This window comes from Camellia sinensis, chromosome 6 (genome assembly GCF_055761805.1).
Source record: "Camellia sinensis isolate YWXY chromosome 6, ASM5576180v1, whole genome shotgun sequence".
Lineage (NCBI taxonomy): Eukaryota > Viridiplantae > Streptophyta > Magnoliopsida > Ericales > Theaceae > Camellia > Camellia sinensis.
Window position 1 is genome coordinate 73,006,313 of NC_138966.1, and position 72,089 is coordinate 73,078,401.

At 34.8% G+C, this 72,089-nt stretch overlaps 1 protein-coding gene and 2 long non-coding RNA genes across 16 annotated transcripts; all 3 read right to left on the reverse strand.

Annotated features, from left to right (window-relative positions):
- Positions 1-16,713: 16,713 nt before the first annotated feature.
- LOC114310369 (uncharacterized) lies at positions 16,714-18,796 on the reverse strand. The gene is made up of 3 exons (XR_003646105.2): positions 18,624-18,796; positions 17,169-17,237; positions 16,714-17,028 (listed from the first exon to the last, which is right to left on the reverse strand). It is a non-coding gene; the product is annotated as an uncharacterized LOC114310369 (long non-coding RNA).
- Positions 18,797-24,017: 5,221 nt separating this feature from the next.
- LOC145792696 (uncharacterized) lies at positions 24,018-44,968 on the reverse strand. 14 transcript variants are annotated; one of them, XR_014332455.1, is made up of 7 exons: positions 44,922-44,966; positions 43,557-43,625; positions 29,260-29,392; positions 27,126-27,474; positions 26,477-26,530; positions 24,540-26,315; positions 24,018-24,433 (listed from the first exon to the last, which is right to left on the reverse strand). It is a non-coding gene; the product is annotated as an uncharacterized LOC145792696 (long non-coding RNA). The 14 variants fall into 14 exon arrangements; XR_014332448.1 differs by having other exon boundaries at positions 27,113-27,474; XR_014332451.1 differs by having other exon boundaries at positions 24,540-26,331; positions 27,113-27,474.
- Positions 44,969-54,753: 9,785 nt separating this feature from the next.
- On the reverse strand, positions 54,754-55,826 carry LOC145792296 (uncharacterized). The gene is made up of 2 exons (XM_082873061.1): positions 55,460-55,826; positions 54,754-55,359 (listed from the first exon to the last, which is right to left on the reverse strand). Exons 1-2 carry the CDS (start codon positions 55,744-55,746, stop codon positions 54,918-54,920), a joined length of 729 nt encoding a protein of 242 aa, XP_082729187.1. The 5' UTR covers positions 55,747-55,826; the 3' UTR covers positions 54,754-54,917.
- Positions 55,827-72,089: the final 16,263 nt, after the last annotated feature.

Genomic DNA, 72,089 nt, shown 5'->3' on the forward strand with positions numbered 1-72,089 from the left:
AGGATTTTTTTTTGTGTGTTACTTTAGAGTGTTACACTAAAGAGTTTTTTTAGAATGTTATATCGGAGTGTTACGTTTGGAAAAACTATAGTAAGGAGTTTTTTATATGTTACATTAGTGTTACGTTTGGATGTTAATTAATGTCAATGTTACAATAGGGACAAACACTATAAAAAGGAACGAACACCACACCAATAACACCACAAATGGGGTAACATCATCCACCTACAAATCACTCCACTAAATCCCTACCCAAAAAAAAAAAAAAAATAGAAATGTACAAACCTACTTTACCTACGTACACCCAACATTAGGAAAAAAATTCAAACAAAATCACACACAAGGGCGAACAAGTAAACTTTCAAATCCCAAATCAAGGAAATACAACATACCCAAAATAAAAAGGACTAATTGGTTTGAAAAAAAAAAAACTTCTAGGACTAAGGCCTGGTTTGGCATCTTCAAAATAATCCAAAAAGACAAAAAATTACAAAAAAGTTAAAAAATTATCACTATTTAACAAAAAAATAATAAAAAAATTAATTTTACACAAAATATAATAAAATTCGTCTGACGTCCCACAAGTGAAGCTAATTTTCTTTAAAAAAATTTACAGCCATATTGCACAAAAAACGCGCTGCTGTTCGACTAGTGGAGGGCCATCGCGGGTCCCGTTTTGATAATTTGAACTATTGAATGTGTAGAACTTGTCGAGTACTATATGCCTATAAAAAATCGCGTTGATTGGATATCGCTAACTATATGATCAAATTCGTTTTGTATTAAAAAAAATGGATGGTGTTATAGTTAACAGTGGAAAAAAAATTAATCCGATCAGATAGTTATCGATATCCGATCAAAGTAATTTTTTACAAATATATAATACTTGACAAGTTCTACACATTGAACGGTTTCGATTAGCAAAAAGGAACCCGTGATGGGCCCCCACGGGCCGAACATCACAGTCCAATGCAATGCCCGCAAATGAGGCATCCATTTCTTATGTGAAATGCCTCCGCCCAAGACGATTGGCCATACTGCGACTCTTCCTACCTTCTCTTACACACTAATTTATACAATTTTTTAATATACGTTTTTTTGTAAAAAGTCAAAAAGTTAATCCAAACAATCATATTTTTTTCCTCAACTTTTTAATTCAAAAAGACAAAAAGTACAATTATTTAAAACACCCCAAACAACTCCTAAATGAAATAACTTTTCTACAAATGAAATTTATGAGTAATATTTCTTTCAATTTTTTATTTATTTTTCTATTAGTTAAAATAGTAAAAGTCACAACTTTTTTTTTTCTTTTTTTTTTTTTTTGAGAACAGTAAAAGTCACTACTTATTGGACAATTTTTTTTTTTAATAAATGTCGTACATCAAATGAGATGAAATACTATTCCAATATCACAACATGATTACTTTTGTTTTGTACTTCTCCTTTATTAGTCCAAATGTGGTCTGCAGCATAGTAGTTCTACTTTGTTAGTCCAAATGAGGCCTGAAGAATAATAATCACATTGAAAAAATGAAGGCCGATAATCAAACAAAACATTCTTTCGGCATGGAATCATTGATTTATCTCTCCAAAAGCCTCTATACCTAGTTATTTTCCTACACTTTTGTAGTTATTAGATAGAAGACTCTATTTTATATATATATATATATATATTTTGTTTTTTGTTTTTTCACCTTCAATATGTTTAGGCGTCATGAAAATTGTTTTACAAGATTTGTTCCGAAATTGCACCGGTCGATCAAGGTATGACTTTTTGATAATTATTCGGTAGTTTAGAAGTACGATCACGTGGTATTCTATAATAATATAATAGGTAAAAAATATGAAGTATTAATTATTTGTGTTAGGTAATTGAGGTATATAAAAGGTATAACAAATGATGATTGGTAAAAGAGTATGACCACATAATCTGAAACTATTATTCTCTCGGTCCCAAAATATTAGTTTTTTATTTCATTTTTTATTCTCCCAAACTATTAGTCCCTTTTCAAAAATCAATGACTAAAATAATATGAATTTTCTATTTTATCCTTCTTTTAAATTGATTAACAATACAAAAAATATAATTACAATAATTGATATTTTTTTTAAAATGTATTATTAAAGGATAATTTTTAAAAATTAATATTTTTAAAATACAATAATTATACTGTCAAAAAATTTGAATTTCCTAAAAAAAATTATTATTATGAAACGGGAGAAGCATATAATTTTCCCACTTCGTGACGAGTTAGACTGAGGCCCCAAGTAAAAAGAGGAGAACCAATCTGTGATTTAAGCCCATTGCTCTGCCTTCAATTAGATGCTTGATAGACATTGAACAATTGGAGTGAATGCTTTGGAGTGATTGCCTAGAATGACAAATTAAATAAGTCTTTTAAGTCAAAATATAGAACATTATGTTCATGACAAAATATAAAAAATATAACATAATTTTTTGTACCAAATTTTTTATCAAGGGTGATGTGGCGTTTTGTGGTGTCCTTTTTAACACAACATTCATTATATGTTATGGTTTAGAATTGTAAAATTATTAATATCACTGCATTTTGTATAAATAAACATTTTCTATCTAAATTATTTTCCAAAACATACTAATTAAACTGTGGTCTCTAGAATCAATCTTCACTATTTTCAAACTAGTATTGTTATCTTCTTAAAGAAAAAAATAAAATAAAATAAAATAGATGTAAATCAAAAGGCATAATAACGCAGCGGATAAAATATCATAATCATACCTTTTAGAGAAAAACCTCGTAGGTAAATCACGTGCTTCTAGAATCTGAACCACGAACCCAGCAGTGGAGTGATACTACAAAATGAGTATCACCCACACAAGTCACAGTACAGAGGCTTGATCGTTGTTTTTATGGGAGAGAGTCAGAGAGAGTCTGGGAAAAAAGGTTATGGGAAAAAACCCATATCACGTATCTGATATACCAAATAAAATATATATAAAATATATAATCAGATATAACAACCAATATCTATCTATCCATCTATCCATATCTATTGATATGATAGATATAGATATCCTGAATGGTTATCCAAATAAGTTTTGAATTCAAATTCAAACTTACATGGATAAGGTTCAAAAGGTTCAGATTCAAAAGGTTCAAAGGGTCATGCCACATGGGCGCCCAATTTCTAACATCTCCCACTCGCACATGAGTTGGCATGACACTGCTACATCTCTATCTCAATCTCCCCAAAAATGAACAATCTCATACTAGCCAATACACCGTGCGACTGCTGAGAACACCTACATGTGGGAGCTCTATACTAGAAACTCAAAATGAGCCAGCATAGAGACATCAACCCAAAAAGAATAGAAATAGTGTCTCATATACCCCAGACTCATCTAATTACATCGGTCCCAAAAACATCTCTAATCCCTCAAAAAGAGCATGTTTGACCCTCTCAATTCTTGCAATATATTCACACTCAATCCGCCTCTCATACAGAGCGATGTGAGTTGCCGGCAGTGAATATACAACAGTGGTGTAATACTAGATGATCTTCCCTTTGCCCTCATGCCATTTAGTTTAGGATTGACCGTTTTTCCAGTGATGTCCCTTAAGGTCGAATCATACATGACCGCAGGCAACATACCAAAGTAGCAGAACATCAACCCCTTACCTTATAACATAGTCAAAAGTCACAAAAGGGTACATAAATGAAAGTCATATCAACAATGACACGTAAGACTCACACGGTGAGGAAACAGGGATCCATTCTCTCACCTCATTACTCGGTCGCCAAGCACATATAGTATGAATACATGCTACGGTGGAGTAACTCTTCAAAAAGAGTGACGTCATACTCGATACACCGTACAGATATTAGTCTAGTCGCTTTCTAGCGCCTAACTCAAATTCTCTATTTGCTCGCCTTCTAGGCGCCAAATGAGATCTCGCATCTAGCTAATCATAACAGGCACAACATGGAAAGTGGATACTAACATCCATGTTTGGTCCTTAACACGACCTCATCTTGGTTGTAACCAAGGCGACATACATAGTGGATAATTTTAAGCCTCTCTTCGCTCCAAATAAAAATAAACCACTAGTCCCATCCTTGCTCACTCCCAAGCGCCAAGGGCGATTGCTCGTGTGAGTGAGTCAATCTTGCCTGCTGGCATCATTATCTGTTAATCATTATGGCACAAACCATAATAGTGTCAACATCCCATCATCTCAAAATAAGTGATGAATTTTTTTTAAAAAAAATGATCACAGCTTGCGCAATTCTAGATTCCAAACATAAACCTTATCAGCACCTCTTGCGATGAGTATATACAATGGAATCCACCATGTGCGCCTCACATGAAGTGATTCAAGATCACAATTCTAGATTCCAAACATAAGTCTTATCAGCACCTCTTGCGATAAGTATATACAACGGAATCCACCATGTGCGCCTCACATGAAATGATTCAAGATCACTACCTCTTGCGCAATAACCTCTCTAAAGATATTTTGGTGACCAATTTGCGTTCATTCTGGATGCGCCCAACTAGCGCATTGAATCTTACAAGGAGCAAATTAATATACTACTAGTAAAGTATTTTATCCACAGTCTAATGAGCAAGGTCAATGTCTAAACAACTCAGTTGACCATTTACCAAAGATAACACTTATCATGCCGAATACGCCCACATAGGGTACTTTAGGCTCCCACAACAAAGAAAAGATCAAGGAATATAGGTCATCTGTTTCTCCCAAAGACAATCCGAGGATTCACTCAATAGCTAAGGCTCTGGCTTTTACCGATAGGTAAGTCAATGGGTTTGCAATTTTGCATCTAAAATCGTTCTAGGATATTCCTTATGTAAGTCATTGAAAACAAAACAGGAATTCTCCCAAAACAATCCCTAAGGATCGTACATCCGAGCATATAAATTACATCACCCATGTCCATCATATCTTAAACAGAGGACTGCCCACCCTAGGTGGCGACAACCCTATAAATTCCTGGCTCATAATGACTAAGGAAAAACTTCTTTTGGACCATTGATCATGCCTCAATGGTCTTCATCGATCATCGTTGGCCTATCATGGCTTGACGAAATCTAAGAACTACTATTTGGATAACTGTTTTAGGCTGTAAAAGATTTATTGGAACTAGCAACCTTTTTGCGCTCCTAACTTTTCACCATAAAAGCAGAAGGTAAATCCCTACGGATCTACTTATTCAATTCTCTAACGAGAAAGTTAGGTCATAATGTCTTCAAATCAATGTTCCGAACTTATGTCAATCATAGCCTAAGTCAAAATAACCTCACTCCCCAGGAGGAAGTCTTCTCATGGTCTACACTTTCCTCAATAGTGCGACTTTTTGGTATCTAGCGAGCCTTATGCCTCAACAATGACTATCCAAATTACGCATAACTTTAGAACAGTTTTGCTTCATAATGGAAAGTGAACCAAATTATAGAAATGGTTAATTCTCAAAGACTTCGTCTTAAACTGCACAACATTAATCCACTTTCTAAAAACATGGGACTAGAGCCTTTGGCATTATCCTAGGCTTTTTATCATCTTACGGAGCAATAGGCTCTTTATCATCTTACGGAGCAATCATGAATGTTTCCCTCTCAATCACCCAGTGATGACGTGGAAAATTTTCACATTCGCTACCACGCAACTAAGAATGTAGAGTATTCTTCTCTAATGGAGTAATCCATTAGTAGGCACATCGCTCTCACTGTCCCTAGGATATTGGAAATTTTTTTTCCATTCTCAACTAGGCTACATAAAGCGCTATGTTTAGAATTCTCTATCTTATAGGGTTCCAAAACTCTATTCACGTCACCTTTACTAAGAAAACTTTATGTGACTTAATTACACTACCACGAAGCTGCTTACCTATATGCACATGACCTGGAGGATTTACATGACCGCATACAATAATGTGCTATAGAACCCTAGGTCTTAACTTCGCAACCTTATGAGAAATAAAATAAAGATAAGCTGCTTAACAGTTACAAATCGCCCATAGATGGCTCTCTACTAACCCATTACTCAAATGGAGTGTAAAATCTGATATGGAGGGCACTTAGTTAGGGATATAGGCAACAAACTAGTGCAATTCCCAATTGGGAAACATTTTGCATCATTATCCACCTAACATTAACAATACTTAATTCCTTATCTCTATTACACCATTGTGTTGTTGAGTATTAGGAATAATCAATTTTCTAAGCATTCATTTCTCTTCACAGAGTTTTTTCTAAAAAATAACTCAAATAGATACTCGCCACCTTGGTCAAAACTAAAAAGCACGAAAGCTGTTATCTAATTGATCTCAACCTCATATGTGCAATGTCAAAAATCATCTCAAAACTTTTGACTTATAAGAGATCAAATAGTCTTGACTCAGATGCGTATCGTAATCTATAAATGTGTCGAGATTGAGGCTTAGCTATCATACCCTCACACATATCTAGTCACAAATATCATAGTGGACTAAATACGCCAATACAAATGACCTTCTACGGCTTTCCTACTTACTTGTGCGCACCCATTGCGAACAAAGTTACACATTCACATGAGAGCAGGATGTCACAAGCGAGTAGGCCCGAGAAGGACTACTCAAACCATCGTGTCATCATCTCATTAATGTGATTAAGTATAATATTCCACCGGTTCATGACCAATGTCATAAACTAATTCCAATCATCTTAATGTGTGAGTTTTCGAAGACAAGTTTAAAAGGTTTAGGCCCAACTAGGTAATGACTCAAAACTAATTCATATTGATTAGATCATAAAAGGATGTCACGGAGATATCAAGTGCGCCTAAGTCGCAAATTTAACTAGTAAGTGCTAATCCCCTGCACCTTCAAGTCAATTTTATTCTCCATACACTTTAATGCATCTAGTTGAAAGATGACGATACTCCTCTTGCCATATCTATTTCTCGCTTCATAGTTACTTGCAATTAATTTTACTATCCACAAGAAGGAGAGAATAAGCTATCAATTTATGACAGCTCTTGAAATAACTTAAGCGCGAATTAGGCTAAAGAGTCTAATTCAACACAATGCTCTCACAAACGATGCGTCAAATTCTTAGAGTCATAACAACCTTGTCGTCCTTGACCTTTTCATTACTATGCTGCGACGTTTGCGCTTAGTGGTAAATGTTATTCAAAACGTTAGCCTAGTAAAGAAATCACACAAAGAAGCACCTCATCATGTCTCACACTCAAGTGTGGAAACAGTAAGTGTCCAGACTTAGACAAGTTGGCAATGCTAATAGATTTTGCAGTCACTTGGCGCTAATCTTTTTACTTAGTGTTAATAGATTTTGCTGCTACAAAGCGCTAATCTTTTAACTTCAAGTGATACTTCAATGCACACTATTATAGTACATGAAATTTTTGCTCCATCCACTCCCAATTATTGGGTAGAAAGTAAAACACTGCTCATAGTGGCTACTCGTCTTACACTTAATGACTAATTTATTTAAACTCGCATTTCTTGGATGACGTGACTCTTGAATGTTACTTCATCCAATGATGTAACATTATTTACAAGTCAAATTACAAAGTCAATCCGCGCAGCTCAATAGTCAAGATCGTATATAGATCTATTGAGGGCTTACTAATTTCATAACTCCAAAACTCGCCAACCAAAACTACGTAGCGTGCCACTAACCATAGCGCACACATTAGTTTTTATTATGCCAAACAAGGCAACAAAACCACGGCGACTTTGAGTCATGTTTTCTTACTTTGGCTCAATTAAGGTCTGACCTCAAGTCTCCAAGACTTTTGCTCATCTAAAGAATAGGATTACATTGTTCACATTTGAACATCTCTACTAAGTCTAGGTCAACCAAATAACTTCCATAAGATAAGTCAATTTAGAGACAAATTCGTATTGGGATTAATTTTGATTAGCATAATATAATTTTGCCGCAAAAATCTAAATTAAATAGTGACAATATTACACAAGTCACAAGATCGAAAATCCGCTATGCTCGTAATCATCTCTTGCGCCACAGGTGACAATTATCCAAAATTTAATTTAATTTAATTTAAGCGCAAAATATTGGTTTTCGGGAGTAAATCTACAAAGATTTCTCTCAACCGAACAACCTCCCACTGACTATGGCATGTCAAAGCATGATAAATTCCATACAATAGCATCTTAATGTAAATTTACAAATAACTCATGTTATATTCATTTAATAATGGAATTCAAATAAATAAATAAATAACTAATCATGCTTTTCTAATTACAACATATTAGAAACTCTAAAAAAAAATAATATGATGTATTAAATATTCAAATTATGCCATAACAGAACGTACATCATCCTAAAATTTTCTAGAATTTTTCTGAATTTTTCTGGAATTTTAAATAACTAATAAACACACATAAAATTAGAAATAAATATTCCAGAATCTGGTAAAATGCTACAACTATACCAGTAAATAGTAAACCATAACAATAGTCTACAAAAAAAAATTCAGCCCCAGAAACTTAATCATGCAACACCAGATGCATTTTAAACCAGAAATAATGAATTATTATTTCAGGAAAAATATTTTTTATTTTCATAAAATTTTCAAAATTTTACAGAAGATAAAAACTTTAATTCTGAGTCTAACGGTACCAACCATGCTTAAAACAAAGCTATAACGAATTAATTATGGCAATTTAACACGATTCAGAATTTAAAACAGAACAAGCAGAGCATAAGAACCAAGCTAGCTGGGAAAAACGGCTCGGCTCGGCTCGCGCCGCTCAACTCAATGCAACTCGGCACGAGGCGGCTCAACGGCGGCGTGGCGCATGGCGCACGCGTGGCTGCGCACATGGCGCGGAGCGAAGCGGCGCGGCTAAAGCGCACGTGTGGAGGGCGCGGACAGCGCGCGCGTGAAGCGCGTGGCGGCACATGAGCGCCCGTGGTGGTGCATCGAAGCGCGTGAAACCGCTGGGCTTCTTCATATAGCGTGTGAGGCACACGCGCCGCGTTCCACGGTGTTTTCTGGTTCGATTTTTGTACTGTCGGGCTCCATTTTTCACAAAAAATACATTTATAGTCTCAAAAATGACATTTAATGGACATAAAAATGAGATGTATCACATTCTCAATCTAATTTTCATGCATATAATGTGTATGTATATTTGTATAAAATTATACACATATTTTATCGCATGCAAATAAGCACGAAAATACCCACATTCTGCTCTGATACCAATGTAAATCAAAAAGCATAATAACGTAGCGGATAAAATATCAGAATCATACCTTTTAGAGAAAAACCTCGTGGGTAAATCATGTGCTTCTAGAATCTGAACCACGAACCCAGCAGTGGAGTGATACTACAAAATGAGTATCACCCACACAAGTCACAGTGCAGAGGCTTGATCGTTGTTTTTATGGGAGAGAGTCAGAGAGAATCTGGGAGAAAAGGTTATGGGAAAAAACCCATATCACGTATCTGATATACGTATCTGATGTACCAAATAAAATATATATAAAATATATAATCAGATATAACAACCAATATCTATCTATCTATCCATCTATCCATATCTATTGATATGATAGATATAGATATCCTGAATGGTTATCCAAACAAGTTTTGAATTCAAATTCAAACTTACATGGATACGGTTCAAAAGGTTCAAAGGGTCATGCCACATGGGCGCCCAATTTCTAACAGTGAGATTGTTTAATATTGATGCCACTTTTGAGACAAGAAGACACATCGGCTGGAACGAATACATGTGAGTAATTATTATAAGGTTACAGGACATTTAAATAATTTGACACTCAACTATGTGGTAATTAGGTCTCAAGGAGCATTATATACTATTACGGGTCGAAATGAGTACTCGACTACAAGTAGTCCAACTGGCATTCAACATTAAGGTCTTATTTGTTATAACTTAAAAAAGTTTAAAAGTTAAAAAGTCACTATCATATTTAAGTTTCATCATCTTATTTAAGTCACATCACCTCTTTATCACATCACATCAAATCTAACCCATATCCAACTCATATTTCATAAAAAATTAAAAAGTACACTTATTTAGATCATCCCAAACCACCCTAAGTTTACTATTTAAAGTACCAGACTCATTGGCATTCGACATTTCATATGTAATTCATAATTTAATTTCTGGATGCTCAACCCACTTGGCAGTCAACTTGTTTCAACATTCAAATTATCGGCCCATGATCCAACCATGTTTTTTAAGTCTTACCATATCCTCGGTTAAAGCGACGATACTCCTAGACATAAGTCTCATATTACGTTGACATTAAAGTATCGTTTGACAATTACATGTTTTAATTAAAAAATTATTATAAGTTATCACATTATTCTATCTATTTATTTACATATATTTTTATAAAAAATAAAAAAATTACTAAAATAACTTATTCCCAAACGAGACCTAAGCTTTAGATCCCAAATGACTTAGCACCCAAATCTAAAAGTCTCATGTGACATTAGTGTTGGATAGTAATAGTTTTTCGACAATTTTAATTCGAAATTAAAGTGAGACTCAATCATTAGTTGAGGTGGGTCCAAGTGGGATTGTATTAACTTAAGTGAGAATATTACGATATTAAAATAATGAACCGAACCCATTGAGTTGTGAATGATAATTGTTTCATAAAGTAGACATTAATAAAAGTTGAATTTAGATTCGGACTTAATCTTGGTTTGGACATGGTCTAAGCTTGTACTTGTGCATGTGTGGGGGTTAGTCTTAGGCTTCGACTTAGACTTAGTCTTGAGCTTGGGCTGGGTCAGGCTGTGTTGGACTTAGCTTGTGCATGTGTTTGTAATTAGGCTTGGATCGTGTTATGATCCAACACCCCTATCCATTTTGTGATTCATTCAGTTGGATTATTCAAATAGTTATATTATATATATATATATATATATATATATATTTTTATATATAGTGCAAGGGAAGTTTTCAACCTTTGAAACTCTAGCCCTAGTGGCTATAGTTGATGGCCTTAGTTAATGGTAATTTGATGACCCTACACTACTAGAAAAAGGGGCATTGGACATGGAACATTTTGCGATTGTTTAAAAATCGTTGCAAAAAGCAAGCTTTTGCGACGGCAATTAATGACGTCGAGAATTTATTTTTATTTTTTTTATTTTTTTTTTGCAACGAAAAAACTAAGCCCGTGGCAAAAAAGTAAGATTATATGCGATGATACGTTAAACGTCACAAACTTTTTCTGGCCTTAAATTTTTATTTTTTTTTGTGATGCTCTTTGGCAGTCTGTCGCAAATTTTTTTATTTTTTTCCTTATTCATTTGCGATGGGCCTTAAAAACGTCGCAAATGGTAATTCCTAAATTCGCGCCCACTCCTCCCATCCTCCCTCTTTTCCTCTTTACCCAAACTCTCTATTTTCTCTTAGAATAAAAACTATAAATAAATAAATAAATAAATAAAAACCTTCAATATTCTATCCTAATCTCACTGCTCTCTCTCTCGCAGCAGCAGCAACAACAGTAGCAATAATAGCATCTTGGGCAGCGTCTAGGTAACCCACATCTCCTCTCTTCTTCACTTCTTTCCTTTCGCTCTTACTTGCGCAGACCCTCACAATCTCTCTCTCGCTCTCGTATTACCGCACAGACTGTCTGTAGCAGTAGCAATGACGACTTCCTCACTGGTTCTCCCTCCGACATCCAGGTATAGCTTTTATCTTCTCTCCTCTGGTCTTCTATTGTCTGTCTTATGCCTACTCATCAGTTGATTGAAACTCTTTTTGATTAAGAATAAAACAATTCGTCACAGGAACAAAATCATTTTTCTTTTTCTTTGCCCTTTTAACTCCCTTTGCTCCAAATAATATATATATATATATATATATATACTGGACACTCGGCAATGGGGGCTTTGTGCTATTTGAGAATAGCAACAACCTTGTGAAGGAGCTCTGCTCGCTTCCAGAGTGGGGTCTTTGCCCACAATTTTTGCGTAGTTTTCATTTTTTCCTAGGCCTTGTTGACCTCTTCTTGTATACAAGCTGAATAAAGGCCATAGCTAAGTAGATAAGTGAACAAACTTCCTGTTGGATATATTCATCATTCCATGTGAGTAGCTAACCCACTTTAGAGAGAGTGGGGGTGGCACCTCCCCACTAACCAAGTCTTGACTCCTCTTCTTCAATTGTGATTAAATTCCTCTCCCTCAATTGTGTATAAATTGAGGTGAGGAGGAGAGGTTGAGAGAGAGAGAGAGAGCAAAACTGTAAGAGAACAAACCAAAGAAGAAGAGATGTGAGGCAGAGAGACTGTCTCTTTCGGTGTGAGAGAGGGAGACGGGTGAGTGGGTGAGTGGGGATAGTGTGAGTTCCTTCTCATTGTTATAGTGATAACTAGTTACTCTCCCGTGGATGTAGGCATTAAGGCCGAATCACGTTAAATATTGTGTCTCCCTAGGTGTGGCTGTGTTTTACTGCTTGGTATATTTTATGCAAGGTCTTAGGTGGGATCTCCGATCCCCAACAAGTGGTATCAGAGCTCGGGTGAAGAAAAACAGTGTGTTTTTTGAAATAGCCCAGAAATCAACTTGCTCAAAATCGAGTTTTGAGCATACCAGGCAATGCGTCTTGACGATTGGAATCTAAACCCAAAAACACCAGCCCAAAATGAGAAGTCACGCGCTACCACATGCGACCTAAAGTTTCGACGGAGTTTGCCACATCTCGCCGAAAAGTTCAGTTCGGTTGATGGAGGAGTGGTGAAGAAGAAGATGTTAAGATGGTTCAAATAAAATATTTTAGAAGCCATTTAACACAAGGACTCCCATGGCACATTGGTTGAAGCATATTGCTTGAAGGTCATGTGTTCGAAACTTGGGGCAACCAAAGATGGGTAATTTTTTTTTTTAAAAAAAAAAAAAAGTGGAGGATGACACAATGCTGATGCAAGAGTGACATCAGCAGAAAGGCCCAGGTGATGACATCAGCATGACGAGAGGCTGACTTCGGCAAATGGAATATTCCTGGTAATAACGGAATATTCTCTGACAAATTCTGAAAATTACAAAATGGCCCAGAATTTTTCTAAAATTTCATACTGGCCTTGGAAGCTTGTTAAATTGCAATCTGGTCCTCAATGTTTTCAAAAATTACAATTTGGTCCCTGAATTTTTGTAAATTGTTATTTTGGCCTTGTAGTTTGTGAAATTACAGTTCAGCCCCGGGTGTTTGGGAAATTTGCAATTTTGGCCCAGGTTTTGGGGAAATTTTTCAATAAGGTCCCTAGAAGTGCAGCGAAGGTTGGTTCTAGCTAAAGGAATCGTTTCGGAAGCAACCGCGAGGTCAGAATAGTGAAATTCTAGACGATTTTTTGAAGATTTTCAAAACATGGGAGTTTGTCATCTTCAATAGTCGAAGGAAGGTTGTCGGATATTGTGGAACACTACGGATTCACTGAAGAAGTAAGAATATGCAGATTCTAACCAAATTGGACAACCAAATACAAATTGAGAGATAGATCATTGGAGACCAAAGGAGATCAGGCTTGATCAAATGACAAATCGAGGGAGATCAAGATTGGTTAGGGGAGATCAGGATTGGTTAAGGGCGATCAGAGGATTACAGAAATGATTATCTCCGAAGTTCATCGGAAAATCTGGTTCAATCAAAAGAGAAGACCATTCATCGATGTATAGATGATTTGGCAACAAGTACAGGCTCAAGAAAATACTGTGGCTGTTGGACCTACTGTATACGAGTAGGTACTACTGATATGTGGACATATAGAATAATAGTTGCAGAGGAGCATACTAAGCGCAGAAGCAAAATGCAGATGTGTAGCAGTGCAAGGGTACACTAGAGTGTCATACAGAGGCGCGAGAAGAGTGTGTAGCAATGGGTTGTAAAAAGTTCACAGGAACTGCCAGACAGAGAAATTAAGATGAATAAAACACAAGAGTGCGCGCCAAGGAGTGGCAAGTCTTTTTCTCTATGGTGGTTTCTTTAGTTCCATGGCAGCGGAGGATAGAGTTGATGCGGATCTCTCAAGCGAGCTCGACGCAGGGAGACCAGAAGCCATGGGTGCGAGCACTATACAAAATTGCATAGCTGACGATGCTTTGACAGATAGAGCTACTGTCAACCATCAATCTACTGAACAACAAATCAGGGATTGCAAAGGCATAGACGACGAGCGTATGGGAACACTAGGAGGTTGTTCAGAAGTGCAAAGGGCAAAGGCTGATAGTTCAGAGGAAGAGCTCTGAGCAAAGAAAATCGAGGACGCTGATGGGATAAACGACGAGTTTTCTATTGCTCCAATGACTGGTCCTGCGAGGTAATGCATAACAGTCAAGGGCATCTCAGCAAGAGGTGCAGGACATCCAATCAGGGGGTGTTGGATATCTTGGTTACACAAGTTCAAGCATAGCAAGTGAAGGCATCCAAGACAGGAAGCGTGGAAGAGATCTGTGGGAGATAGGAGCAAAGGCTCTCTCTCTAAATCAGAAAGTAGTGTGAGTTGAGTTGAGGATGTAGGATTCCCTCCTCCTCTTGTATCTCTAGTGTGTTATCTCTAGCTTCAGGGGATGCAAACGTCTCGGTGAGGAGATGCAAACTATGTTGAAATTTGGGCGTGACAAGATTAGCAGCAGTGTGTGCACTAGATCACCTCACATGGGTTGAGGGGGTGATTTGTTAGATATATTCATCATCCCATGCGAGTGGCTAACCCACTTTAGAGAGAGTGAGGTGGTTGGAGAGCACTTTAGAGAGAGTGGGGGTGGCACCTCCCCACTGACCAAGTCTTGACTCCTCTTCTTCAATTGTGATTAAACTCCTCTCCCTCAATTATGTATAAATTAAGGTGAGAATGAGAGGTTGAGAGAGAGAGAGAGAGAGAGAGCAAAACTGTGATAGAACAAACCAAAGAAGAAGAGATGTAAGGCAGAGAGACCGTCTCTCGAGGTATGAGAGAGGGAGACGGGTGAGTGAGTGAGCTCGGATAGTGTGAGCTCCTCCTCTATTGTAATCTTTCTATAATATCTCCATTGTTATAGTGATAACCGGTTACTCTCCCATGGATGTAGGCATTGAGGCCAAACCACGTTAAATACTGTGTCTCCTTGGGTGTGGGTGTGTTTTACTGCTTGGTATATTTTCTGCAAGGTCTTGGGCGGGATCCTCAATCCCCAACATTTCTAAGCATTTAAATTTACTTGCCACAATTTAAGGAAATTAAAGAAGAAAAAAAAATCATATAAAGGCCAAGTTCAAGAGTTGCAAGAAAGCTTAAAAGAGTTTTGCAACTTCAATTTGGACCAAAATCCATTTGTTTATTATTAAGGGAATCTATTTTCCTCTGTTCACTTCTTCCCTGTTTGTTTACTGAGAAAAGTTGACAAAAAACACAGAAATCAATTTTTGTATCACAAAATTTCCAATTACTTTGGAACCCAAAAAAGTGCTTCTACTCTACTGAGCCTAATGAAACTATTTGGTTAGTGGGTTTTTTCAGATTTTCTTTTCAACGACAGCATAAAGCATAAGATCCCTTATCTTTTCCTTTGTTTTCTCAACTACCAAATAGAGTTCAATCACTTCAACACCACAAATTTCAAGTACCAGTAACCAAATTCAATAAAAGCTTAAAAATTATGAACAAATTTCCAAAGAAACCCTGTTTTCTTGAGTCCCAAACAGCAAATATCACAACCATAAGAATTTGAGGAAATTTAAAAACAACCAATAGCAAATCCCAATCTGCTTCTAGTTGTACATAATCTACATAATACAAACAAATACATATATAAATACGAGAGAGAGAGAGCGAGAGAAAGATAGCTATAAAATAAAGCCCTGAAGATTGGAGGAAACACTCTGTTACAATCATTTTCTTCAATCACTCTCACCATTACTACAACTCAAGGTCTAGTACCAAAGGTTCGTTCATTTCCATCAATTTTCCCATCATTTTTCCCTGTAATTTTCCTTCATTTTCCATTTCACTATTTTTTCCTCTGTTAAATCATATATTTTGCATACACACACACATATATATACTAGGGGTATAAGCCCACCCGATGGGAATGCTATTAAATTTGTAAAATATAAATTTTAATTTTGAATTAGAAATATAAGTAGTGTTTGTTGATCAAGTGGTAAGGGTGTTGTTTTCCAAACTCAAGATCTTAAGTTCAAATCTTGTACACTTCACTTTATAATTTTTCTCGCTTTTGATATAAAAAAATCCACTTGACAAAAGGAAAGAGTAGCCTTCAAGACACTAAAGTGAGTTGTTCACATATATGATAGTATAGATATGTAATTTATACATAATGTTTTTGTAGTGAAGTAATTTTATTGATTTGAAATGAGTTTAAATATTGTTCTTAATTAGATTAGTGGTCGTTGTTGTCTATGAATAGGAAGCTAAAATAGTCTATTTGTTTATCAAATCATACTGAGTTTTGCGGGCTGACTGAGTTGCATTCTTCTTTCCTTCGTCTAGAAACTTTTCGAAAACCATGATTCTCAATGCATGGTTTTTCAATTCACAGTTTACTCTTGATTCTTAAAATAGGTAACCTTTCTCATTGATTTGAAATTGAGGATTGTCACGACCCAAACCAGCCTCTATAGGTTTAGCATTATGATCGACCAGTAATCCGTAGAAGCAGTTAGCTGGACCCCAATGAATAACAACAAGGGTTTATGAATGATGTCCAAATAGTTTCAGAAATACGAGTTCATATCAAAAGCTTATTCAGATTCACATATTTAACCAAAAATCATAAGCAGTTATATATGGTACATCTATTAGCTATCATATCAAATTGGTCCTAGGACCCACATGCATAGTCGGTACCGACGACCATAAAGGTCCATATCTTGCGCGCAAGTAACCATGGTATTATATCCCCCCAGGAAAGGGCCATGTGAATATAGACCACGGTATTTTTTTCCCCGGGCAAGGGCCATATAATCATATGCCATGGTATTGTTTCTCCCGGACGAGGGCCACGTGAACTAAGGATACCACAAATACATTTCAAAAAATTAGACATTCATTCATTATTCACAAAAAATAGCATTTCAAAAACCAAATCATATCTTATCATTCTGAAATTACTTATAATCAAATATAGCTTTACAGAGTTATTACTCACAGATAGCTCCAGAGGCAAATCAGACAAATTAGACAGATCAAATAGATCAAGCAAACGTTAGCGCGTGACCTACATAAACACATAACATATCCACATTGAAACACAGCATTACTTCCTTAATCAAACTTGACTTTCCTTGTCTTTTTTTGTTTAAGTAATCCGAAATTCTACCATGTTCATTCAAATGAATCGGGTCTCATTTCACATATTCTTTCATTATTAAATTCTTCTTTTTCAAGTAGATCGATTTCTGTACTTGGCTTCTTAATTAATTACTACTAAATCAATGACTTATTCTTTAACCAACTAATTTATATTGATTGTTAGCTTATTAATCTTCAATGAGCCATAAATCATGTTTAGAATGCTTTGGGAGAAGATGAGATGAAAATATAAAGAAAGTGTGATTTTTCAAAACATGCTGAAAATAGCCTGACTGCTCGAGCCACCACTTGGTCGCTCGAGCATATTGTGTTGTCTGCAAAAATGTTGGACGGGTCAAAAGTACGCTCGAGCTAACATTTAGTCGCTCGAACAACTAACAAACAAAAGGTGGGTTCACTAGAGCCACCAATTGGTCGCTCGAGCAGGTCTATAAATTTTCTGGACTTCAAAACCGGAGTTGAGCTTCCAAACTTTGTTCCAAGACTTGGCGTCATGCATGGCTTGCTTGAAAACATGAAAATACTTTGGAAAATACCAATACATGCCCCTTTAGAAATCAATTTCCCCAAAACTCAACAATTTTGTCAAAACTTGAATTATTTATTCATTCATGCAAAGCTTTTAAATTCTTCTTCTCTTGATTTTCAAAACATGAAATTAAATCTATAAAGCTCTTATAAGAATATTTACATGTAATTTATGAAGCTTAATTTAACCATAACTTTGAAAATCAAACCCAAAATAATTAATTTCTAATTTAACTTCATAAAATCTTAGCTCCAATTCTTTATTTTCTTGTCAATTTTCCTAGCAAACATTGTATATATGTAATTCAGATAAAACTAACTAATTTAATATATTCCAAAATTTGTTTAAATTAAATAAAACTCTTAAATTACATTACATGCATGGATTAGAGATTAAAATCAAACCAATTTTTAGATTCCAAAACAAAAAATCAAAACCTCATTTAACTCCATCATTAAACCATTTTCATGAACTCATGTTTTCACAACTTTTTCTTTCTCTTATTATTAGTATAAAATTGAATGACTTAAATTCTTTCAAAATTCATGATGCATGTAAATATAAAACTCAAATACTTTATAGTGTTCAAAATCAAACTCAATTTGATAATATTATGAGATCAATTTCCATATTAGGTAACCTAACTCATTTTTCTTCATTATCTTCTTAATTTCTTCCAATTACATGCTATTGATTCCAATTTCATCTTTAATTGCTAGTGTAATGTGAAAATTCTACACAAATTAAACATAAATTACATACCTTTAAGTTTTAATTTCAAAAAATTTAGTTGAATATCTCTTCTAATTCTTCACTTTCCAAGCTTTTCCCTTGCCTTCCTTCACCATTCCAGCGCATAGACTCTCTCTCTCTCTCTCTCTCTCTCTCTCTCTCTCTCTCTCTGGGTTTTCTTTTCTTTCTTTCCCTCAGATTGTTTCTCCAGCCAAAGTGTTGATTCCATAAGTTTCCTTCTCCTTTTGAACAAGAGATACACACTCACATCCTCTCTTGTTGACACCTCAAGCACACGTGCACATAACATTGAGCGTACACACACCCACAGATTTCTCACCCACACCTACACCCACACCCACATACACTCTAAATTCTAGACTCTTCTATAATTTAATTTATGTTTAGGATTAATTTAATTGAGCAACCCTTAGTCTTAATAAATCTTGATTAACACATAATTAAATTAGTCATAGCTAATCATAAATTCCACAAATTTAATTTGTCTAATTTGACTTCTATTAGAGCCCAATTAATTATATTTAATTTTTTTCAATCTAAATTAGATTTTTAATCAAACTCCCAAAAGACTTGAAATATCAAATTAAACTTGTTACCTTCATTAATTTTGGTTTCTTACATCATTAAGGCCTTCAATTTCAGATCAAACTCAAAATCTCTGCCAATAAATTACATATCCCATTGAACACCTCATAAATAAATTTAATTCATAATAATCTTCATTCACAATTCTCATAACTTAATCAACTCCAATTCGGACCCAATTAATCAAATCTTAATTTTACAAATATGAACCGAATATTTAATTAAACTCCCATATGGTCCGATACTTGAAATTAAAATAATTCAATTCACCAATTATACTCTCTTGAGCCATTTAGGCGTTTAATTTCTAATTCCAAAATAAATTCTCAATAGAATCATATATGAATTAGCCTCCACAATTTTCATAATCCCAAATTAAATCAGAATAATGGGCAATTAAAATTGAAATCTCCTTCGTTAATTAGATACTAATTATTATACGTGGTGGGGTCGTCACAAGGATTCTCAATGCTGGTTTTTCAATTCACAGTTTAGTGTTGATTCTTAAAATAGGTAAATCATTTTGCAGTTCAATACGTGATTTTATAACTATAGTTCTGATTTGGAACCAGACTAGACCGTTTACATGCATACATACATATATACATACATATAATTTGTTATTTTTCGTAAACACTCGAGTACTTAATTATGCCAATGACTTCCTCATCTTTAGTGAGCATTGAGAGTGAATTGTCATTTATTAGTAGGACCTCCATGTGATAATGATCTGACCACCTCCTACTACTTGAGTTTACTCTGTTTGAGTTTCTTGGCTGGTTCTTCAAATTCTTGTGCGATCTCTTGGTTTTCAATACTTTCTTGTGATAAAACCTTTCACTGTGAATATCTACTCTCATTTCCCTCGTTGAATCTATATGTGGCTCAAAAGATGAAATTATGTACCAAAGAATAATCAAAATTAAATAAACCAAAAAAAGAGTACACAAAAGCCATTTTATCAAGAGAACTCAGTACTCACATTGGCTGTGCGTCTCCTGGCTAGTTGCTCCACTGTGTCATTGTCCTGTTTCATGACAGCAGCCATATGGCTGAGACCGTTTTGAAACTTGTGCAATATGTCATACAAGGGCATTGTCTCTAAAACTCTAGTATAAGGTCCATCAACAAACATATTGGTTCTTAGATTGCATAACATGCTTTAGTGGCTAGTTATCAGATAGAACAGATGAAAGACACAATAGAGTTTACCTAAAACAGTTATGGTACCAAATTTCTAGTCTAGTTTTGTCTTCTCATCCCAAAAATTAAAACAGATACTCAAGAAAACGAAATCATAGAGCGAGAAGGAACACCTTTGTTTCTTGAAAGCAACAAAAATAAAAAAGATATAAAAAAAAATCAAATATTTAAGAACCAATTCAATTGTCAAGATTGTTTATTGGATTGATGCTCTTATTTTGGTAATGACAGTAGCATTGAAGTCATAATTACCTTGGAATCTGGTGAACAATGAGGCACAACAGTGAGGCATAGTAGTTGCTGTTGTGCTGAGCTCACAACAGCAACTCCAAACCCCTCAATAATCTATTTAAACTCTAACTAAATTTCATGTAGAGCCTCATTTCTATTTGTGAAAACTTATTCTTTACAAACTCTTTTTCTCACCGTGTGACTCATTAAAATGCTCAAACGATGTCGGATGTCAACGGAACTTGACACACACGATTAACTAGGCACAAATGACTTGTAAGAAAAGACGGAACTCAAAACCGATTCCCGGTTTTGAATCTGAAGCCAAATTTTCGTTTGTGAAAACTTGTCCTTTAAAAACTTTTTTTGAACCGGTTGACACACTAAAATGCTCAAACGGCATCAGATGTCAACAAAACTTGACACACTTGACTAACTAGGCACAAATGGCTTGTAGGAAAAGAGGGAAGTCGAAACCGGTTCTAGTTTTGGATGTATATCCAAATTCCCATTTGTGAAAACAAGTCCTTTAGAAACTCTTTTCATCGTTTATGTTTATTCGATTATTGTTAGATTATAGCACAATGTCTTCAATCATTACCTGATTTTAATAGTATTATCATCATTGTAGAATGTAATTAAAGTTTCTTTAAATAGTTTACGTATACCAATAGTCCAATTGGCGGAGGGACTTGTTATTAGTGACGATCCGTTGTGTGAAATTAATGGAGTTCCAATTAACCCTGAATATTGCAAAGTCTATCTTAAAAGCCAAAAAGCCGAACACCCTTTTGGAAACAACATCTTTAGGTCTAAGAACAGTTAGAGAAGCTGTTGGAAGATACATTGTGTGGCGCTCGATTCATGTATATGTTACAATCTTATTTATTTTCTGTAAGTTTAAAATTAATTATATTGTAAATGATAATTTTTATTTTTTTGGCAGATGCAACCATTTTGAGTACGTGATGATATTTTCACACATCGATATTGTAGCTTACTATTGATATTAAAACAAGTTATAATATATATATATATATATATATATGTATATGTATTGTCGATACTTTTGTTTTGTTTTATATACAAAAATTTAAATTCTTGAATTATCAAAAATTATTAGTATTGTTGGAGGATGTTTTATATATATTTTTGTAAAGAATATTTGGTTGACAATTATTACAGGGTACATATATTATTATTTGTATGATTTTGTGAATGTGAATGTAGATGTGGATGTGGATATATTTTATGTTAGAAAATATTAATATTTTGTACAGGGAATGAATTAATAAAATATATATTTATTTTATGAAAATAATTTTATTACGACAATAATAAATCGTCCCTAATGTAATCATCATTTCCTTACATTTTATTTGCGACAGGCTAACCTATCACATATACATATTTGTTCAAATTTTTATTGACAGTTTAAACTATCGCAAATCCAGTATTAATTTAATTCTAATTTTTTGGTGACGTTTTAGACCGTCGCTAATAATACTTTTCACGATGTCAAATACCATTGCTAACAAAGTTTTTGGCGATAGCAACCCAAATCGTCGCTAAAAGTGAAGTTTTTCACCCTTTTTTATGTAAGGTTAAACTGTCGCAAAAGCTATTGATTTACCGTCGCTACCCCCCATTTCCCATTGCTACTCCATTGCAAAAAGTCTCTTACGACGACATGCGAATCTTTTGCAACGTTTAAGACCGTTGCAAAAGCTCCGATTTTTAGTAGTGTATTGATGTTAGCTTTTATGACTAAGGCTCTCCTCTACAAGTATAAATAGAGGCATTTTCCCTTCAACTTAGTAAGTTTTTTAGAGAGGTCTTTTGTGATGAAGAATGGTGATTTTTGAAATGAAGTTGGAGATGTTTCTTACGTCAAAAGAAAATTCGAAGGACAATTTTCCTATCTTCTTTGCTAGCCCCTTCTTTTGTTCTTATTAGAGAGAGTGTTGCCATTATCAAGTTCGTCGAAACTATTCAAAAGATGTTTTTGCATTAGTTAGTTTCGACTTTCGTATCTTGGTTTCGGCCATCTCTTATTTTATTTCAATTTATCATTTTATTCCAGCATGTGTTTGTTTTATGTTTCTATTCATCAAATTGTAATATCCGGGTTTGAATCATTCATGTATTTTTAGTTTTATAAAATATTCTGTATTTCATCCTTTAATACAAATATTATTTTTTTTATTTCTATTTAATTTTATTTTATATATTTTTTTAGTATTATTATGAAAAAAAATACCAATCGTTAGCATGTATGCTCAATCTCCAAAGTTTGGCACACTTAACAAGACAAGTTCAATGTCCAAAGTGACTTACAGTGATTTGGCATACCCAACCAAACAAGCCCAATTTCCAAAATAACTTGGCACACTTAATATTTTTCAAGCTATTCAAGCCTGTGTAGGCTCAATTTAGTGAACAACAACCTACAACTAGTATACGCTCAGTCAGCAATAAGGGCCCAAGTAGTTTTGCATTTACCCAAAAGCATCATCTCATCCTTGGATATTGTTGGTTGGTGACCAATTCACTTCCGGGGCGATACTCTTGGTAGTGGTTTCGAATGTATAAAAATGCCCAAAGGATCCAAGTTGGTGTGCTTTTATAGAGAGGCCAATGAACAATGAGCTGGTTGTCTTGGAAGTTTCCCATGGACATTTTAGAGATTGACTTATGACAAATTTCACACACATGCTATCATCTTCTGAAATATACACGGCTTAAAATTAGGCTTTAGTGGCGTTTAAAAAACGTCGCTAATTGTTTTCGTGACATTTAATACCAAACGTCAAAAATGCGATCGTCGCTATAACTCTACGACACTTTAAAAGCGTCGCTATATTTAGTATAGGCGGCATTTTTAAATATGCCTAAATGTCCCGCCCTAACAGTACTATGACATAATTATGATTTTAATGATAACACCGTCATATCATTTAAAAAAAAACTGACCGTTAGCTTTAGAGTTTAGGTGGCATTTCTCAAAACGCCGTGATATCCCCCTATTTTTTTTGGATAAATTACTAATAGATCCTAATAATTGAACTTAATTCCTATAAAATCCTATTGAAAATAAATCTCGATAAAATTATCGCCAACAATAATTTTTTTGTGACAATTTTTTATATGTCGCTAAAAATTGATAATTAGTAACTTTTTTTGTTATGATTTTTATAAATTATCATTAAAACTTACAATTAACGACTTTTTTTATGACAATTTTTTTCCAAAGAACCTATTAGACAATAATTCCACTTATTAAGACCTACACGTAAGTATCCTTTTCTTTTTTTTTTAAATTGTGCTAATTTTATGTGATTGAACTAAAACAATACCTATAATAAAATTGAATAGCACTTATATGAAATAATAACTCACATTCAAATAGTAAATGCTTCATTAATTCACTTTTCCATTCAATTTAATATCCAATCACCATTACCCACAAAATGATATATCCACAAATAATGTTTCAACATTACCTAGAAAATAATATATCCAAAAATTGAATTCACAATTCTCAACAAAAAAATTACTACTCCGTATACAAAGCCAAAAGATAAGAAGAAAATGAATCAAAACACCCAACCCCCTAGTCAGATCAAAGGAAAAAGGAAAAAAGAAAAAAGAAGAGAAATAAGAATCCAAAGGAAAGCCTCAAGCGTTTTGTCATGCATGGACTGAAGACTGAAATTATCATCATGCTCATAATCATTTTGCGAAAGATCAACTCCACCCATATAGCTACCTATGTTGAGCACAATTAAACCCTCAGCATCCTAGAGGAAAAGTTAGAAGAAAAATTTTAAATATGAAATAACAATAGTAATAATAATTTAAAACAACAATAACAATAAAGATCTTATGTTATTTGAGTTGAAGTACCTTTGGGATTGGAATGTCTTTCCCATCAACTTCAAGCCAAACTTTGACATGGTAAGTCAGCACAAGTTCTGTCCATTATATCCCTTGCACCTTCTTTTGCATGTCGCAGTTTATTTACAAACTAATCCAGAAATTTCAATTAGCAAATGGCAAAATTCTGTGTGCAAATCAAGGGAGCAAGCAATCTTCAATTTAAAAAATTACCCCTCAATGCTAGTGCTACAACACAAATTTAACAGATTTACCAAGTGAATAAAAAATTAAGCACCCAAGAGAAAGCAATATTCAATTTTAAAAAAATTACCATTCGCAACAAGTACTGGGGCTACAAGAGAAGTTAAAGATTCACCAGGTGAATAAAAAAATTAGACATCAAAAACATTAGTGGAATCTAAAATCCGAGGAAATACAAAGCATGGTAGTCTCTTCTATGGCTTGGATAGGAGTGAAAATTCTTAAAGGTGATCCATATCTTTGGAAATGTTCGTCTATAGTTTCCTATGTCTAAAAAAAAATTAAAAACTCAAAAAAAAAACTCGTTTTGCTTTCTATTTTCATTTCTAAAAAATTGTAAACAATATATAAAATTTACTAACTTCTTGTAAGAGCATCTTTATCAAAATAGTCAAATTTTTAGTCAAATTTTACCTGTTTTGTCACAAAATACAAGGCCAATAGAGGAGCTTTATCTAGATAGTTCAACCCATGCTTCCTCCTGTCCAGTATCTAGTTTTGACAAAACAATATATCTCCATGATATAAAAAATATTGGACAAGGAACTCACATTTTTCTCATTGTTCCCACGTAACAGAAGCGGCACACCTGGCCAATTAAAGAAATATAGAACCTAGTTTGTGTTTCTCTTTTGAACTTTCTTCAATAAGCTCTCTTCAATTTTTACCTAGTTTACAGAGAAAAGTAACTGTAGCATTTACCTATAGGCAGCAGTTTCATTTTTGCCCAAACAAATCCCTTTGGCTGAGTATGCCTTTAAATTTTATAAAATATATAATATTAAAAAAAAAACTATATTTTACATGGTCAAACACAAAACCTTCTTTTCAGTCCAGGTAATCCAAACACCATATAAAAAAAAAACCGACAGCTCCTCAAATTGCACAAATAATGCTGTCAGCACTCCCTATCAAGGCCATAAAAGTTATGATCTCATCATATGTCAGCTATTTTTTTATAGGCAAAGTTATGATGTCATCATAATGTCATCTCAGCCATTTTTTTATATGCATATTCAATAATCTCATCCGAGGGTGAGGGTGAGGGTGAGGGTGAGGGTGGAGAAGAAAGGCACACAATCAATAACAGCGAAAAAAATATAGAATAGCAAAGGATAATAAACAAAAATGGATGGGAACATTGTCCAGTAGGGGGCCACAACTCAATATTTGGAGCATTGTCTAGTTGAGAAAAAAATATAGAATATGACAATCTGATGGATGTTACAATATACTATATTCTAAAAGAAAATATAACATTACATTTAACGGTAATTAGGCTAAGAATATAATAGCAAGCTCTAATTATCATATCATGAAAACTAACAAAGCAATCGGTAAAATAGTTACTCTGTCATCATGAAGGAACCAACCATTCTCCAATCAAATCTCACAATCTTCCACAAGTGATCAAACCACATAAAACTCTTTTAACTGCTGCTCTGTGCTTAGATTACTTTGAACATAAAGTAAGAGGTTGAATTGATCCAAGCAACAGCTTTGAAGTATAGTATGATTGCATATGCGCGCTCATGTAAAGATCTAGAAAAATCAAATGCTTAACAAAGATATGCAAAAAAATACAAAAGATTAAAAGAATATACAGCATCCCACTCAAAATGATAGCTTCTTGATAATGTCTAGGCACCATTTGAAAAAGGAAAGGAGATGAGAAAAAAATTATAATCAACATATTAACAAACCTGTGAACTTGACTCTATACCCTGTAGTTTATGCAGATGACCAACATTGCCCCCCTGAAAATGCAAGTTCAAAAATATGACTACCAGATGAAATTATTATTCGAGAACGAAGTGAAATTCCACAATCATAGAAGAAATGCCCACAACCAAAGAAACACAATACAATCTCCAGACATTTTACAAGGTACATTTATTTATAACAAAAATAACTTCCAGTATTACTTGGAACACTCTACAACTCTTATTCAGAGTCTTTAATGGTAGTCTTAAAGTACATCCCACCTAAGCAGTTGAAGATGAAACCTACTCAATTAGATGAGGGCTTCATTCAACAAAATAACCCCTACATAAGTTCGTTCAACATCACTAGATCTCCTTAGAAATATAATCAGAAAGGAACATAGGTGCACATACATGTTGCTAGTTTAAGAGAAATTTGCACAGTTACCAAAATATATAAAATAGACATTAAGTAGAGGGCATAGTTTCTGGTAACCATCAAAGCATTGTAGCATTAGTATCTTTAGAATTTTTGGCATCAAGACAAAGTCGAAATTCTCTTAAAAGACATCATATAGTCATGTTATATCATAAGAAATAATTCCAAAAACCAAAAACCATGTCAGCAAAAAATGCCTTGCCAACTTGCCGCAATGCAGTGAAGAAGCTTTCCTCCTCTTGACGTGTCCAAGCAGCCCATTGCAGTGTTTGTTTTTTCTCTGCACTGGAAACTGCATTCCAGAGGTACAATCAATTTTCTCAATTCAATAACAAAAACGACAAAGCACCTCAATTGAGACAAATGATTAGAAACTTCGAAATGACAAGCACAAAATATTCCCTGGTTTTGAAAGGATACAGTTACACCACAATCACCATCCTTAATTAGGATTTTCTCAGGATGGAGGCATGGTTCACAACCCAAGGAGACTTGTGGCTCCATTTGCATGTTAAAGACATAAGAACACTAAGTTTGTATGCCCATACGGCTTCCAAGTCTGAAACAAACAACCCTTTGTCCTCCAAATTAGTGCAATGTCCAAATGCAACATCAAATAATAACAAGGGAAAGATGGCTTGGCATCTGAAGACACATCATTCAATTAATAACAAGATATCATCTTATTACATTGAGTTCAAACATCTTATAACCTTACAGATCATACTTTAAAAAACTATGCTAAAATCACTTTAGCATACAACAATCACTTAAGCATTAAAGTAAATGCTAAAATCAGTACACACTATGCGTGTCATCAAAAACAATTTCATAGCTCATTGGTTTGCCTCAAGCCGCTCCATGTTGGTTTGCAAGCACTCACCACGCAAACTAATCACACGTCATTTGCACACCAAAGCCTCCCTGGATTTTTTTTTTTTTTTTTTTTTTTGAATCCAATATCTTAATATCTGTTTTTTTCTTCCACATTTGCAACTTTGATTTTGGAAAAGGAGACCAACACCATAGCAAAGTATATCACTACAAATATAATACAGATTTAACATATCACTATTTTTCACAAATCCTAAAGAACACAAAAATATACATGTGCATATATGTAATCAGAATTTAAAATATATTAACCAAACACATCTATTTCCTAAGTAATACTATTCTAGGGGTGAAAATAGTCACTACAGTTTACAAAATACACCATCACAAGAGCTATTTAGCATTCATCATAGCATACTCCTAAATTCACATGTATCTAATTAGTTTATAAAAAAAAAATCATTGAAGCATTTATCAAACACTTGCAATGCAAAAAATCCCTTCACACGTGTTTGGGTAAACAAAGACGAAATATGTTTTCCCAAAAACCTTCATCAAACCAACACAATACCTTAATTAAAACAAATGTATGATTATTTTAGATATCATGTGTAAGTTACATGTCAATGTTCGATCCAGTTATGTAACGGATTATTAATGTAATTTTTAAATTTATACAAATTGACAGTGCAATGTCACAAAATGTAATATATTTTAGTTAGAGGAAATAAAATGATATTAAATGATAGTTCAAAGGAGTAAGACAATAATAATCTAGCTTGTTTTATATATATTTTTAGGTGTAAAACATTATTTTTACTGAATCCACTCTATTCAAGGTGAAGGCCAATTTTTTTTTTATAAACATGAAACACCTTAACAGGACTACAGGGTTTGAAATGTGAAAACTACTTTCCTAGTCAACCAATTAAGTCTCAAATTTTTTGTATAATAACAAAGTACACTGCACTTGAAAACCAAATTATAACCAAAACAGATCAACCTCCTTTTGATTTCAGACAAAAGCAGCAGAAACTTCAAATTGCAAAGAAAGAAAGCCTTTCTTTCTTTTTTTCTGAACATTTAATTGAAGTTTATAGTGGATGAGGACAAAAATTAAAGCTTCGTCTGTCAATAGCCTAAGGTATATACTAGTCAAGTAACCATAAAGTTCATATTAAGACATGAATAGCGGCCAAAAACATGAATCAGAATAACAGCATTTGACACCAAACCTGCACAAACTATAACCAGAGTGGGAAACATCAACATCATTGTCTTAATTTTGAAACAAGCCAATATAGCACCAAACCCACACACACAAAGACATAAAATAGTTGGTGTACAATTTCAATTATGCAAATCAACTAATAAAACAGTAAGTTTAGTATAAATTTTAAAAATAAATAAATAAAATTAAAACATAGAAACAAAAAATACAGCATGCTTTATTAATGAAACATTTACTCAGCATAATCAAATTAGTTTCCCAGAGTGATAACAACCTTACATAAGAAGTGATTAGTGCATTAATAAAGGTGAACCAATTTCTGTCTGTTCATTTGAGTGTTTGACATAACATCATTACCCAAAGCATCATTTAGATCATGACCATCTCTACTTCCCATATAGACCACATACACCTGCATATAATTTTAAAGAGATAAGGGAAAGAACTTCAAATTTTCATTAGAGTATCCACCAAGCTCATGAAACATCACAGCATAACCTAATTACACACCTTAGAAGAAAAACAGAAGCTAACTTCAGCAAGAAAAAGGCAAAGAAATAGATAAACAATACGACTACTATTAGTAGTAGTAGCAGTATTTCTTGATGAAACCATTTCCAAGTCTAAAATTGGTTAAACCTTTTGTGTGTACCCTTTGTCAAACTAAAACCAAAACCAAATCACTAGCAGCACCAAATAACTTGTCATTAATCCAATACAATGCCCAAAATTCTTACATGTATAGAATATTGGGATCTATTACAAAAATAAGTCCAAAAAAAAAAAAAATTAAAAGCAGGAGCCAAAAGAAGCATAAGTTTCTCATTGATTGATAAAATTTGTGTTAATTCAATCCAAAATAGATAAGTGAGTTAATTCAGTGAGTTGCAAGCTAGCATTTGACTGAATCAAGCTTTTGACTAAACTAGAGGCTGCATGACTTAGCTAACTCCTATGAAATTCAATTTTAGCTTTTGATACTAAAATATTGGTGTCTATTATGTCATAAATAAAAGTCCTTTTTTTTAACAAATTAAATGAATGAAAGACAGCTATACATAAGAGTTCATAACACTTTCACACCAATTCACATTGACATTTTCCTCTAACCAAGCTATGTTCACACTCTGTGTGTGAATCCTTTTGACAGAATCTTATTCTTCCTCTTCAAGCCCCCAATATGTATGTGTGTGTGTGGTGTGTGTGTGTGTGTGTGTGTGTGTGTGTGTGAACAACAGGGAGAGAGTAGCCTTGAAAAAGTTTTCCTTCACATTATTTTCCCAAGAAAAAAAAGAAGAATTTTCTTCTCTCTTTCTTACTCTCTTCCTTGTACTGAGCTTCTTCAAGAGTCCAACTCACCAACAACAATGAAAGCTAAAGACATCAAAATGGGAAAGGGAAAAAAGGCTAGATTTCCTCCAAGGAGGGGTCAGATCAAAGCTAAGATGTTTTGTGCCGTGGGAATAGAAAGACATGTCATAAATGCTGAACATACTTTATAGAAGGTGTTTTTTTAGTTTTGACAAATTGATTTATCTTTAAATATTTAATTTATGTTTTATTTTAGAAGTCCATTACTTTAGTGTTTTAGTTCACTTGTCAGTATTAAAACATTTTTTTTACTTAGCTTTCTGTTTTAGCAAACAACCTGATTAGTTGATTGGAACATAGGCTGTTATTTCAAATGTATTTCAAAATCACCAATATGTTCACAGGTAACTCGAGATTAAGCTGGAACTCAGGATTTCAAGTTTGAATAACTCAAATTACAAAACTGATTCAACACTATTGACTACCAACTATAACTAGATTAGTGGATCATTGAACATTAGCAAATTCATGATAAACCAAGTCAATTAGCAGCATCAAGAACATGAAAATATTAACTGTTCCATAATTTTGCTATTTGAAATAGCAAACTACCTCAAATTCACTATTGTAGACCGCCCGGAACTAAGCTCCGCGCGCAAGGGCGCGAATCATGATTCTTAGCTACTACAGTTCGGACTCATGTCATGGTTCTGAATCTAATCTCACAAAGTGCAATGTGAGACTGATAAATCACGAAAGAGTCCAAATCTGGCAAATCGTTTTGGAAAACTGATTTTTATCAAGAAGTGCCAAACATGGACTGCTTTACCAGATTTCAGAGTCGCCACCTAAATATTTTGTTTTGGGAAATTTAGGAAATCCTGACTCGTGCCTAAAGCCACGTGTCCGTCATCACCAAAGTTGCATCGGCTCAAGAACTTGGGTACGAAGGGGGAAGGTCATGAAATGAGCACCTCCGCTCGCCCGATCAAAGGATCGGCCTCTACTAACAAGATATGTTGTTTTTGAAAACACATGCGTTCTTATTCCGGTTTATTAGCTAGCTTACTATGTGATGCGCACAGCATACAAGTATAAACTCAATCACGTGGATTGGAACAATACAACTCATGTTTGTTTTTTAAAGTGGTTTGAAGGTGCTACTCGCAAGTAGACTAAGACGCGGATTTGCCACCCTCAAGTGGGCTTAAGAAAACATGATTTTGCCACTTCAAGTGGGCTTAAAACTCACAATCATCGAGTTGTTCCAATTCAGGCAATCAAGCCTTCATCCACAGGCATTCAAGCAGTTTAAACACTTATGCAGTTAGCCTCATGGCAAGCATGCTATCATGGCAGTCACTTACATACATGCAAGGATGCTAAACCATAAACACTCACAGTGTACTCCGAGCTAAAACAGAAGCTAGTTAGTAATCATGCATGATCCTAGCTATGTCAACAATGCCCAATGCAACACATGCAAAAATGCAATTAAGATAGGCTCAGCTATTCTAATATGGCATATGAATGCGACAATTGATACATGTATTCAAATAGGAATTGAAATACAATGCAGTTTAAATGATGCGCCGAGCCTGGTGCATGCAAGACAGATGAATGAATGCAAACATGCGAGCATAAGGATGCTAATTGAAACATGCCCTAAAATTAACCATCGAAAGCTGGTAAATAAAAGGGAGAAAGAAATTGGGGTTGAAAGACATGCATCACACACACGCACACTTATTACAACAGTTGTGCCCTTTCGACGGAGGGTCCAAATAATAAGTAAACTAGCTAATCTAAGCTAATTAAACTACTTATTACAAAACAAAGCTAATTAACTAACAAGTTAACTAGTTATTACAACACAAATTGATAGCTAAGTGCATTAACTACTTAAGTACAAAACCAAGGTATAAGCTAGCTAAGCAAAGTGACTAAGTAAAGCAATAAAGAGATGTCCTCAGGATGAGAAGTTCATGCATGCTCGGTCGCCTCATTCGAAAATCCATTGCGATGCCCCAACTTGCCTCTGTTTGCAATTGTTCTCAGGACATTGCACAAAGCTCTAGATAGCTTCTACTCCACCATGGGAACCTCCAAGAGCATTGCCGACCACTTATTGGTGTTGCCAACCACCTGCCGACCACTTACCTTTGCTGCAGACTAGAAAAAGTGGTCGGCCAGCCACTTTTACTGGTCTGCCGACCAGAAAATTCTGCACACTTCCAGTTTACTGCAACAGAGAACAAGAAGGGGCACGGCAGTGTATTTGCAAGGTATGTGTGCATAACCACTCTCCCTATCATTTCTTAAGCTCAAGGGAGTGAGGTTCTTGACTCTCGGGCCACCAATCGAGCATCGCAATGCACAATGGCCGAGAAGCCAAGATTGCACGAATCAATATCAATGGATGCACAAATAACACATAAAAGCCTTAACCATCATGTATGATCAAGAGGGTCGGCGACCGAGAAATGAGGCACGTTTCATCACTTCAAGTATGAAACGTCCCTCGTTTCTCGTGTTTGAACTAACACCCTATCCAAACACAATACAATGCATGCATGATCAACTTATCAAAGCTAATGGCATGCAAACTCAATGCAATGCATGCAAACACAATGCAATGCAACAACATGCAAACAACATACTATATGAACTTAAACCGAATATGGACAGACCTTAATTATGCCCAAAACAGTGGCCAAAATGCCATGAAAAGATGGTATGAAAGGCAAGATGATGCATGCACATGCAATGGCCCATCAACTAAGCATACAAGCACAACTTTCAAACATGACCGAGAAGTGATAAACATGGAAGTGTGACAACACTATATGCTCTGAAATAATATGTGAAATGATGCCAAATCATTCCAAAAACACAAGTATAGCATGCAAGAGGGTCTAAGGCACAAGGCCACCAAGAGGGACTACACAAGAGGCATGCAACACATGGGACAAATGACAGAACCAGCCATGGACAGAGCTTAAATAGGTCAAAACAAAGACCAAAACATGCTGAGATGGGAGCTCAAAGGTCTAGGCATGCATGCAAACAAGTTGGGCCACAAACAAGGCAATAATGCACAATCCTTAAAGGCACTCTAGGCATGCATGCACACAAGTTGGGCCACAAACAAGGCAATAATGCACAACCCTTAAAGGCACTAGGGTGAAAGAAATGAGAACATGGCAATGTTATATGCTCTGAAACAACATGTTAAATGATGCCAAATCATGCACATGTCACAAATGAAGTATGCTATGGTGCTCAAAACTCAAAGCTAGCAAGGCCAATTGCACTACAGCTATGCAATACATGAACGATATGGCCAAAGCAACCCAAAACAGTCCTAGTGCATGTCAAATCAAGGCTAAAACATGCATGGAGCAAAGCCAAAACAAGCTAGCATGAAGGGCCAAAACATCAAGTAAGCTAGGCCAATGAGCATGATTACACTGCCCCTATCAAAACCAAGCATGGGGTGACTTCGCCAACAAAAATCAGAGTTGTATTACGGCAAAATAACACCCAAAACACATTGATATGGCAGCCTAAAAGCCTAAGCAAGATGGCATACACAATGGCTCATATTTAAAGCATAAAGGACCAACCTTCCAAAGCATTGAATGAGTGTCAGATGTGAGCGTATGGCCACACTACATGCACTGAAATCACATATCAAATCATGCCAAATCATGCAAAAGGCCCAAGCAATGCATGCTAGTGACTTGGAAACTCAAAGCTAGTGAGTTAGAATGCACTATGGCTATACAAAGCAAAGCATTCATGACCAAAACAACATAAATCAGACCTCAAGCATGGTAAAACATGAACAAAAGCTTCTTTGAGTAGAGCCAAAAGCATGCTAGAATGATGGTCCAAAGCGTGATGCATGTTAGGCTAATGAATGGAAATGCACTACAAGTGCAAGGAGCATGCAAGATGCTATCAAACCAACCTAAAACAGAGCTAAGGCATGCTAAAACAACACCAAAAACATGCTGAGATAGAGCCAAAATGGGCTAGCAAGACATGCTAAAACATGAGGCATACAAGGCTAGTTTGCAAGGATTACACTACAAATGTATAAAGCATGCAAGGGTGGCCTAAACTAAGCCAAAACAGAGGTATGCCATACTGAAATAAGGCCAAAAATATGCTGAGATGGGGCCAAAATATACTAGATAAACATGCTCAAACATGAGGCCAACAAGGCAAACAACCAAGATACAAGGAGAGGGGATACCCTCTCCTATTTGGGACCTCAAAACACCCTTTCCACCACTGAAATTCCTCTGAGTTTCAATGGTAAGAAGGCGAAAAGGAGGTGGTCCCAATAGCTTAAAAGGATAGCACCAAAACAAAGCCAAACAAGGCACAAGAGGGGATAGACCACCCCCAAACCAAAGAAGCCTTAAACAAACATGTTAAGTACTAAAAAGCAGAACTTTTTGCAGTAGAAAGTCCAGCCAAAATAAGCATGCAAATAGGTCCAAAAGCTTAATCAAAATAAAGCTTTAAAAAGCTAGTTGACTCACCCTTGAACAACTTCAAAATTGCAACTCCAGCAGCTTTTCTAAGCTAAAACCAATCCAAAAACACCAAAACCAGCTTTTAGGTGCCTCAGCTCCAAGAGTATGGTGTTTCACTAGGTGTTTGTGTGCAAAAGTATGAAGAAATTACACTTTCAAGCACAAATATAGAAGGAAAGGAAGAAGTATAGATATAGATGATATGTATAGCCCTCAGCCAAATTTATCAACCTGAGACGAGAGAGGGGACTCCCTCTTATAGAAAATCAAAACTCAAGCTTCTTGAACAAGCTAAGAGTTTGAATCAATCCATCCATACACGTGTATGGAGGATGAGTTCTGTGCCCGACAGCTACCATCCACAACACCTGTAGAATATACAGGAAAGCTGCCGACCACTTGAAGTGGTCGGCCAGCTACTTACACTGGTCGGCCGACCACCACAAGTAGTCTGCAAGGAGACCAAATGGTCAGCAGGAAAAGCTAGGTGGTGGCATGGCTTCCGACCACTTTTGGTGGTCCAAAAGCCACCAAGACCAATTGGCCGACCAGAAAACTGGCTGGCGGAGAAGAAAAGCGGTTTACGGGGAGAGAAACTGGTCTACAACCCTTATTCCACCCTCCAAGCAAGGAAAACAAGGTTTGTGCCAAAAACAAACCAAAAAGGATACAAGACAAGAGTCCGCGGGACAAGGCACACAGCTGAGAGCCTCGAAAACTTGTCTTCGAACACCAAAAGTGGTCTACGAGGGAAAAGTGGTCTCCAAGACCTCTGTGTCCCTCTAGACCAAGGCAACAAGACATGGTTTGAAAACCAAGCCAAAAGGAGAACAGTAAGCGGTCCCGAGACAAGGCGCGCGACCGAAGGCTACGAAAATCAAAAACTAGCCTACAGGAGAGAAAAGTGATCTACAGACCCCTCTCTCCCTCCAGGCAAGGTCAACAAGGCTTGGTCCACAAACCAAGCCAAAACACAAAGAGTTCAGAGGCCCGGAGGCAAGGCACTCAGTTGAAAACTCTGGAAACTCGAAACGAACACAAACATGCGTGATCACCGAGCGCTCAATCAATAACGTCTGAGTCTTAAGGTCGGTCAAAAATAGGGTGTCTACAACTATGCATCTACAAACTGATTTTAGTGACAAAACTGTGAGAGATCAAATTTTCAAAACCTCGCTTCTAAGTGAGGACCAAGAAGTAGTTGTCCATCGAAAGCATGGCTACAACATGAGATAGATTCATAACATTACAGCAATTTAAAACATCAATTCATAACCAAACAAAACATTTCACATAAACAAAACATCAATCACTGAAACAGAGCAATACTATTGCATTACAGAATCAAAATTTGGTAACAATCAAATCAACAAAACCGAAAAGGGTTATAGTATATAAATATAGAATCACTGAACCAACACAAACAAAACAGAATCACTGAATCAAATTTACGATAGTCATATATATATATATATATAGAGAGAGAAGGGGTAGATCCGAACCTTTCTGCCTGCCTTGATCTCCGTATATGCAATGCCTTGATCTGCACAAACGAAAATCAACAGATAGACCTTCGTAATCGAGAGAGAGAGCTTTGAAATCAAAATCAAAATCGCCGAGATGTCATTCTGAGATGAATCACCATGATTCGATCGATCGATCCATTGAGAGAGAGCAATCCGTTGAGATATCGATCGATGATCGATCGATATTTTGAGATGAATCACTGCTATTGGAAGTATTTGAGAGAGAGAGAGAGAGAGAGAGAGAGAAAGAGAGAGAGCGAGCCGTCCAGATCAAGAGAGGGTTGAGTGAGTGAGAGATTAGGGCTTAAAGGGGGTGTAGAAGAGTGAGTCAGTAGCCGGCCCATTTAGGGAGAGTGTTTAGAGATTTGAAGGCGCTTTTGAACGCCTCCTATCATCAAAGCTGTGTCGTTTTAATTAAAAAAAAAGGCAACGTTTACAAAACGCCGTTAAATATTATAAAAAAGTGACGTTTAGAAAAACGCCATTAAATAAACACCGTGAAAACCTACATTTCCTGTAGTGATACTACTTCAGAAATCAACAGCAATTCGTAGCTCGAAAGTTACACAGTTTGAATGGCTCAAAAATGCAAAACGACGTCGTTTTGCATTTTTTTTTTTTTTCTTCTTCTTCTTTCCGTCTTCATCTTCCTTTTCATCTCTTTTCTATCTCAAACATTTGTGAACATTGACAAACAGAACCTCCTTCATCTTCTTCTTCCTCTACTTTCTTTCCCTAAAAACTACCAAACCCATCACAAAATTGAAGCAAACCTACTTTCTCTCTCTAAAAACTATGAAACCCATCACAAAACTGAAATCAAAATCAAACCCACCCACCCACCGATCAAACACAAAAATCAAGCCCAATCAAACACAAAAATCAAACCCACCCACCGAGAGAGAGAGAGAGAGAGATCTTCCCAAGAGATACACACAGATACAAGAGGGATCTTCCCCCTCCATCATCATCAACACACACATACACAAGAGATATTCCCCTCCCTCTTCTCTCTTCTTCTCTTTTCTCTCTTTGTTTTCAGTGATATAAGGAAAGGAAAAAAAATACCCAAAACGATGTCGTTTTGGATATTCGAGCCAATTCGGGCAACGAGTTTCTCGAGCTACCAAGGATTATTCTTCGGAAATATCTTAGTTTCCGCTTTTGGTGGCGCTGGAAATTGGATCAGATGTGATCTACAACTTATGGAGTGTCCACATGGGTTATATGATTATTCTCATAGCTAGATGATTGTAGTTGAGTGGTGGGTGAGTCTTCAAAGGAAATACAGACATTTCACCAAGATGTGCTCAGTTGTGTGGAAATGTGGTTGAGGGCTAATTGGATGGTTGTTTCTTAAGTCAAAGTCCGTTGAAAAAGAAGTCAAAATCTAATAAGTGGTAAAATTACAAATCATGGTAAATTTTTAAACATAATTACATATGAAAAATTATGGATTTTTAATTAAAATTCATAAATTTTACTATTAATCTGATTTTATTTTTTTTTTACTTCAACCTTCAACCAATTGTTGTTTTTCCAAACTTCTAAGCAACTCTGTAGCAATTATTAATATAGAGATATGAACCACATTTAATTAAGTGATTTTAAAATAAATATTTTAAGATAAAGTACACTGATCTCTTTTAAAATTTGAAGAAATACAGTAAGTTGTATAATTTTGATATAATTATATTGATATGTTTTTTAGTAAAATTAAATAGACCAAAACTAATACAAATGATATGAAAACACAACGATACACAATATAAAATATATATTTCAATATGAAAGCAATGACTACATTATTTTTTTTATTTATACGAGTAACAAATTTATGATAAAAAAGAAGCCAAATATTATCTGAACTAAAACCTTAAAAAAACTCAATATAATTATGTCAAATTTAAGAACTTATTGTATATATATATTAAATCTTAAAGGAGGTGAATGTACCTAATATTTTAAATTCGAATACTATTCGATTCATTTGTTAAAAGTCATGTTGGAAGACATGCTAACAATATTTAAAAATATTTGTTGAACTTATTCTTAAGAATTACGATATTATTTATGACTCATGTTAACATGTGTCTCAATTACACTAATTATTTGTATTTTATTCTAGTGTTTTGAAATTTGATAGATTATTATTTGGGACAATTTATAATAAAAAAAAAAACTAAGGTTTTAGTCATGTAACAAAAGAAATTTTGAATTTTGTCAATTTAAAACATAATCTTTTAATTTGTTTTCAATCTAAACCATTAGTCAAAAAGTATTTGAATAATTAAACTCAATGTAGGTTACATAAAATATCTAAAATATCATTTTCTGGAGTTTAATGACTAAAATATTTATTTATTTTTATTGATTTTATTTAACGAAAATAGAAACTCAGAAGAGGTTCATAGTTTGCGATGGTGTTATTAGTTGAAAGGAGATTTTGTAAGGATAAATTTCTTGGAAAAAAAAATGGCAAGAATAATAAAAACTATTCGTCATTTTTTTAGGGCTGAACTCCTGAACATATAACCAAAATTCGAGAATTTGTTCGGGAATAGGTTAACAAACCTCATAATGAAATAGAGAAAATTTCTTAATCGCCATAAATTTTTTCCATTGGTTTTGGGAAGTTACACCGTCGTGGATTTTGTTAGGGTTTTGGAAAAGAGAGTTTTTGAGATGTGAGGAGTGTGAGGGTGTGCATTTGAATGAGTAAAATATTTTTACAAGAATAATTTTAATATTATTTGTAAGGAGACATTTTGTTTAGGTATTTTAAGACTTATATATGAGGATTCAATGAAATAGAATATTTAAAATAATTGATGACGTATAGAATATTTAAAATAATTGATGAAGTGCTAATAACAACCTTCTATTTTAATTACTATATCCTTCAATTAAGAGCAGATTTTCTTTTTCAAACTTTAGAATATGATAATTAATTTGAAGCTCATTGTTTTTTACTATTAAGCTCTGAATAACTGATCCCCCCAATCTACCTATTTTGACCAATATTATTTTAGTTTACTTCAAGAGGACCACACGTTTATGCTTTTGTCTACCTATTTTGACCAATATTATTTTAGTTTTACTTCAAGAGGACCCACACATTTATGCTTTTGTAAACACGTAGTGGCGCCTTTTTTTTTTTTTTTTTTTTTTTTTTTTTTAACTTATGATTTTGAATCAAAACAACACAATTGATGAGGAGTACAAAATTATAATACACTACAACATTTTCTTAGTTTAGTGACATTTGAAAGTGCCACAAAACTATTGGTTTAATGACATTTTTTAGTCTTGTGGCATTTTGAACAAGTGTCATTTGTATCCGTGCCAAGATAGATACTTGCAAGTGCCACTACACCATCATGGCTAAAAACTTTCAATGACATTTTGATGTCATGGTAGATATTATTTGTGGCACTATCAAGCGCCATTAAAAAAAGAGTTAGCAACACTTATAAGTGTCATTACACCATCAAGACTAAAACCTTTCAGTGACACTTTAATGTCATGGTAGGCACTATTTGTGACACTATGAAGTGTCATTCGTGACGATAATTCGTTATAAAACAATTTGATCCGCTCTTGCGGAGACTCGAGTGCATAAATAAAAATAATAGGTTTTTTATTGATTAATTTAAAATATTAAAATAATAAGCCCAAAAAAAAAAAAAACGCAAACACTATTTCGGTCAACTGGCCGGACGTCCGAATAGACGTGTTTTCACATAGGGGTGTGGAATTAATTTTTGAAAACTGTAACCAAACACATGACTCAAATCAAGGGGTAGAATTGAGTTTAGAAAGCTTAACCAAACATTTTTCAATACAAAATTCTTTTAAATTCTATCCTCAAAGGTCCAAAATTTCAAAAAACGACTCAATGAATAAAATAACGGTACGCATCCATTGATGCATTTTATCGAATGATAGACAGACAAGGAAAATAGGAGTAACGCTCACACATTCCGCATGAACTGAAATGAGAGAAACTATACATCACAAAAGCAGCAAGCTATTCCAAACACTCTTGTTGTATATAATTTCAAAAAAACCTTTTTTTGGACATTCTCAGATCAATAGTGTGCTCCTAAAGAAATGACAGTCAAATTTATACACATTCATTTCAAATAAAAAATGAAAAGATTTGCCATTATAAATTTGTCATCAAACACATCATTCTAATGTAATTTTTGTACACAATCTATTTGTAAATCACTCTTCGGTGAAAACTATTTCTGGGTAAAATTATTTTTTTAACTTTTTGTACATTCTAAACGTCGAAAAGTAATAAAAATATTTTTGTCGAAACAAACTGAGGCTAAGGGACCAGAAAATTTTACTCACTTAGAAAGGAAGGCTGAAAAGAGCACACACTGGAGCAAGCGGCAGTGACATTCAAAACATCGCCGAAGCAAGATGTCTATTTTTTGCAACTTTTGCAGTTATTGAACCCCCTACAAAACCTCAAACCCATATTCCATCGCCTTGTTAACATCCGAGAATGAAAAATTCGATGCAATTTCAGTTCCAATCATCAATGGCCACGAAGAAATAGCAATGGTATGGACAGTGCAGGAGTCGGCGGCATCCCAAACCCTCACTTGTCCAGCCACAACATACAAATAGCCTTTCAATGACGAGGAATTGAATCCATTGTCACAATAATAAGACGTTGTGTTAATGTAATAAGGAGATTTCATTGGATTTTCACAATTCAAGAACACTAGAAAGGTTATTACAGTCGGATAAAAAGGATCTCCGGAAGTGAAGTTGGAAGGGGTTAAAGAATGAAGAGGGAAAGAGGAGCAAACGTTGGTGTTGTTGTTGGTTTGTTACCTCCTCCGCAAATTTGTGTGTTGGATTGCTATTGGAAGGGGAAGGTGATGTTATGGATGTCTCCGCATGAATTGCCAATGAGCTGCTGGTTTTGATTTCTGCCACGGCAAGTTGCGGAAAACAGGAGGACAAGTACAACAAGAAGGGCTCTGTAAAACATTTAGAAGCCTTCTTCTGCACCAATTATTTTCTTCTGTAAGATATGTTAAATTAAATGATGTGTCCCTTGAGAATACCTTGTCCGTCATCTGTAAATAAAGCTAGTCTCTTTTTATTATTGTTTGTGACTTATTATTATATTATAATTTTGTACTCATCAATTGTGTTGTTTTGATTCAGAATCATAAGTCAAAAAAAAAAAAAAAAAACACCAAGGTCGCTACATGTTTACAAAAGCATAAATGTATGGTCTTCTTGAAGCAAACTAAAATAATATTGGTCAAAATAGGTAGACAAAAGCATAAACATGTGGTCCTCTTGAAGTAAACTAAAATAATATTGGTCAAAATAGGTAGATTGGGGGGATCAATTCTTCAGATCTTAATAGTCAAAAACAATGAGCTTCAAATTAATTAGCATATTCTAAAGTTTGAAAAAAAAAATCTGCTCTTAATTGAAGGATGTAGTAATTAAAATAGAAGGGTTGTTATTAGCACTTCATCAATTATTTTAAATATTCTATTTCATTGAATCCTCATTTATCAGTCTTAAAATACCTAAAAAAAATGTCTCCTTACAAATAATACTAAAATTATTCTTGTAAAAATATTTCACTTATTCAAATGCACACCCTCACATTCCTCACATCCCCAAAACCCTAACAAAATCCACAACGGTGTAACCTCCCAAAACCAATGGAAAAAATTTATGGTGATTAAGAAATTTTTTCTCTATTTCATTATGAGGTTTGTTAACCTGTTCCCGAACAAATTCTCGAATTTTGGTCATATGTTCGAGAGTTCCGTCCTAAAAAAATGACAAACAGTTTTTATTATTCTTGCCATTTTTTTTTTCAAGAAATTTACCTTTACAAGGCTAATCTCCTCTGAGCTAATAACCATGAACCTCTTCTGAGTTTCTATTTTCGTTAAATAAAATCAATAAAAATAAATAAATATTTTAGTTATTAAACTCAATAAAAATGATATTTTAGATATTTTATGTAACCTACATTGAGTTTAATTATTCAAATACTTTTTTTTCATTAGTTTTATTTAACAATAATAGACTAATGGTTTAGATTGAAAACAAATTAAAAGATTATGTTTTAAATTGACAAAATTCAAAATTCAAAATTTCTTTTGTTACATGACTAAAACCTTAGTTGTTTTTTTTTTTTTTTTTTTAAGTGTCCCAAATAATAATCTAACAAATTTCAAAACACTAGAATAAAATACAACTAATTAGTGTAATTGAGACACATGTTAACATGAGTCATAAATAATATCGTAATTCTTAAGAATAAGTTCAGCAAATATTTTTAAATATTGTTAACATGTCTTCCAACAAGACTTTTCAAATGAATCGAATAGTATTCGAATTTAAAATATTAGGTACATTCACCTCCTTTAAGATTTAATATATATATATATATATATAATAAGTTCTTAAATTTGACATAATTATACTGAGCTTTTTTAAGGTTTTAGTTCAGATAATATTTGGCTTCTTTTTTATCGTAAATTTGTTACTCGTATAAATAAAAAAAATAATGTAGTCATTGCTTTTATATTGAAATATATATTTTATATTGTGTATCGTTGTGTTTTCATATCATTTGTATTAGTTTTGGTCTATTTAATTTTACTAAAACATATCAATATAATTATATCAAAATTATACAACTTACTGTATTTCTTCAAATTTTAAAAGAGATCAGTGTAATTTATCTTAAAATATTTATTTTAAAATCACTTAATTAAATGTGGTTCATATCTCTATATTAATAATTGCTACAGAGTTGCTTAAAAGTTTGGAGAAACAACAAATTGGTTGAAGGTTGAAGTAAAAATAAATAAAAATCAGATTAAGGCTAATTCTTAACCATATGGAGAACACGACAATGATGTGTTAATGGCAATTAAATCAGAAAGCATAATGGCAATTAAATCTATAGCTGCTAATTCTTAACCATATGGAGAACACGACAATGATGTGTTAAGGCTATCATAACTCAAAATCAACAATACTCTTACAAAATAAATACTAAGCCAAACTTAGTTTAAGATGTTAGTGCTCGAACATCAACATTATTCACATTAGTGGCAGTTAAATAGATTAAGTTATAAGCAAAATATCAGGAGATAGCACTCATGACAGGGCAAAAGAGAAAACTAACCAAAACTGGATCTCCTTTGGTTGAATTGACAATGGTGTTCATATGGGAAATAGCATTGGCCTTATCTTCCTGCAATGGTTAAAAATAATGAAGAAAAGTTAATGAATTATATGCTCAGTAAAGACTACTGAAAAATTTAATATTACTGCAGCTACACTACATGAGAAACAGCTAGCAAGCAGCAATATAGAGCACATATTAGGATTCAAGTTTACTCTTTGAAATGATATGAGCCTTTCCTGAATAAGTTGTGTTTGAATCCCAACATGTTTCCCGCGCAAGTTTAATGGACGAATCCCAAATTTTTCCCTGAGAAAATTTAGTATTTGATATGTTATAGGCCTTCCCTCAATCTGCTCCTCATGAATTTTATATGAGTAGTCAATTGCATTTTATTATCAATCCATTACTTGCATAAATACTTTTTAAAAAGAACTGAGTGAGGAAAGAAATGGGGCAATTTTTATTATTATTATTTTTTTTTTCACGAAATTTAAGGAATTAGAATACAAATCTACCATGTTTCAAAATGTGCATTCCCAACCGAAAATCACAATGAACTTTTCAATAACTTTCGTATTCACTATAACAGTTTAGACCTTAGCTCATAACCAATGTGTTGCAATAATGATGTGAAGAATTATTCAACAATAATGATCTAATCACAAAAGATTAATTAATAAAGATAAAAACACATCAGCATCAGCATCAGCATCTTTTGTAGACCAAAAAAGAAAGAGTAGTATAACCTAATCAACATAATCTCTTGAAACACCATGGCTAGAAGGTACGAAACCATATTATAAAAATTCAGGTAACTTCCGTGATCAAAAAGAGTTCCATATTATTCACAAACCTATAACAAAAAAATTGTAATCCAATACCCAAACTGAAGGAAAAAGAAATCTCTCTGGCCATGTCTGTTTAGGCAGACTGGATTAACATTCCCATGATTAATAGTCTTAGGACAACGAATCTGTTGGACTATGGATCTTATCTTAACTAATAGTCAAGTTCAAAATAATTAATCCGTACTTCAATTGTTTAACCAAACATCGGATTAATAATTTTATTGAACTATTAGTCCAATCCTAAACTCATGTCCACCCAAACAAACATGGCCTCTAAGTATAAGCTTTAGGGGTGTGAAAAATTAAGGCTTTTTGCTGTATGAGAACAATAGTTTTTCTATGAATTTGGAGATTCAATCATAGATGACAAATTAGGTAAAATCTTGCGGTTCTCATTCCATACAAAGATAAATTTTTATCAAAGCTTTTCAAATAGTTAAACGATCTTGAAAACTGAAGCATATATATATATATATATATATATATATATATATGTGTGTGTGTGTGTGTTCACCGTTCGCAATGTTGTGTCCGTCGTTGTTGCGATCGAGATGTAGACGAAGGGTCGCTACGGAGGGAAGAGCAGCGATGGTGGTGAGGAGTGTGGGTGTCGACGAAAAGGAAGAGGCAACGTTGCCACTGTGGTCGTGGTGGAGAGAGAGAGAGATATGAGGTGGCGCACATATTGTGCTGGGAGGAAATTAGTAGGAAGCTTCCTGGGTGGTGAACATAGAGACTTTTCCCAATATAAGCCATTTTTGTATTGTATTTCCAAAACTAGGCCAACTTCTGATGGAATTCCAAAACTAAGTTAAAGCGCCATTACTATTCGCGCTTTTACTGTTAGGAGCGCAAAAGTAGATGAACATGAAAATCGCTATTACAAATAGCGACTTTGATTAATAAGTCGCTGTTACGAATAGCGCTTATAGTGTTATTCTTTTTCCCAATAAAAAACGCTGTTCTTAACAGCGCTTTTCACACAAAATTTTGTTGCCAAAAAAACGCTATTGATAATAGCGATTTTAACAAAAAAAAATTTGCCAAAAAAACGCTATTTATAATAGCGATTTTAACAAAATTTTTTTGGCAGAAAAAATGCTATTCATAATAGCGATTTCAGTTCAAATTTTGTTCCAAAAAAACGCTATTTCTAATAGCGATTTTAACAGAATTTTTTTTCCCACCCAGCGTTTTTAACATAAACTTTGTTGGAATAAAACGCTATTTTCAAGATAAAACAAAAGAAAAAAACATAAAGCAATTATCATGTTAAAATATGTTTTTTTTTTCTTTTGTTTTTGTTTAGAATGTGTAATTCATAAATTTTACATAATATGAAAAAAAACCTCTTTTCATATATTAATTTTACATACTATTTTTCATATATATAATTTCAAAATCATATTCATGTAGATATTATTAAGCCAATCATGTTCATTTATTTGGCTTTACTGATGCCGTTGTCATGTTACATTTTTCATTTTTTCTTTTGTCTTTGTTTTGTTTTAGAAAATGTAATTAAAAAAAAAATTTCGTCTTCACTAAAGTTGTTTTCATGTAAAAAAATTTTTTGCTTATTGTTTTGTGTAATTAATTATTTTTTTTTTCGCTTTACTAAAGTCGTTTTCATGTAATTTTTTTTTTCTTTTGTCTTTGTTTTGGGTTGGAAGGTGTTATTTAGAAAATTATTTTGGCTTTACGAAAGCCGTTTTCATTTAAACATAAATATATATTTATTCTTTTGTTTTGGGTTAGAAGGTGAGAATGTAATTCAGAAAATCAGTTTAGTAAACCAGTTTAGTAAAACCGTTTTGTACCCGTTTTCATTTATAACATTTATTTTTTTGTATCGTCTTTGTTATGGGTTAGAATGTGATATGCATGCTGTACAGTTCGAAGCACACCCACACATTGTGCAACTCGACGAGCAACGACGAAGGGTGAGACGCGAAGACCACCGCGGAGTAGGCCAAGAAGACAAAGGCCACAGCGAGAGCTCCTAAAATAAATTTTCTCAACATTTTTGTAATAATACTTAATACATAATATACGAAGTCAGTACTTTACAAAATACTCATACGGGTATGAAAACAACATAACTGAAGTTGCAAATGTAATAGTTTTCAGTTACGTAGGTAGTACAGACATAATTCTCCCACAAAAATACATTATGGACACCATGAACTGAACACACATTACATACATCCTGGACACTCTTAACTGAACACACAATACATAAACATAACAGTTAGATAGAGAAACACCTAATTCATGACCTAATATTGCATATTAATAGCCGTAACATTTGACAGACACAATACATAAACATAAACTTAAACATAAACATAACATAACATAACAGTTATACTTACTCTAACACAGACATTACATATTAATGGAAGTTGTTATATTGCCGAAGTGTAGACATTAACACCTAATTCGCGCTTAAATCGGCAGGTGGCTCAGAGTCTGAACAATCCGAAAGCTCAGCGTCAGAGACAAGTTCAGGATCCTCCATGATAGCCTTGATAGCCGCAACATTTGGTTCTGTTTTGTTCTTCTGGGCATCCTTCTTAAGTATGAGTAGCTGCATATCGCGGGCCAATCTACGACCCATTTGAGAAATCTCACGTTCTAGTGTTTGACATAGTCGATCAACATTATCAGGATCTTCCTTTTGGATCTCAACAGAACGTGCTTTTGGCACCTTCAGTCCTCTTTCCCGACATAATCTTTCGTTTTGCACTCGCTCTATAAATAGTGCGGGCCACTTAAGAAGTCTAGCCTTTGCATAACCATATCCTGTTTGATTTTCTGATGGATCCTCCACCAAACCACATGGATCTCGATAGTACTTGGGCATGACAAAATGTCGCTTCCCAAACCTATCATGATAAGCACAAGAGGCATCCAAGAAAGGAAATGGTGTTTCATCTTCAGCATCGCCACTTCCCCTTCCCCCTCCTCGTCGTGAACTTTCACCCCTTTGCAAGTTCCTACCACCTCTGCGACCCCCACTCCCTCCTATGAACCATGTAGCCATGCTAATTTTTTAAAACAAATGAATAATAATTTCGTAGGGCGAAATGAGTTGTAAGGTTGTGTCTTCACCTTGAGTTGTAAGGTTGTGTCTTCACCTTTACTCGTTTATATAGTTGATTATGAACGGATAAATGAGAATCCCACATATATGCATGCTGACTGTAAGGTAAATGCATGCTGACTGTAAGGTAAATCAGTAGATTCACTGTTGCCATGTGACTTTCTAAATTGAGAATCCCACATATATCAATACGAGATGAGTTGTCACTGTAACAAAAAAGTCGAGCAAAAAATGGAGAAAACCAAAGCATGTGCACCAAGTCACATCACTTCACAATCCATCTGCATATACAAACAAAATAAGGGCATGGTGACTGTAAGGTAATTCAGTGAATTCACTGTTGCCATGTGACTTTCTAAGTTGAGAATCCCACATATATCAATAACAGATGAGTTGTCACTGTAATAAAAAAAATCGAGCAACAAATCGAGGAAACCAAAGCCTGTGCACCAATTCACATGACTTGACCATCCATCTGCATATAAGGACAAAATAAAGGCATGCTGTTGTTAAGGTAAATCAGTGAATTCACTGTTGCCATGTGACTTTCTGAGTTGAGAATCTCACATATATCAATAACAGATGAGTTGTAATAAAAAAAATCGAGCAAAAAATCGAGAAAACCAAAGCCTCTGCACCAAGTCACATGACTTCACAATCCATCTGCATATACAGACAAAATAAAGGCAGGCTGACAATAAGGTAAATCAATGAATTCACTGTTGCCATGTGACTTTCTGAGTTGAGAATCCCACATATGTAAATAAGAGATGAGTTGTGACTGTAATAAACAAATCAATAAAACCGAAGACTGTGCACCAGGTCACATGACTTCACAATCTATCTGCATATACTGACAAGTCTCTCCATGATTTGACTACTCAATGTGTGAAAAAATGAAGCTTATGAAGCTTACGACCCGCTATTTGTATTTCATTGAAAAGTATGACTATTTGAATTGTTCTTGTCATTTGGGAAGCTATTCACCGACCTACCTGTTATGTTTTATGTGTTGTTGAAGGCGGTAGTTCGATTCACCGAGTTTAGTTTTTTGTCAACCCCTCATTCATTACCGGAGTCATAATTTTTACTGGACTTTCAAGAATTGGAAGGTGACTCTTTCTTCTTTCCTGATGGAGATTGAAATTCGTTGTAATTTCATCCCTATTTCAGCAGCCCCAGTTAAGGGAACCTTTTCTCCGAGTTGCCTGATCTATTTTATGTGTTTTAAGTATTCACATAATTGAACATACATTAATCCATTAATTAATCCAGAACATTCATTAACAAATTGTAATTCAATAAAGAAAGTCATGAACTCATAAATGTGTACTTATAAATGTAGGTATTTCATAAACTTCAGGTTCATAACAAAAATACTTGAAATACATCCGTACGTTACACCAACAACAACGTTGTCTTACACTCCAGGAACGAACATATGAAAGATAACGGTGTTTGATTTCTTATTCGTCATCTGACATGTAGTAGTCAGAGAGATATTTTTCATTGTTGAAGACATTATTTCGCTTAACCATTGTCAAATCTCTGTTGCTTGCTTCTGCCATTTCAGTGGCTAGCTGAAGCATGAAATGTCAACATCTCCGCATCAACATCCTGTTGTTCTCCTTCTTAATTCTGCTAACTGCTTTTTCATAGTCACTCACATTTCGTCTAGCCATGGTCAATGAACGACGATGAGGTACCGGTGCCCCAAAGTTACGTAGATCATTATACAATCCTTCTTGCTCCGTTACCCTGAACGCCCATTCTGCTCGGATACCAGCATAATAATCCTTCGGACTTGAGTACTTTTCGCTCTTGTAGTCATACATAAATGGAGGTAGCAGCCACACTTTCGGATTTCTTTGCCGGCGTGAACTTCCTGCACCTCTTGAAGACATTGTTAATAAAATTAAAAAAAATAATAATAATAGTAATTGTATATCTATTACTATTGTTATGCCTTCAACAAACATCATACTGGGGTATTTATAGACATGATAGTGGTGCTAGGGCACTATGGAATAAGTGATACACGTGATATTATTTGATGTTATTCATTTCATGTAATTTTGATTACCCGTGACTTTGTGTACCTGTGATGTAGTCACGGACGTGGTTGTAAGATAAAATAATAATTGTAGGCCATAGAATCACAATGCTATCCCTTCATATTCGAGCAGTGCGTTGTCAAATAAAACAAAATGCAGTGAGTTGTCGCATCGGCACATGAAACTATTTTGTCATGCTTACTTTTGTAATACAATAAGTACTCACTTGGAATTGACGATTTCAGTACGTATAAGTGTTTTCGAGAAATTATAAATGAAATCGAAAAATGAAATTTTCTTTGTATTAAAGTAATATTGTTCATAAACTATCATTGTTTTTCTCACCAACATAAGAAAATGGTCACCTGCTAGGTAAACACGATTGGAACTTTGGTGCCTATATTTTATCTTTTTTTCAGTTAATGAACTTCACAGTCATCCAATTTTTATTGTCATTACACAATCGTCCATCATATTTTTTTACCAACATAATAGCATTTCTGCTTCTTTTCACAGTCATAATAATGTGACTTAGATGAATTCTGAAATGTGCGGAAAAAACAAAGCATGTAAGTTGCACTGCAGAAGTCACATGCATCACGTAATGTCAAGAAAAAAGTCACAACGTATACAAGCATGGCAAAGTAAGAAAGTCACATGCATTACTGCATCACTGCATAAAGTGACATGCAGCATTGCATCACTGCACAAAGTCACATGCAGTGATGCAGTGATGCACAAAGTCACACGCATCACTGTATCACTGCACAAAGTCAGATGCATCCCTGCATCGCTGCACAAAGTCACATACCTCCTACGTACTGTGCCCATTGCAATTATGCACAAAGTCACAGGCATCGTTGCATCTGCGGCACAATAGCCGATGCTACAGGCCGTTGATTCGTTCATGACTGCACAAAGTCGAGTCCTGACAGCCGTATGCACTGGATAAGGTCAGTGGCATGCATGTGATCGAACAGGAAATTGCATACACACAGCTACCATGTGTGTATATGGTATAAATATCGTAGCATACCACAACAAAAGTTTTACAGCTATTTCTACCGATATGATCATGACATATACGGTGGTTGATCTATATTCAGCAATGGGTCGCTATTGGGTTGCAGATGGAGATGAATTTCAATACCCATTAAATCCAAATTTGCGTTACTCACGTGCCACCGTCAATACCATGAGAGCTGAGTGGGAATTTCGCAAAACTCGAGCAAACGTTCTCGTTGAGCTATGCCGTGAAGTTAATCTTAAATTTCCTCGCCGGTTAGCCATGCGTATGCCAACTGACACTCCACAGTTGTTACAAAGGGCATTGCATCGTATCCGCGACGAGGTTAATCGCATGACCCAACGTTTGCAGAGGTCCGAACTAATGAAGACCGCAAATGAGCGTGCCGAAGATGGGTTAATGGATGATGCACACCAGTACTACGCCTGGAGCATGGATGTTATGTATGAATCTGATATTGAGATGTCAGATGATGATGATAATGAATGAAATTGTTTGGATGAACGCCCAGGGCATTTCTGTAATGCATGCAATTTGTAATGCTTATCCATGACTTATCAATGAAGCGAGATATTTCAATTATTTTTAGCCTTGAACAAACATATTTTTTATAGCTTCTTTACACGTTTTGTTCAAACCAAACGCGTTTGTAATTTATGTTCTCCTAAATTACGGATAATGAGATAGGGGTAGAGATGTGAAACAGATTTGTGTGATTCATCAATATAAATAAGAATAAAAAATTGTGAAATGATAATTGCGAATAAATAAGTATGACACTTACATCAGCTGTACAAGTTTGACACATACAAACAAAAAAAAGAAAAAAAAACCTATATAGTCCATATCGCAACCGCTAATGCCCTAACCTGCCCCCAGTCCCACAACCCCGACCGTGGATCTCCCTCCTCGGTCTCCTACGGTAGACTCTCTGAATATCTGGCACTCTCTCCCCTGCATGCTGCCCTCCACTGACTGCCTGTGGAGCCTGTGAGTGTGAGTGTGACCCCCCCTCTCCTGCATCTGATGCCCCTGATCCTGCCTGTGCCTGTAGATCATATACTGCTGTGAGCTGTGAAACTCCCACTCCCTCGTCTGGTGCAACTGTATCACGATCTGCAGCTGGACCACGACCTCTGCCTCTGCCCGCACCCCGACCTCGGCCGTGATGTCCCCCACGACCATAACCTCTCCCTCGCGCTCTGGGGGGGGGCTCAATATGGCCCTCATCATCAATGTGTGAGATGTCAGTGAGAACTGCATCATGTGTACTCCTGGGCGCGGTCGAAGTAGTCCCCATAAAAGCAGGTGGTAACTGGGTGGGTGGGGTAGCAACATCATGCATGAACCGGGGGGCGGTCGAAGTACTCCCCAGAAAAGTAGGATGTAACTGGGTGGGTGGGGTAATAACATCATGTATGAAGCGGGGCGGTGACCAATCAGGGTCAGGGTCAGCATGCTGGGTAAGATGTACATGTGGGGAATATGGAGAAATGTATGGGGTATCATGTGGTGGGGTGACTGAAGTCGAAGGACCTGCTGTGGCTGGCGCTGAACTGGAAGGCACTGACGTGGACGGGACTGATGTGTCTGGAGCAGCTGCTGCAGTGTGTACACCGTAGTCCCCAAAATGCAGACGATCTACCCGATGGGCATGCTGGATCCCCTCGTACAATAACTCTCTGATCTCTACAAGGGCCTGCAGACCAAGCTGTCCATCACGTCTGAAAATAGCGTCCTCAGCCAAGTGATATGGCCTCCCAGCTCGAACCACCTGTAAAAAAAATAGATATATTAGGCTATAGTTGACTGAAAATAATCAATTATGATATTAACAATTATCGGAGATATAGTACGCTACTCACCAATGACTCGAGAGAAGGCCCAACTCCCTGATATCCGGCCTCGGACAGGTGGCTCGGATTACCGACAAGTAGGTGTGTATGTCGCCGATACCACAACATGTAAGGGTCGGGAGAGGGGAGGACCCCATCGCTCCAGTCAGCCTGTACAATAGTGTCGCGACGGGCATCCCACAACTGTATGTATCGCATATGATGCTGACTCCAGTCAGTGCTGGCTCGGCCACGTCTATCCGTCGCATGCAACCGCCACTCGGTGTCACACCGATCCGGCACGGCCTGGACCCGACCAAACTGTCGGAGGACACGATCAGGGAGATGCCACTCAACCACGTCATAACAAATAAGTGGTACTCTCGCCATCCATATATCCTCACCTAGGCGGCAGTAGTCTGGGAGCGTGTGGAGGACATCAGCATAAGGCTGCCAGATAAACTACAATAACGACAAGTCTATTAAAAATCGGTCATAAACATATACAGTCCATATGACAATTAAAATTTAGGTATTTAAATTTGATACCTCGCCGTCTATCATCCGGTCAAGCTGGTCTCTATACACGACCACTACGTGGGTCGATACGACCTCGTGGCTCATGTCAACCCTCCATCGGCTACCTCGAGGTCCGGCCGGCATCTGCATGTCTCCCTGCCCAATGGGAACCTCACCAGGAGCAACTAGTTGCCGCCTAGACGGGGCAATGCGAATCAATCTCTCCCACGCCCAAATCTGCAATAATTTGAACGCAATTACAATACTGATATATGCCATACAATATGAATTGACATGTAATAAAATTCTTACTAACCTGTAGCAAGACAAGGGGTCCTCCGATCTGAGTCACACCCACCTGAGTGGCTCGACATAACATCCTATACAAGCATGCCAAAGCTGCGGCGCCCCAGCTGTACTGGCCGATGACGTCAATGTCTCTCAACAGTGGCAAATACATCAGCTTGAGCAGGTTCTGTGACTTATCAGGGAGAAGTACCCCCCCAATAAGCCACAGAATATATGCTCGCGCATGCTGCTGTACTAACTCATCTGCAGCATCATCTGGAAAATCGCCCTGAAAATGCTCCGACAGCCACCTCACCCTCACTCTACCTGCCTGTAAGTCTGCAGGTGTAGGTGCTACTCCCAATAGCTCAGCACATAGCACTATCCACTGCTCCGTCGTCAATGATGGGTCAAGTCCAGTAACTGCTCGCCCATCAATCCGTAGACCGTATAGGACAGATACGTCCTGCAATGTGACGGTGGCCTCACCGGTCGGGAAATGAAATGTATGAGTCTCTGTGCGCCATCTCTCGACGAGAGCAGTAATGAGTGGGTGGTCCAGTCTGATATGGCCTATACGATATACACCATAGAATCCCGCGCGTAGTAGACACTGCAAGACTCTATGGTCCAATGGACGATCCCACAGGCCGGAATCTCCCCGTCGGCATGCCACCACGGTGCGTGACTGGTCCTGCATAACAGAATGAGTATTTTAAATTATAGCATAATCAAAGAAATGAAAAACAAAATGCAGTGTATTTTCATTGTACGCGTAAAGTCCAACAAACGTTATTGCATACCGGGTCCTCCCATATACTGTCAGCCCGATGTGGATGACTCAAAAGGGGGACCTCATCAGGTAGATGTGCCATGAAGCCTGTACAGTTGAAAAACAAATACATTTTGAAAAACTGTATTGGTGAGCATGTAATTTAACTATATCAATTAAGCTGAAATTATTATGTACATGACGACTTGAAAAATAAATATGGTCGATTATTTTAAAAGTATAAATTTGTGTGCCATTAACATGGAAGCAATTAACTAAAATCAAAATTTTGCATATTATGTGCCCATTAAATATGATAAGCAATTCAACATAACCTATCGTTATCTATGCTTCGGACTAATATAAAAATCTTTTACAAAGTCATTTTACGATATCAGTTACATAAGCTTAATAATGACCAATAACATGTGGATAGTTTTTGTATGTTAATATTTACAAACAAAATGGAATGATCATTTTTTTTTTCAAAACTTCATTATTGATTTTGGCATATTTGACATAACGTCATTATTGATTTTGACATATTTGACAAAATTCGTTACATTTATGGCATATTCGACAACTTCATTATTGATTTTGTAATTTTTGTTTTGCAATAAAGTAAAAAATTAGTAAATTACGTACATGTAATTCACAAAATTCTGTAATAAACATTTTGAATGAAGTAGAGAATAAACACTATGATAGTTGTAAATTTCGTCAAGCAAATAAAACAATTACAATATATAAAGAATTAAACAACAGAAATGATCTATTACAAATAAAAAATGTTCTATTACATGTATGACCCCGTTTACAAATAATGAATTACAAAAGAAAAGAAAATGATCTATTACAAATAAAGAATTACAAAAAGATCTATTACAATATGTAAGTATTACATAGTCTTCATCGACCAAGTCGCGCCGGACATGTTCGCCTGTCATGACCTGTCTGCTGGCACTCACTGCAACGAGCGGTCAAACGCCTATCTGATATGTCCATCTCATTCGGAATACGAGACATAGATGCACGACCTCGTTTCACTTGTCGCAGACGCAGTACATTAGGCATTAAAGTCCACTGCGGATCAGCCCAATAATCTTGATGCGGTATTGGATTGAATTTAGTTTCCCAAACCCTCATGTATACAGGAAGCCTATATACTGGATCAACGTACTCGAATGGATTGTCACCGCATTCAGACATTACAGCGAGCATATGAGAACATGGATAGTGTCGTATCTCATATTTCCCACAACTGCACGTGGGTTGATTCATCCGCACAATTTGTGTATTGCGACCTCGTCCATGGCGAAAAGATGTTTGCACCTCAAACACGCGGCGTGGCCTATAAAAAAATTATAATAGAAACTAATGAAGTTCATGTTTTTAGGTGTAGTTAAATTGACAACATAATAACAATAATTTAATTTATATTACAAACTAACCTGTCATATGATATCAACTTGAAAGTATTTGCCCTTGCGATGCCATCCTCAATAGTTTTTTGCATCTGTCTAGGGTATTGGAACTCATTTCGTACATCTAGTTCAGCTTGGGCTCCTATCTCGTCAAAATATTTTACAAGCCGCCGAAATGTAAATTCTACCATAGCTGAGATAGGTAAGTTCCTTGCACCTTTCAAGACGCTATTGAAGCACTCTGCATCATTGCTAGTCAATACCCCCCAGCGATGTCCACCGTCATACGAAAGGGCCCACTCCTCAGGATTCATCTTGTAAACCCAAGTGATGGCTTCTTGGTCAATAGCCTGTATTTGTTGTAAGTAACCATTACACTTTCGTCGTTGATGAGCACTTCCTTCTTTCCATAGAAGTTGTTTCAGCTCCTTATTTCTGAACGTAGTGTTAAAGTTACTACAAACATGTCGAAGGCAGTGCCGATGATATCCAACAAATTGGAGCGAGGGATTCAACCAATGCCGCCTCACAGCAGCTAAAATACTCTCAGCTCGATCGGATATCAAAGTCACTCCCTGTCGGTCCATGACAATATGTTCCTTGATATTTGAAATGAAGAACGACCAAGACTCCAAACTCTCCTTGTCGACAACAGCAAATGCAAGCGGTAGTACTTTGCCATTGGCGGTGACAATCGTTGCTACAAGCAACACACCAGTGTATTTCCCGTATAAGAATGTACCATCTATGGTTATAACAGGCCTACAATGTCTGAATCCATCGATGACGGGTTTGAAAGACCAAAAAACAAAGTGGAAGACGGGCATAATGGTTGTATTTCCGGTATATCTATGCTTCCATTGCACGATGGTACCAGGATTAGATGTTTGTAATGCATACATGAATTTAGGCAACATCATATATGATTCATCCCAATCTCCGAATACCATTCGAATTGCCTTTGCCCTTGCATGCCACGCCTTCTTGTAATGTATAGTATAGTTCATGGATTTTTTTATGTCTTCGATGACATTCTTAATGGGCATATCAGGTTCGTTCTGCATACAACAATACCTATGAGTCAGATTATTTTGGTGTGAACACTTTAAAGACACAATTTTGGTGTGAACACTTTAAATAAACAATGTGTATATAAATGTAAACATTTATTTTGTATACTCACCGCAACTTGTCCCAAAAGATGAGAAGCAATGTAACTGGAGCTAATATTTGTGTGGTCCCTGTTCGTTCGTGGGTATAAACAATGGTGAGGACCCCTATACTGCTTTATTTCAAAAAGCCTATGTCTCTTACTAAGAGATGCACGCAACCACCATCTACAGTCGTGCTTGCAAGCACACACCCAAACGTCTCGCTTGGAGGTTACGACTTTGTACTCTCGATTATTTGTTGTATGGTACAATTTCACAGCATGTACGAGTTGCTTCCTATCAACGAAAACCATCCCTTTGTCCAACTCTGGATTTTCAGCATTCCAGATTCGGTTACGGGGAACGACATTGCGGTTACTAATGTCAAAATCACCACCCATGTGAATGTTTTCAAAGAAAGAGATTTCAGGTCTAGGTGGAATGGGGGCATTCTGAATATCAACGGGAGCGTCGACATCATCTTCTTCATCATCATCATCATCTGATCCGCCCAATAAATTTTCTTCATCACACATTTCATTCTCATCATTGTCTAGGGCGACATCAGGACCGTACATGTCACTGTCAGCAAACTGCACAAAATTAACCGTTTCAGCCATATTACCAGCAACTTCAACTGGAGTCGTATGATGGCTATAGGTGGGCACATCTTGGGTGTTATTGTGAAATTCAGTCTCGTATCCACCATGTGAACTTGATTCTCCACCATGGCCATGAAATGTCTGTTGTGTGTAGCCAGCTGCATAACATTCATTTGATTCATACATAGGAGACTGAAATGCTGTCGTGTCAACCCCATGTGTCAGCAATGTAGTGAACGGATGCGATTCCATCTGTGTTACATTCGGAAGATTCTGTACAACCTCTTTCTGAATGTACACTTCCAAACAATTTGGTGGTTCGAAATTTCCACCGATACTTAAAACGGTGTTCAACGCCTCATCGTCATTTATCGGTAATATTTTGTATTTGCTGGTTGCTTGCCACTGGCGATAAGGATATCTACATTTGAAGATCAATCGGACTGTTTCCCCGTAACTTGCGACCTTGGACATAAACATCTCCTCCAAATTGCCAAGTGTGGTGCCAAGTTGCACCATATATATCCCTTTCGGCTCAGCATCATATGACACACCTTCATCGGGATCCCGAATTATGTTTCCCCCCCAGTAAAAGATAATTGGAACAGTTGCCATATACTTGCTTCAATGAAACAATAAATATTAAAATATCAACAATATACATATATCGAATTGTACTTGTAAAATAAACATTAAAATTTGCAGAAGCCACAAATAAAAGCAACCCTCTAATTTTTTATCAATTTATATTTTCCAAGGTTGAAGGAACTGTAGAGGTGAAACATTAATTCAATTTGTATTTTGTCAACTATATATTTGTGTCTCAACTTGATTATTACTGTTTATTTTCTCATTTTGTTCACTTATTTTTATTCGTATAACAGAACAGCTGAGATTTCATCTATACGTGGAGTTATATATTGTGTCTCATTTACTTCGTATGTGAAGACTCTTATCTTTTCAACGTGAATGTTCTTTGTTGTCATTGCTCTATTGTCTTCATCTAAAAAACACATAACAAGAAGCATACTTGTTGTCTTAATTCTTTCGAATTAGTGGCGAAAAATAAAATAGGTTGAGAGATATTTAGTAGAGGGTGACGCGATTGATTTGGACAATATAAAATACAGGATGCAAACATTGAGAGAGATTTTTTTAACCTGGTGATGTAATTGTTCAGATTTATGGAAAATATAAGTTAATTTGATTTGCTCCAACTTGTACCATTACGGACCTTAATGACAAAGTTATTTCCTATGTGAACTAGTAACCCTCGTCCATTTTGTAGAGGGCATAGAGGCTTTCTTATAAAATTAAAACAACAAACTGATTTTGTATCATTTTGGATTGTTCTGAAAAGTAAGAAAAAAATTAAATTTATTTACTCCTTTTTTTTCTTACACATACAAAAACAAAAAAAATAATTACAGAGATAATTTATAATGGCAAAAAATTAGAGATAATTAAATTGAAGTTGGTGGTTAAATGTATGGACTACATTTTGGATAGTTATCCATGTGAATCTATCGGGCCATCCGTACCAATTATTTGGTATTACAAAATACATGCTTACCCATCAACGTGCCAATTTTTTTTTTCCCTTCTTACGTACGAAATTGCTATGGACTATTAATTAAAATAATTTATTACTCTTTTCATGCATATATGTCTGCACACCTCTATGGACAGAATAATTATGATATTTGCTTCCGCCAACCCCTAATTTTGTAAATCTATTTAAGTGGCCTTCGGTAATCTTAGGATTACTGGCCGGTCATACCTATAGTAGCGGGTTTGGGTCGTGATAGAGTGGTATCAGAGCACGAGTTATACCGTACACATGAGTCCATATAAGCTACTAGATGTCCTAGACAGAATTAGGGGCATTACATCAGCATGTGTTAGTGTATGTGAAATTATACGACATGTCTGAAACAATTAGACATGAAATGAAATTGAGCATTGTCAAAACTATAAACGAGCTATTTGCCTATGTTTATTAGTGCTCTATTTACCTATAGCAAATGGAGAGAACAAGAAGTGATGATGTGATTGAATCCTTTGATGGCAGAATGGAAAGAATGTTAGAAGCTTTAACCGAGTCCATGAGATAACAACAGAGACAACAACTACCTCTTTCGCCTTCTTCAGTGCAAGTGGAACTGATAATTAATGACATTATCGGGTTGACTCAGAAATTTAACAAGATGAAACCTCTGACTTTTCTAGGTGTTATTGAGCCACTGAAAGTTGAAACCTGGATACTAGAAACTGAAAAATTATTTGAAGTGTTTCCATGTTGGATCATTTTGGATCGTTCTGAAAAGTAAGAAAACTTGATTTTGGATCATTTTGGATCGTTCTGAAAAGTAAGAAAAAAATTAAATTTATTTACTCCTTTTTTTTCTTACACATACAAAAACAAAAAAATAATTACAGAAATAATTTATAATGGCAAAAAATTACAGATAATTAAATTGAAGTTGGTGGTTAAATGTATGGACTACATTTTGGATAGTTATCCATGTGAATCTATCGGGCCATCCGTACCAATTATTTTGTATTACAAAACACATGCTTACCCATCAAAGTGCCAATTTTTTTTCTCCCCTTCTTACGTACGAAATTGCTATGGACTATTAATTAAAATAATTTATTACTCTTTTCATGCATATATTGTAACTACTCTAAATTTATTACAAAGTAGATTTTCCTTTTCAATGGTAGTGGACAATCACAAAGTGAAAAAGACGATAAGTCAGTTCGTTCAATACCCATTTCAAAAACTTTCTCAAATTTTCTTCAGTTTTCTCATAAAATTTTAATTTGTACTAGAATACTATTATATGTATTACAAATTCAGCTCATTAAATGTTTTAATCATATTTTGGCTGCTTGACCCCAAATATAGTGAAATAAACCAAACGAAATTAAACCAATTTTTTTTTTTTTAAATCAAATACAGTCAAATTTAAATATTTTCAGAAACCAATAACAATATTTCTTTTCAATAAAATAGAGTCAAAATTAAATATTTTGATAAACCAATAAAAATATTTCTTTTTAATAAAATAGAGTCAAAATTAAATATTTTGAGAAACCAATAAAAATATTTCTTTTTAATAAAATAAAGTCAAAATTAATATATGAATTTTGGATTTTTTAATCGCAATTCTTAATTAAAAAAAATTACTTTTAAAACCCTAATTTCCTTTTAATTCCTCTTCACAAGCAAAAAAAAACAATTTCCAATTCAACAAATGTACGTTGGTTTATTCAATATTCAAAATATAGACATTTTCACTGATTAATTTATTTTATTGATAAGGACATAATAATAAAAGGTTTTGGTGGAAAAAAAAAACAAATTATTGTTTTGAAGATTTATTTATTTATTTTTATTTTCACTCTTGTGTAGTTATACCCTTACACACCACAATCACTCGACTGTCGCTAGATAGTCACAGGACCATCATCGGAAAAGTCATCGACAGTTGTGGTGATAATTTGGACAAATGAGTGACACGTGAACAGATAAATGACAATTAGATAAATAGAGATAACATGATCTTTTACGTTGTTGTTGTTCTTATAGTCCCTGTGCCTTGAAACATTCGTTAATCAGATCCAACATATAATTACTTTGGATTTTTCTCATATTGAGATCTCAATAAGAGAGAACTTGAGGAGCCTATAGAGCCCATCACAAGTTCCATTTCGATGATTCGAACCGTTTATTTTGTAAAATCCTACATTATCACATTTTAGTACCCTTTTGGGAACTTTATTTTTTTAGTAGCTTTTTAATGTTTTGGTCTTTTTATGAGGTGAAAAAAATTAATGTGTTTGGAGTTTTTTTTTAATTGAATAAATAGTTGTGAGGAAAAAAATGATTGATATATATGATGTGATCTTTTACTTAGACTTTGTTTGGGAAGTGGGTTGGTTTTTTTGGCTTTTTTAACTATTTTAGCCTGGGCTAAAAAGTTTGGTTTGGGAAGGACTTTTTGACTTTTTGACTTTTTTGACTTTTTTTGTGAGAGAAGAGTGTAAGGATTATGGGTTGAATGTGATATTTTGTTTATTGTGACTAAAATAGCTTATTTTATCTTTTGTGGCTATTTTAGCCAAAAAAAAAGCCCAAAAAGTCTCTTCCCAAATAGAGGCTAATAGGGTGGAATTTGTTAACTTTTTGATTTTTGATTTTTTTTTTTTTTAGTAGTCTTTTCAGCCAAATATTTTAGCCAATTTACCTCTGGTCAAACGGACCTTAATTAGCAAATCCCATGGGACTTGAAGGCTTAAGCACATTATGACAAGCGTCTTTTTAACATGTGTCCAATGTATTTAATTATTTTAACTATCTTCATTTGTATAGGAGAATGTAAAACATAAATAGAAATAAATATGATGAAACTTAGATATTTTTGTACATAGACAAAAATGTTCTCACATCTGAAATAATGAAATTAACTAATTTATAAAAAAAAATATAACAAAATAAAATGATAGTACCCTCTTGAATAAAAAAACAAAAAACATTAATATTTCATTATAAATAAAATATAAATTTATAAATCATATAAATAATATTACTTTCTTTATTTGGAAGCTCATTTAACTTGAAACAATTCTTTGAAATAGATTGTTGAATTTCACTTACAATTAGATTTTAATCTATTAATTTTATAATATTAGAACCAAAAATCCATTGATGCTATAATATTACAAAAAAAAAAAAAAGCATTTCAATTTATTCCAAAAAATAAAAAACCAAATAAATAAAAATACTTTATTTAAAATTATATAATGACAGTATATGTTTCAAATTAAAAATACTTTATTTTGATAAACCAATAAAAATATTTTTTTTTAATAAAATAGAGTCAAAATTAAATATATGAATTTCGGATTTTTTAATCGCAATTCTTAATTAAAAAAAATTACTTTTAAAACCCTAATTTCCTTTTAATTCCTCTTCACAAGCAAAAAAAAACAATTTCCAATTCAACAAATGTACGTTGGTTTATTCAATATTCAAAATATAGACATTTTCATTCACAAGCATAATTTCAAAATTCTAATTCCTGATTTCAAATTTAAAAATATAAACATTTCGTCATTTCAATTCTCAATTCTCAATTCTCAATTCTCAATTATATGAATTTCATAATATCACATTAACAATTATCAATTATATGAATTGATGATTTACGAATTTCATCATTCCAAATTTCAATTCTCAATTCTCAATTCTCATTTCTCATATTTATGATTTATTTAACAAATTCAAAAAATTAAAAAAATTCCAAACCCGATTTATGATTCAAAAGCATAAAAATTCAAATGCATTACAACACTTAATAATGTGAACCCTAAAATGACATCCTAATTTGAACATTCCTAATAATGTGAACAATCTAATATCGAACCCTAATTTCATCACCACAACCACACGGACAAAGCATAAACATTCATAACCATATTCAATTTCATAACCACAATGATAAAAACCCTAACATTGACAGAAAAATACATTTAATAATTCCAAAAAATTCAAAAACTAACCCTGATTCCAAAAAATTCAAATACATTTAAAAACCCTAACATTGACAGAAAAACCCTAACCCGTATGCCAAAAAATTCCAAACCCTAATTTCATAACCACAATGATAAAAACCCTAACACATTTAATAATTCACAAGTAAAACCCTAACATTGACAGAAAAATACAACACATTTACAAACACAAAAACTAAATACATAAAATTAGGGTTAATGTCATACCACGGAGAGAGAGAGAGCAGAGACAGAGAGCGAGAGCGAGCTGAGATGGAGGAGCGAGAGCAGAGAGAAAGAGAGCGAGCGAGAGCAGAGAGCAGAGAGCCAAAAACCTAAGTCTGAAAATCTGAAAAACGTATGCAAATGAGGGGGGGTTCATTCATATATATGAGGACTTTGAAAACGCTGATCTAAAAAGCGATTTCATTTAAATGAAATCGCTATTAGAAATAGCGTTTTTTTGGCAACAAAATTTGAACTGAAATCGCTATTAGAGATAGCGTTTTTTCTGGGGAAATTTTTTTGTTAAAATCGCTATTAGAAATAGCATTTTTGGGCAATTTTGCAAAAAGCGCTGTTAGAAAAAGCGTTTTTATCCGCAGAAAAACAAACACTAGAAGCGCTATTTGTAATAGCGACTTCTTAATCAAAGTCGCTATTTGTAATAGCGATTTTCCTGTTCATCTACTTTTGCGCTCCTAACAGTAAAAGCGCGAATAGTAATGGCGCTTTAACTTAGTTTTGGAATACCGTCAGAAGTTGGCCTAGTTTTGGAAATACAATACAAAAATGGCTTATATTGGGAAAAGCCTCGTGAACATAAGCTCCGTTGGGAAGTTGGATTTGGGTGTTTTTTTTTTTTTTTTTTCTTTGAACAATTATAATCTAACAACAAACCCAACAACCAACTCAACAAAGAAACCAACACATCATTAGGAGGCTAGTATAAATTATGTCATGTATTTGATCTTCAATATAATGATCGGAACTTATTAAGTTTTATTATATTATTATAATATTATACTAGCATAATACCTGTGCTATGCATGGTTTCAAATAAATAATTAAAAATTATTTTTAAAATTAAATTATAACAAAAACTTTATTTATAATATAAAAGAAAATTTATTTACATTAATTAATTCTCATACAATAATTATATTTACGATAAAATATAAATATATTTCGTCTTGATGAATTTCGTAATTTTAGTTTTTCAATTTACCAATTATTTCATATCTATTATGTAAAATTAATTACCTTATCTATTTTCTAAAATTTAATTAATCAAAATTGAAGAATAAATATTAAAAAAATAGAAAAAAAATAGAGTATCAGTAATCTCAATCTTCAACCCACTCCTCAAATAAGATTTTGATGATTTTGATCCTGCTAGGCTACTAGGTATAACCTCTAAAACAATCTCATTGAATATTAGTTAATTATATTTACTAATTTTTTAGATGTTAGACCAATTGAACATTTAGCAAATCCTGAAGCCATTTTCTTAATTTGATCACCATACATCATTTTTAATTTTTGATTATTTATATTTTTTTAATTATTTTATTTTTTAAAAAATAGAACTAATATACTAAACACTGAATATGTATATAAAACAACTTAACTCTAACATATAGGCCTATATTTTTTATTGTGTATTTGATTAAAAATGTGTTAGACTATTTTAATGGCCAGTACCTAAATCTCGATATTTATTATTAAAAAGGAATAGGAGTTTTGGAATCCTAAAGCCATTATCTTAGAAAAAAATTTCAATTTCTCCTAAAATGACCTTAACTTTTTAAATAATATTATTTGTATACCTATCAGTTTGTAATTAAGGGTAAAACAATAAATAATATTATTTGTATACCTATCAGTTAGTAATTAAGGGTAAAACAATAAATTACAACCAATCCCGCTTCTCATGATTCCAACCAATCTCACCTCCCGCGTTTTCAAACTGCTATGCAGTTTGTAACAGTTTCAACATCTTCACCCCTCTCTCTATTTACTGTAAGATCATTTTTTTTTTTTTGGCAAAAACACACACAAAATAAAACTTTTTAGTGAAGAAAAAAATACATAATAATGTTCTCGCAAAAGTAAATAAACAAACAAACAAATCCAATTAAAAAAAAAAACTGAATTTATGCACAAAAAGAAACAATAGCTTAAAAAGTGAAATAGGAAAAATTCCAAAACTATTTAAGTCTCTAAAAAATTGCACAGATGTGATGGTGTCATAGTGTTCAATTAAAAACACTTATAAAAATTAAGAACCTAAAAATTAATTAATGAAAATACATAAAATAGTGATTTTTTTCAAAAACAAACACACAAAATTAAGAACACTAATTTTTATTTTATTTTTTTGAAAAACACACAAACAATGAAACTTTTTAATGAAGAAAAAAAAATACAAAATAGTGTTCTCACAAAAGTAAACAAACAAACAAATCGAATTTAAAAAAAAAAAAAAAAAACTGAATTTATACACAAATAGAAACAATAGCTTAAAAAGTGAAATAAGAAAAAATCCAAAACTATTTAAGTCCGTAAAAAATTGCACACGCATGTGATGGTGTCAAGTGTTCAATTAAAAACACTTATAAATATTAAGAATCTAAAAATTAATTTAATTAAATACTGATTTTTTTTTTTTCAAAAACACACACATACACACAAAACTATGAACACTGATTTTTTTTTTCTTTCAAAAACACATAGAATGAAACTTTTTAATGAAGAAAAAAAATACATAATATTGTTCTCAATCAGTGTTTTTTTTTTCTCCAAAGAACCTAATTACATAATGAAACTTTTTATTGAAGAAAATAAAAATATAATTAACAATAGCAGTAGATATGTACTTCGGATAACCACTCAACAAAGTTGGAAGAGAACCATAAGATTGCAATGTTCTTGAATAGTATTTTTCCCAACAAAAAATAAAAATAAAAAATCATTGAACAAATAAAAGGGAAGATTTTACAATAACTAGAGAGAGGGGTGAAGATGTTGAAACTGTTTAGAACTGCATAGCAGTTTGAAAAGGTGGGAGGTGAGATTGGTTGGAATCATGAGAAGTGGGATTGGTTGTAATTTATTATTTTACCCTTAATTACAAACTGATAAGTAGAAAAATAATATAATTATTTACGAAGTTAAGGTCATTTTAGGAAAAATTGAAAAACTTTTCTAAGACAATAGCTTCAGGACTCCAAAATTGATGTTCCTTTTTAATTATAGTATTGAAATGCCACCAAACTTAGCAAACGATGTCCGTATTTTTGAAAAAGAAAACTGCGTATTAAAATCAGAAGAGAAATGATATACACATCTATTTTTTTAAAGGAAAATGCTATATGTCCCAAATTTTCTACCAAACAAATGACCAAATGTCTCACATGGGTGTGGGGTCTACAAAATTGCGGATCCCATACCCATGTAAAACAATTTTCTAAAATTTAGATTATTGGCATAAAAATTTATCCATTCGACTTCTAAATTACTTTTGTGTTTAATCCAATACTAACACTCTCAAATTAACTCATACTGTCACAACCTAAAAAATTAGGATGTAAGTTAAAACATAAAATTTAAATTGATTATTATCAATTGTTTTTACTAATTAACCAATCAAATTTTTAGATCAAGTGAAAAGTAGGGCTAGAATAAGCCCTATAGGCAACCCAATATTAGATAGCTTTAATTGACAATAATTTTAAATATAAATATATAATTTTTTACCCAAGTTTAATTTTTTTTAAAATAAATATGCATATACATGTATATATATTTTTTTATTTTTGCTAGGGTTAATCACATCAAGACCCGATCAACTATTAATGAATATCGTTTTCTCTCCGTCATCTATGAACTTGTACATATTGACTCCCTCAACTATGAAAATTATACAAATACACTTCTTTTGGAAGTGGTCTAGAGGGGGTGAAAGTGTTACATTTTATAGTTAATGACAGCAATATGTACGAAATTCATTGATGAGAGAAGACAAAGTAATATTGTTAATAGTTGATGGGGTTTTGGTGTAATTAACCCATTTTATTATAAAAACCAAATACCAACAGATGTGTATTCGCCAATTTAATAACCAAATAAATCGATGGATTAAATGGTTCATGAGTTAGGCATACACTAAGGTGGTGTTTGATAAAGTTGAAAACTAAAAGTTAAGTATTGAAAACTAAATGCTGATTTTTTAAATTGAAAAACTGTTTGATAAAATTTTAAATGCTAATTTAAAAATAAGTTGATAAAGTTGAAAACTAAAAGTTAAGTATTGAAAACTAAATGCTGATTTTTTAAATTGAAAAACTGTTTGATAAAATTTTAAATGCTAATTTAAAAATAAGTTGTGTGGGGATATAATTTTTGAATGACAACACGTGGCCGAGGTGACACCGAAGTGTCAGCCGAGGTGTCACGTGTCCTGATCATGACGCTGAGATCATCTCGGTTAGGCCGAGGTTATCTGCAAAGATACTGGAATCCGAGATAAGCGGATAAGGGACAAGAGTCCTAGAGTGAGAGAAGATTTCAGTTTGGGTAAAGATAAAACTCTTAGAAAGTTTATCCTAATTCAACTGGGAGTCCAAGATTAGTAGTAATCCTAAGTCTATTAGAGCTAAGCTTCTATTGAGACTAGGATTGTGTTGGCTATAAAAGAAAGGTACCTCCATGGGTCTAAGGTATGTCTTTTATGCTCTATCTAGTGAGTTAAACACTATTGGTTATCTTTGAGAGATATTGAGTACTGAATTGATCGTCGGAGTGCCCCGGGTGGACGAGCCACCGTCGGAAACTCTTATTTCTGTTGCAGGTCATTCGGGCTTAATCTATTCTGCCAGTGCTCTCCAACTGGGTACTTGTTTGGCAGTGTGGTCAGAAAATCACCCACACAATTTGGCGCCGTCTGTGGGAAAGAAAGAAGAATAGATGGCCAATGACGGACATAAGGATAAGGTTGGAGACGAAATCCCTACTAGGAATGGAAAACACGTTGACCCAAATGTGGAGGAAGATGGTCGCAATAAGGAGACTTAGAACCAGTATCACGGCAAGAAAGACGTCGGCCAGAAGGACGACATACCAAAGAAACCGGATCGAAGCGGGTATTACAATGAGGACGACCTCCAGGTATAGAAAGATAGATGCCTGCGGAGGGACAAAGAGGTGAAAGAAATAGCAAATAAATTGGTAGACCTGCAATCAGTCATCAATTTCATGATGCAAAACAACATCATGCAGCCATCGTTCCCGCTGCAGGACACGCCGATTCCAGCGGCCAATGCCCAGAAGGGAGGGCAGAAAACAGTCCCTGCAGTTCTCCAACACACCAGGAGCGAAGAACACTATCACCGGCCTTCAAGGGAGGTCGGGCGAGGAGGGTCGAGAAGGGAAGAATCTCGAAGGATACACCGCACCAAGGAAGAAGACCCCAAAGAACATCAGCATATTCAAGGGCAGGAGTTGTGCTTCAACACAACTAATGAAGAAAAGTCAAAAAGGGCTCACAACGAAGCTAAGAACAGTGCACCGAAAAGATTAAAGTCAGGAGATAGCCGAGCTCCTGGGCGGACCAAGGAGGACTTGAGAGATCACCTACAGAAGAAGCAACAAGATGCCGAGGCAATCTCCCTGGTCAAGCCGAGAACGCAGTTCTCGGTAGAATTGGACAAATTCGAAGCCCCGAAAAGGTTTAGCATGCCAAGATTCCAGATCTACGACGGTAAGTAGGACCCCAACTTTCACGTCGGCTTGTACATGAACTCGATAGCGTTGTACACCGGGAACGAGCCGTTGCTCTGCAAGGTGTTCCCCTCATCCTTTAGAGAAATTGCGTCGGACTGGTTTCACAAATTGCCGAAAGAAATTGTGAAAACCTGGGAAGGCCTAGCTAAGATGTTTATGGCCAGGTTCGTGACAAACAAACTACAGCCATTGAGGGTAGACGCCCTAATGGCCCTGAAGATTGGTGAGGATGAAAGCCGTAGGGCCTATGCCAAAAGGTATTATGAAGTATTCAACCGAATACCAGGATGCAACCAAGAGGTGGCGGTCATGTCGTTTAAAAACGGCTTGAAGGATGACTGCCTACTTCGAAAATCACTGGCAAAGACATTGTCGAAAAGCATGGAGGAGTTGATGGCCAGAATAGAAAAGTATGCCAGAGCCGAGGAAGACACGCCGGGGACAATGACATCCAAACAAGAGAAGAGAAATGGTTCGCCGAAGCAAAGCCGAGATAATACTGAACACGAAGAGACAAGAGCTTAACCCAAGTGAGCAGATCCCAGATTCCAGATCTGGAATTCCAGATCCCAGATCCCAGAAGACAAGATCTCGGCTTATATGATTAAGTTCGAGAAGAGAAGAGCTTGGCCTAAGTTAAAGAATTTTTTTCCACAAAGGAGTATATAGAAGCCATGCAGGGGGCAGATCCCCTACTCATAGAGTAATATCAAGGTCAAAGCCACGTGCCTAATGAGAACCCAAGTGGAACTTAGGTTCACATTAGGGGGCAGAGAGAAGAGAGATGATGTTTAACGCTTGTTGAAACTTGAGAAAAGTTTACAAGTTGAAGTTAAACTGATATGATGTTTAACACTTGTTGAAACTTGAGAAAAGTTTACAAGTTGAAGTTAAACCGAGATGATGTTTAACACTTGTTGAAACTTGAGAAAAGTTTAAAAGTTGAAGTTAAACCGATATGATGTTTAACACTTGTTGAAACTTGAGAAAAGTTTATAAGTTGAAATTAAACAGAGAAAGAAGATTGATTTAACACTTGTTGAAATTTTGAGAAAATTTACAAGTTGAAGTTAAATCCAAAGTTATAGAAGTATCTATACACGTGCCGAGGACACTATGTTACAAAGACTTGGAAGATAAAGGAAGACAACACTTGTTGAAATTTGAGAAAAGTTTGTAAGTTGAAGTTAAACCGATATGATGTTTAACACTTGTTGAAACTTGAGAAAAGTTTACAAGTTGAAGTTAAACCAAGAAAGAAGAAGGATTTAACACTTGTTGAAATTTTGAGAAAATTTACAAGTTGAAGTTAAATCCAAGGTTATAGAAGTATCTATACATGTGCTGAGGTGACTATGTTACAAAGACTTGGAAGATAATGGAAGACAAAAGTCTTAAGAAGTAAAAGTAACACTTGTGAAAATATTTGTTATAATATTTTCGAGTGTTAAACCGAGACCGAGATAAGCAAGGTTGGAAGTTTTGTTCGAGGTATGTTAACCTAGGGAGATTGCACAGTTAAGGTGTATGTTGAAGACATACAAATTGTATTCTAAGTATGAAATCATACAAGGCATTTAGAAGAAGGTAAACATTCAAAACACTTGAAAGAAGAAGTTAAAAGATGCATTTAGAAAAGGAAAGAAGGCACTTCGGCTGACATTGAAGAATAAATTGTTTGAGTAACAAAAAAGTACAAGGTACGAAGACAGTACATGGTGAAATTCAAGATACAGGTTAAATGATCAAAAGACATGAACGAGTAAAGCAATGAAGCCGAAGTAAAGTTCGTCGGGATCAGATGGTGGCCGTAAGCAAGGAAGTGCAGCAGAAGCCTCGCCAGAGAGGAGAGTGAAATTGGTTACAGAAAGCTTCGCAAAAACAGCAAAAGAGGATTTGAAAGAGAAAGTTTAAACAAAAACGAAGATGCAGAAGTGAAAAGATGGAGAGAGTGAAGAGATTTTTGATCAAGTACACAGATACAAGGCAACTTTATGACGCATATCAGACACGAAGAAAGATGCATAGCAGAAACGGTTGAAATACTGTGCGTGCCAATGCTGGAACTCTTGGAGTTCTTGATTCAATGAAGCAAATACCTCAGCTAGGAGGATGGTTTTGGCTGAGAAACTTGAACGATCTTGGTCGTTGGTTCTAAAGGCATTGATGAAAGCAGAGTATAGGTCTTGGTCATATTGAGCTGACAAGTTCTGACTTCGGCAATAGATGATGAAATGAGCTTAGCCGACATGCTAAAAAGAAGGAATGATATAGGTTCCATCACCTCAGGATGCCGAGGTAATAGAACCTAGGGGGTAGTTGTGGGGACATAATTTTTGAATGACAACACGTGGCCGAGGTGACACCGAAGTATCAGTCGAGGTGTCACGTGCCCTGGTCATGACGCCGAGATCATCTCGGCTAGGCCGAGGTTATCTGCAAAGATCCCGGAATCCGAGATAAGCGGATAAGGGACAAGAGTCCTAGAGTGAGAGAAGACTTCAGTTTGGGTAAAGATAAGACTCTTAGAAAGTTTATCCTAATTCAACTGGGAGTCCAAGATTAGCAGTAATCCTAAGTCCATTAGAGCTAGGTTTCTATTGGGACTAGGATTGTGTTGGCTATAAAAGGGAGGCACCCCCATGGGTCTAAGGTATGCTTTTGATATTCTGTCTAGTGAGTTAAGCACTATTGGTTATCTTTGAGAGATATTGAGCACTGACTTGATCGTCGGAGTGCCCCCGGGTGGACGAGCCACCGCCGGAAACTCTTATTTCTGTTGCAGGTCGTTCGAGCTTAATTTATTCTGCTGGTGCTCTCCAGTTGGGTACTGTTTGGCAGTGTGGTCAGAAAATCACCCACACAAGTTGTTTGATATGTATAAAATTAAATTTAAAATTTATTCTTTTAAAATTATATATTTCAATTTTTATATTGTTGTAGTAGTGGTGATGGTATGGTGGTGGTGGTGGTGGTGGTGATGGTAGTGGCATAATGGTAGTGGTGATGATAGTGGTAACGTTGATGGTGATGCTGGTCGTCATGGCCATAACGATAGTAATAGTAGCAAAATGATAAGGGTCATATGACAATAATGATAATGGTAATGAAATTGATGTTAATAGTGGTGGTGATAGTGGTAACAACAATGGTGATGGTGGTTATAGTGGTGACAGTGACAATGACATGGTGGTAGTGATGGTGGTGGTAGAAGTGGTGGCGGTGGCATGATAGTGGTAGTAAGTTTATAATAGTATATATCGATACTTATATTTAGTATTTATAAATTTAATCAAAATTAAATAAGTTTCACATGATTTAATTTTTTTTTTTAAGTTTTAGTGTACATTTAAGAGGAACTTATATTTTTAAGCGATTTCAATTATGATTATCAAATAAGCTTAATTGATTATCTTTTAATAAATTTAGTTCTAAATACTAAATTAGGTAATTAAACATCTCATAAGATAATGTTTTAATGATTAAGTCGGAGCGAAATTAGTATAAAAGTCAATTTGACTATATTCTATGCCATGTCTAGGTCAACTCTAATTACTCAAT

What these genes read in the sequence shown, in the direction of transcription:
- LOC145792296 (XM_082873061.1), bottom strand. Translation starts at nt 55,746, where the DNA reads ATGAATCCTGAGGAGTGGGCCCTTTCGTATGACGGTGGACATCGCTGG. An exon ending in AAGTTGATATCATATGACAG is followed by an intron (nt 55,360 to 55,459) that starts GTTAGTTTGTAA and finishes ATTTTTTTATAG; the next exon opens with GCCACGCCGCGTGTTTGAGG.